Source organism: Oncorhynchus tshawytscha, unplaced genomic scaffold, assembly GCF_018296145.1.
Source record: "Oncorhynchus tshawytscha isolate Ot180627B unplaced genomic scaffold, Otsh_v2.0 Un_contig_6507_pilon_pilon, whole genome shotgun sequence".
NCBI classification, from domain to species: Eukaryota; Metazoa; Chordata; class Actinopteri; order Salmoniformes; family Salmonidae; genus Oncorhynchus; species Oncorhynchus tshawytscha.
The window spans coordinates 64,914-126,627 of NW_024609242.1; the positions used below are offsets into that span (position 1 = coordinate 64,914).

Consider the following 61,714-nt stretch of genomic DNA (forward strand, 5'->3'; position numbering starts at 1 on the left):
CTTATTTAGGAAATAAGCTGGTCTTTAGCTGGGCGAAAGCTTTATCCATCTGTAATGTCTGTGGTGAAAGGAGAACGGCAGGAGGTGAGAGGGAGAAGAGGAGGGAACACAGCCGCATTACAATATGATGTCATATGTGACTGATGTGAGAATGCTTGGCTGATTTGTCACCCTTTGTCTCGCCTGAAGTCCGATTAGTGACACACACACACACTACGCTGCCTGTCTCCAATACCCTCAGGAGATGAACGGTTAGTTGGGCTCCACCCACCATGTGTGTCACCTCCACCCTGTTTGTTTTCTCTCTTGTGTGTGTGTGTGTGTGTGCGTGTGTGTGTGGGCCTGTGTGCGTGTGTGTGTAGGGCCTGTGTGCGTGTGTGTGTAGGGCCTGTGTGCGTGCGTGTGTAGGGCCTGTGTGTAGGGCCTGTGTGCGTGCGTGTGTAGGGCCTGTGTGCGTGCGTGTGTAGGGCCTGTGTGCGTGCGTGTGTAGGGCATGTGTGCGTGCGTGTGTAGGGGGCCTGCCTGTGCGTGTGTAGAGCCTGTGCGTGTGTAGAGCCTGTGCGTGTGTAGAGCCTGTGCGTGTGTAGAGCCTGTGCGTGTGTAGAGCCTGTGCGTGTGTAGAGCCTGTGCGTGTGTAGAGCCTGTGCGTGTGTAGAGCCTGTGCGTGTGTAGAGCCTGTGCGTGTGTAGAGCCTGTGTGTGTGTAGAGCCTGTGCGTGTGTAGAGCCTGTGGGTTTGCGTGTGTAGGGCCTGTGGGTTTGCGTGTGTAGGGCCTGTGGGTTTGCGTGTGTAGGGCCTGTGTGCGTGCGTGTGTAGGGCCTGTGGGTTTGCGTGTGTAGGGCCTGTGGGGTGTAGGGCCTGTGTGTAGGGCCTGTGTGCGTGCGTGTGTAGGGCCTGTGTGTAGGGCCTGTGTGCGTGCGTGTGTAGGGCCTGTGTGCGTGCGTGTGTAGGGCCTGTGTGCGTGCGTGTGTGTAGGGCCTGTGTGCGTGCGTGTGTAGGGCCGTGTCTAGGGCCTGTGTGCGTGCGTGTGTAGGGCCTGTGTACGTGCGTGTGTAGGGCCTGTGTGTGTGCGTGTGTAGGGCATGTGCGTGTGTAGGGCCTGTGGGTTTGCTGCTGACTAAGACAATAGTATCATTAGTCCATTTGGCCCCTGTGTGTGGCTCACTGTGTAAAGAGCTCTTCAGACGGGGGCCCTCAGCGGCACCCAGGGAGGGTGTGTGTTCTCGTGCCCACGCAGCATGATGGGTTTAAAGCCTGTTAGGACAGGTGGGATTCAAACTGGGAGGAAACAGACAAAACACCTCATGAAAGACAGAGTGTGTGTGTGTCTTAAAAGAGAGAAGTCTGTCAGAAAAGAGAGGTGTGTGCGTGCTCTAACCCTGGTCTAGTCTAATGGTCTAACCCTGGTCTAGTCTAATGGTCTAACCCTGGTCTAGTCTAATGGTCTAAGCCTAATGGTCTAACCCTGGTCTAGTCTAATGGTCTAACCCCGGTCTAGTCTAATGGTCTAACCCTGGTCTAGTCTAATGGTCTAACCCTGGTCTAGTCTAATGGTCTAACCCTGGTCTAGTCTAATTGTCTAACCCTGGTCTAGTCTAATGGTCTAACCCTGGTCTAACCCTGGTCTAGTCTAATGGTCTAACCCTGGTCTAGTCTAATGGTCTAACCCTGGTCTAGTCTAATTGTCTAACCCTGGTCTAGTCTAATTGTCTAAACCCTGGTCTAGTCTAATTGTCTAACCCCGGTCTAGTCTAATGGTCTAACCCCGGTCTAGTCTAATGGTCTAACCCCGGTCTAGTCTAATGGTCTAACCCCGGTCTAGTCTAATGGTCTAACCCCGGTCTAGTCTAATGGTCTAACCCCGGTCTAGCCTAATGGTCTAACCCCGGTCTAGCCTAATGGTCTAACCCCGGTCTAGCCTAATGGTCTAACCCTGGTCTAGTCTAATGGGAACCTGGACTTGAAAGACATGTTGATCTTTACCTGCCTGATGTAGAAATAGTTTACAACAGAATTCTGTTCAGTCACATTCTAGTCTCAGAATGCTTGTCGACATCTCTGAGGATTCTGCTCTGTTGTCATTCAGACAAAGGAGGGATGTTTTTTAGCTTTGCAGTGACCCCGTCACCATGCTGACACCATGTCAGTAAAATACCTCCACCTTGTTTGAGTTACTTAGTAACACACACGTGTTGAGCAAGAACCTGTTCTGTTGTCAATAATTACCAGGCCTAGTGTTATTTAGACTATAACATATTCCTAGCATAGGGCTTGTCCTTTCAAAGGATCCATTCTAATGCTCTAGAACCAGGGCCTCAAGGTCAAATGAGGGCACAATGTGGTCTGGTCACCGCTGTGGTTGGCACGGGCAAGTGCAAGTGGGCACCCTACAGCCGCCTGCCCTCTTGCTTTCCCCTGCGTTAGCCAGCCATGGCACACTGTGTGTGTGTGTGACACACTCCAGGGCTCTGCCCACCATTGTTTAGCGCCAGCGCGTTGCGTTTTCACAACCGCAGTCGCTGTTTGTGAGAGAGACAGAGCGGCCACCCGCAAGTGTGGCTTTGTCAGTCAGCTAGCTTGGCTCTCTCTCTCTCTCTCTCTCTCTCTCTCTCTCTCTATCTCTCTATCTCTCTCTCTCTCTCTCTCTCTCTCTCTCATTCCACTACCTTTGTCAGTGTGGCGATATTTTGCTATTGTTCTGTTTCACCAGTCCAGTAGCTTTAACAAGGGGACAATTTAGAAAAGTCCTGAATAGATCTATGTCGTAAATAGGCATATATTTAGGCTACCGCTCTGTAGTAGTTTGGTTCTGTTATTCTCTACGCTCAGTGACCCCATCATGAAAGCACTGTCTGTTTCTGTGGGCTTCAGGCTGTTGGATAGTTTCATGGTTATTTTACACTACTTTTTACCTGAGGGGACCTTTGCACAGATTTCCAGGCTAACTAAGCCAAGACAATCTAGTCTCTCAGTGTTCTGTTCTGTTTTGAAGGCTATGTTTATCTGAGACAGTTTTCATCCCTCCCTCCCTCCCTCCCCTCCCCTCCCCTCCCCTCCCCCTCCATTCCTCCCTCCCCTCCATTCCCCTCCCTCCCCTCCATTCCTCCTCCCCCCCTCCCTCCCTCCCTCCCTCCCTCCCTCCCTCCCTCCCTCCCTCCCTCCCTCCCTCCCTCCCTCCCTCCCTCCCTCCCCTCCCTCCCCTCCCCTCCCCTCCCTCCCTCCCTCCCCTCCCTCCCTCCCTCCCTCCCTCCCTCCCCCCCCTCCCCTCCCCTCCATTCCTCCCTCCCTCCCTCCCTCCCTCCCTCCCTCCCTCCCTCCCTCCCCCCTCCCCTCCCCTCCCCTCCCCCCCTCCCCTCCATTCCTCCCTCCCCTCCCCTCCATTCCTCCCTCCCTCCATTCCTCCCTCCCTCCATTCCTCATCCCTCTCTTTTTCTCTCTCAATTTTTTCAATTCCATTCAAAGGGCTTCATCGGCATGGGAAACATATGTTTACGTTGCCAAAGCAACTGTAATGGATAATAAACAAAAGTGAAATAAACAATCAGAAATGAACAGTAAACATTACACTCACAAAAGTTAGAAATAGAAATTTAAAATGTCATTATGTCTATATACAATGTTGTAACGATGTGCAAATAGTTAAAGTAAAAAATTTGAATAAACATAAATATGGGTTGTATTTACAATGGTGTTTTGTTCTTCACTGGTTGCCCTTTTCTTGTGGCAACAGGTCACAAATCTTGCTGCTGTGATGTCACACTGGTATTTCACCTCTCTCAGCCCCTCTCTCCCTCCTTCCCACCAGAGAAGGTAAACATTAAGCTAGCGCCACGCTGTTTGTCATTCTGCTGTTGTCTCTTAATCAAAACACGGGGCCTTGGACAAACTGTAGGCTTTACTCACTACACTCCAGTCCAACCCAGCCCAGGCTAACTCAGCCCAGGCTAGCCAGCCCAGTCCAACCCAGCCCAGGCTAGTCCCGTCCAGTCTAGGCCTACTCCACTCCAGACCAACCCAGCCTAGGCTAGCCCCGTCCAGTCTAGGCTTACCCACTCCAGTCCAACCCAGCCCAGGCTAGCCCCGTCCAGTCTAGGCTTACCCACTCCAGTCCAACCCAGTCCAGGCTAGCCCCATCCAGTCTAGGCTTACCCACTCCAGTCCAACCCAGTCCAACCCAGTCCAGGCTAGCCCCGTCCAGTCTAGGTTTACCCACTCCAGTCCAACCCAGTCCAGGCTAGCCCCATCCAGTCTAGGCTTACCCACTCCAGTCCAAGCCCCTAGTCCAGTCAGGCTTACCCACTCCAGTCCAGGCTAGCCCCGTCCAGTCTAGGCTTACCCACTCCAGTCCAACCTAGGCAGTCTACCCACTCCAGTCCAGGCTAGCCCCGTCCAGTCTAGGCTTACCCACTCCAGTCCAACCCAGCCCAGGCTAGCCCCGTCCAGTCTAGGCTTACCCACTCCAGTCCAACCCAGTCCAGGCTAGCCCCATCCAGTCTAGGTTTACCCACTCCAGTCCAACCCAGTCCAGGCTAGCCCCATCCAGTCTAGGCTTACCCACTCCAGTCCAACCCAGTCCAGGCTAGCCCCCCAGTCCAGTCCAGGCTTACCCACTCCAGTCCAACCCAGTCCAGGCCCACACCCAGTCCACCCACCCAGTCCCAGGCTCCAGTCCAACCCAGTCCAGGCTAGCCCCATCCAGTCTAGGTTTACCCACTCCAGTCCAACCCAGTCCAGGCTAGCCCCATCCAGTCTAGGTTTACCCACTCCAGTCCAACCCAGTCCAGTCCCAGGCAGTCCAACCCAGTCCAACCCAGTCCAGGCCCCGTCCAGTCTAGGTTTACCCACTCCAGTCCAACCCAGTCCAGGCAGCCCCATCCAGTCAGGCTAGCCCCTCCAGTCCAAGTCCCCCAGTCCAGCCCAGGTTTACCCACTCCAGTCCAACCCCAGACTAGCCCCATCCAGTCTAGGTTTACCCACTCCAGTCCAACCCAGTCCAGGCTAGCCCCATCCAGTCTAGGCTTACCCACTCCAGTCCAACCCAGTCTGGCCCAGCTGTGCTCACCTTTCCTCTGTGTGGTTGGCTGGCTGGGTCATGCAGTCGGACAGTGTTCTCTTTCTGAAGGCTAATAGGTTTAGTGGTCCTGTAATTCCCATCATACTGCAGGCTCAATCTGAGCCAGGTAATAGAGCAGTGGCCTGATCAATCCCTCTGCTACTCTCTGTGTTGGAATAGTCTCTTATGGGCTTCTCCTGCTCTTGCTCTCTAACTGTTTCTGTCTTGTTCTTTCTTTTTTCTCTCTTACTTATTCTTTCTCTGTCTGTTTAAACATACAGTATCTCTGGTAGTAAGGTAAAGCTGAGGTTAAACAGACATAGTATCTCTGGTAGTAAGGTAAAGCTGAGGTTAATCTGACAGTATCTCTAGTAGTAAGGTAAAGCTGAGGTTAATCTGACAGTATCTCTGGTAGTAAGGTAAAGCTGAGGTTAAACATACAGTATCTCTAGTAGTAAGGTAAAGCTGAGGTTAATCAGACAGACATAGTATCTCTGGTAGTAAGGTAAAGCTGAGGTTAAACAGACATAGTATCTCTGGTAGTAAGGTAAAGCTGAGTATCTCTAGTAGTAAGGTAAAGCTGAGGTTAAACAGACATAGTATCTCTAAGGTAGTAAGGTAAAGCTGAGGTTAAACAGACATAGTATCTCTGGTAGTAAGGTAAAGCTGAGGTTAAACAGACAGTATCTCTGGTAGTAAGGTAAAGCTAGTATCTCTAGTAGTAGTAAAGCTGAGGTAAAGCTGAGGTTAAACAGACATAGTATCTAGTAGTAAGGTCTGAGGTTAAACAGACAGTATCTCTAGTAGTAAGGTAAAGCTGAGGTTAAACAGACATAGTATCTCTGTAGTAGTAAGGTAAAGCTGAGGGTTAAAGCTGACATAGTATCTCTAGTAGTAAGGTAAAGCTGAGGTTAAACAGACATAGTATCTCTGGTAGTAAGGTAAAGCTGAGGTTAAACAGACATAGTATCTCTGGTAGTAAGGTAAAGCTGAGGTTAAAAGACATAGAGTAGTTAAAGCAGACAGACATAGTATCTCTGGTAGTAGTAAAGCTGAGGTAAACAAAGTATCTCTGGTAGTAAAGCTGAGGTTAAACAGACATAGCATCTCTGGTAGTAAGGTAAAGCTGAGGTTAAACAGACATAGTATATCTAGTAGTAAGGTAAAGCTGAGGTTAAACAGACATAGTATCTAGTAGTAAGGTAAAGCTGGTAAAGCTGAGGTTAAACAGACATAGTATCTCTGGTAGTAAGGTAAAGCTGAGGTTAAACAGACATAGTATCTCTGGTAGTAAGGTAAAGCTGGTAAAGCTGAGGTTAAACAGACATAGTATCTCTGGTAGTAAGGTAAAGCTGAGGTTAAACAGACATAGTATCTCTGGTAGTAAGGTAAAGCTGAGGTTAAACAGACATAGTATCTGGTAGTAAGGTAAAGCTGAGGTTAAACAGACATAGTATCTCTGGTAGTAAGGTAAAGCTGAGGTTAAACAGACATAGTATCTCTGGTAGTAAGGTAAAGCTGAGGTAAAGTATCTCTGGTAGTAAGGTAAAGCTGAGGTTAAAAGACAGTATCTCTGGTAGTAAGGTAATAGTATGGTAGTAAGGTAAAGCTGAGGTTAAACAGACATAGTATCTCTGGTAGTAGGTAAAGCTGAGGTTAAACAGACATAGTATCTCTGGTAGTAAGGTAAAGCTGAGGTTAAACAGACATAGTATCTCTGGGTAGTAAGGTAAAGCTGAGGTTAAACAGACATAGTATCTCTGGTAGTAAACAGACATAGTATCTCTGGTAGCAAAAAGCTGAGGTTAAACAGAACAGCACCAGTAAAGACCGATAGTATCCTGGTACCACAACCCATCTCTGGAGAGTAATGGCTGATGTTGAACAGATATAGTACCATATGGGTAAAGCTGGTAAAGCTGAGTTAAACAGACATAGGAGGACATAGACAGTCAACTCTCTCCCTGCTCTCTCTGACTTCACCTCACGTTGAGGTCCTCTGGCTGTGTTTCTCATTGACCTGGCTGAAGATGAGACTTCACTTCACGTTGAGGTCCTCTGCTGTGTTTCTCACTGACCTGGCTGAAGATGAGACTTCACCTCACGTTGAGGTCCTCTGGCTGTGTTTCTCACTGACCTGGCTGAAGATGAGACTTCACCTCACGTTGAGGTCATCTGGCTGTGTTTCTCACTGACCTGGCTGGAGATGAGACTTCACCTCACGTTGAGGTCATCTGGCTGTGTTTCTCACTGACCTGGCTGGAGATGAGACTCCACCTCACGTTGAGGCCCTCTGCTGTGTTTCTCACTGACCTGGCTGAAGAAGAGGAAATGATAGAAACAGTGTGTGCGTAGCCAGTTGTAAACATAAAACAGACGTTTCAACAAACATGGATGGATGCTTTGGAACTTAACTCTGAAATATGTCATGAGCAATACAAGAAGTTAGTTCTATACCCTATACCGACAGACAGCACCTCGGCAGAGTTTTGCAGATCTTGTGTGTGTGTATCTATACTGTGCTCGTGTTTACATTGGAATTCCACAAAGAGCAGCTGGGTGTGTAAATTGGGGCGTTTTCAGGTGGTCAATGTTTTAGGTTCTATGTAGGAGGACAGACCAATGACCCTTTTATTTTTTAGGGGGTGGATCAGCTTTAATATTGCAGATTGTTGCTTCCATCAATGTAATTGTCTGCATCATTTCCAATCCTCCATATATTTTTGGGATAGACAGACGTACATACATACAGTTGAAGTCTGAAGTTGACATACACCTTAGCCAAATACATTTAAACTCGGTTTTCACAATTCCTGACATTTAATCCTAGTAAAAATTCCCTGTTTGGTCAGTTTGGATCAGCAATTTATTTTAAGAATGTGAAATGTCAGAATAATAGTAGAGTGATTTATTTCAGCTTTTATTTCTTTCATCACATTCCCAGCGGGTTAGAAGTTTACATACACTCAATTAGTATTTGGTAGCATTGCCTTTAAATTGTTTAACTTGGGTGAAACATTTTGGGTAGCCTTCCACAAGCTTCCCACAATAAGTTGGGTGAATTATGGCCCATTCCTCCTGACAGCTGGTGTAACTGAGTCAGGTTTGTAGGCCTCCTTGCTCGCACATGCCTTTTCAGTTCTGCCCACAAATGTTCTTTAGGCTCGAGATCAGGGCTTTGTGATGGCCACTCCAATACCTTGACTTTGTTGTCCTTAAGCCATTTTGCCACAACTTTGGAAGTATGCTTGGGGTCATTGTCCATGTGGAAGACCCATTTGCGACCAAGTTTTAACTTCCTGACTGATGTCTTAAGATGTTGCTTCATCTTAGTGTATGTAAACTTCTGACCCACTGGAATTGTGATACAGTGAATTATAAGTGAAATAATCTGTCTGTAAACAATTGTTGGAAAAATTACTTGTCATGCACAAAGTAGATGTCCTAACCGACTTGCCAAAAGTATAGTTCGTTAACAAGAAGTTTGTGGAGTGGTTAAAAAATGAGTTTTAATGACTTCAACCTAAGTGTATGGAAACTTCTGACTGCAACTGTACATACAGTTGAAGTCAGAAGTTTACATACACTAAGTTGACTGTGCCTTTAAAGTGGCTAAAAAATTATGTCATGGCTTTAGAAGTTTCTGATAGACTAATTGACATCATTTGAGTCAATTGGAGGTGTACCTGTGGATGTATTTCAAGGTCTACCATCAAACTCAGTGCCTCTTGCTTGATATCATGGGAAAATCAAAAGAAATCAGCCAAGACCTCATAAATAGAAATGTAGACCTCCACAAGTCTGTGGTTCAGCCAAGGGAGCAATCTCCAAACGCCTGAAGGTACCACGCTCATCTATACAAACAATAGTACTTAAGTATAAACACCATGGGACCATACTAGAGGTCAACCGATTAATCGGAATGGCCGATTAATTAGGGCCGATTTCAAGCTTTCATAGCAATCGGAAATCGTTATTTTTGGGCGCCGATTTCCGATTATTTAAAAAAAAAAACTTTTTTTATACCTTTACTTAACTAGGCAAGTCAGTCAAGAACACATTCTTATTTTCAATGGCCTGGGAACTGTGGGTTAACTGCCTTGTTCAGGGGTAGAACGACAGATTTTCACCTTGTCAGCTCAGGGGTTTCAATCTTGCAACCGCACAGTTAACTAGTCCAACGCTCTAACCATTGCACTCCACCAGTAGCCTGCCTGTTACGCAAATGGAGTATAAGCCAAGGTAAATTGCTAGCTAGCATTAAACTTATCTTATAAAAACAATCAATCAGTCATAATCACTAGTTATAACAACTAATCCAGTTTAGCAGGCAATATTAACCAGGTGAAATTGTGTCATTTCTCTTGCGTTCATTGCACGCAGAGTCGGAGTATATGCAACAGTTTGGGCTGCCTAGTTCATTGCGAACTAATTTGCCAGAATTTTACGTAATTATGACATAACATTGAGTGTTGTGCAATGTAACAAGAATATTTAGACTTAGGGATGCCACCCGTTAGATAAAATACAGAATGGTTCTGTATTTCACTGAAATAATAAATGTTTTGTTTTCTAAATGATAGTTTCCGGATTCGATCATATTAATGACCAAAGGTTTGTGTTTCTGTGTGTTCTCATGTTATAATTAAGTCTGATTTGATAGAGCAGTCTGACTGAGCAGCAGCAGGCCCGTAATCATTCATTCAAACAGCACTTTCGTGCGTTTTGCCAGCAGCTCTTCGCAAGCACAGCGCTGTTTATGACTTCAAGCCTATCAGCCTAATGGCTGGTGTAACCAATGTGAAATGGCTAGCTAGTTAGCTGGGTGTGCGCTAATACCGTTTCAAACGTCACTCGCTTTTAGATTTGGAGTAGTTATTCCCCTTGCTCTGCAAGGGCCGTGGCTTTTGTGGAGCGATGGGTGACGATGCTTCGAGTGTGGCTGTTGTCGGTGTTCCTGGTTCAAACCCAGGTAGGGGCAAGGAGAGGGACGGAAGCTATACTGTTACACTGGCAATACTATAGTGCCTATAAGAACTTCCAATAGTCAAAGGTATATGAAATACAAATGGTATAGAGAGAAATAGTCCTATAAATACTATATTAACTACAACCTAAAACCTCTTACCTTGGAATATTGAAGTCTCATGTTAAAAGGAACCACCAACTTTCATATGTTCCATGTTTTGAACAAGGAACTTAAACGTTAGCTTTTTTACATGGCACATATTTTACATGGCACACATTTTTACATGGCACATATTACTTTCTTCTCCAACACTTTGTTTTTGCATTATTTAAACCAAATTGAACATGTTTCATTATTTATTTGAGGCTAAATTGATTTTATTGATGTTTTATATTAAGTTAAAATAAGTGTTAATTCAGTATTGTTGTAATTGTCATTATCACAAATCAAATTTTTTTTTTTTTAAATCGGCAGATTAATCGGTAACGTTTCTCCAATAATCGGTATCGGTGTTGAAAAAATCATAATCGGTCGACCTCTAGACCATACCATACCGCTCAGGAAGGAGACGCGTTCTGTCTCCTAGAGATTAACGTGCTTTGGTGCGAGAAGCGAAAATCAATCCCAGAACAAGGAAGGAAGAGCCTTAATTTCTCAGAACAAGAATCGACTGATGAGTTTCAGAAGAAAGTTCTTTTTTATGGCAATTTTGAGCCTGTAATCGAACCCACAAATGCTGATGCTCCAGATACTCAACTAGTCTAAAGAAGGTTAGTTTTATTGCTTCTTTAATCAGGACAACAGTTTTCAGCTGTGCTAACATAGAATACCCTTCTGAAATGAATGATCAATTAGCCTTTAAAATGATAAACTTGGATTCGCTAACACAACGTGCCATTGGAACACAGGAGTGATGGTTGCTGATAATGGGCCTCTACGCCTATGTAGATATTCCATTAAAAATCAGCCGTTCACAATATTAACAATGTCTTCACTGTATTTCTGATCAATTTGATGTTATTTTAATGGATAAAAAATGTGCTTTTATTTTAAAAAACAAAGACATTTATAAGTGACAACTTTTGAACTTGTGTGTGTGTGTGTGTGTGTTCGTTCACACACACACTGTTTTAGAATATACCTTCCTTTATTATTCACCATTAACCCTACCACCCCTCTCCTAATCGGAGTAACTAATGAACAACAACACTTAGGCTTCTACGTCCAGCGTATATATACTATATACATTTAACAGACAGTATTTTACAATAGTTCTATTGTTTGTTTTTAGTCCTGTCCTCTATTTCTGATGTCCATCCAGTTTGTTCTGTTTGCCATATATTTGTAACTGTACTATTTCACAAACGTTCTGAACCAATATAAATTTTACAGACCCCGTATATTTTACATTAGTTATCTTGTTGTTATTAGTCCCACCCTTCAGCTCCATTCAACCTTGACCTTTTACAGCCCTTTCCTTTTGGTATCTGCTACCAGTGTGTCTTATTCAATCTTTACCTGTCAGGCAGCCTCGTGGTTAGAGCGTTGGGCAAGTAACCGGAAGGTTGCCAGATCAAATCCCCGAGCTGACAAGGTAAAAATCTGTTGTTCTGCCCCTGTAAGTTCTCATTTAGAATGACAGTGGGTTACACTGTTCCAAGGCCGTCATTGTAAATAAGAATCTGTTCTAAACTGACTTGCCTAGTTAAATAAAGATATTTTTTAAAGTGGTCTGTTCTGCTCTCTCCACCTCTTTACTGACTGACACACTGAACATGTGAAGAGGCCTGAGAAAGAAAAATCACTTTCTTCTCTCTCGCTCCTTCAGCTCTATATTGCGCAGAGCGACGGAGGGAAGAGTAGCTGCTGCCTTGGCAGCATGGGGATCCCTAATAAATACAAAGAGTCAGTGGATCTCTCTGGGAGACAGACCACTGGGCCATGAGCATCTCTCTTCCTCCATCTCCATCTCCCCATATCTATTCTCTCCTCTCCCCCATATCTCTTCCTCCCCTCCTCCTCTGCATATCTCTTCCTCCCTCTCCATCTCTCTTCCTCCCTCTCCATCTCTCTCCTGCATATCTCTTTCTCCCTCTCCATCTCTATCTCTTCCTCTCTCTCTGTCCCCATATCTCTTCCCCCATATCTCTTCCTCCCATCTCCATCTCCCCCCATATCTCTCCATCTCTCTCTCCCGCATATCTCTTCCTCCCTCTCCATCTCTCTCTCTCCCCATATCTCTCTCCTCCTCCATCTCTTCCTCTCCTCTCTCCCCCATATCTCTTCCTCCCTCTCCATCTCTCTCTCCCCATATCTCTTCCTCCCTCTCCATCTCTCTCTCTCTCTCTCCCCCATATCTTTTCCTCCCCTCTCCATCTCTCTCTCCCTCTCCATCTCTCTGTCCCCCATATCTCTTCCTCCCTCTCCATCTCCCCCATATCTCTTCATATCTCTTCCTCTCCTCTCCATATCTCTTCCTCCCTCTCATCTCTCCCCATATCTCTCCTCCCTCTCTCTTCCTCCCTCTCCATCTCTCTCCTGCATCTCTTCATATCTCCATCTCTCCTCCCCATATCTCTTCCTCCCCTCCATCTCCATCTCCCCATATCTCTTCCTCCCTCTCCATCTCTCTCCTCTCCCTCTCCATCTCTCTCCTGCATCCATCTCCTTTCTCTTCCCTCTCCATCTCTCCCCATATCTCTTCCTCCCCTCCATCTCTCTCTTCTCTCCCTCCCTCCATCTCTCTCCCCCATATCTCTTTCTCTCCATCTCTCTCCTCTCCTGCATATCTCTTCCTCCCTCTCCATCTCTCTCTCCCCATATCTCTTCCTCCATCTCTCCTCTCCATATCTCTTCCTCCCTCTCCATCTCTCTCCCCCATATCTCTTCCTCCCCCTCTCCATCTCTCTCTCCCCATATCTCTTCCTCCATCTCTCTCCATCTCTCCTCTCCCCCCATATCTCTTCCTCCATCTCTCTCCTGCATATCTCCTCCCCCATATCTCTTCCTCCCTCTCCATCTCTCTCCTCCCTCTGCATATCTCTTCCTCTCTCCCCATATCTCTTCCTCTCCATCTCTCTTCCCCATATATCTTCCTCCCTCTCCATCTCTCCTCTCTCCCCATATCTCTTCCTCCCTCTCCATCTCTCTCCTGCATATATCTTCCTCCCTCTCCATCTCTCTCTCAGCATGAATGAAGCCTGCTCTTGACTGTGTGCCACCATCTCTTCCTCTGTCCCTCTCTTCTCCTCTCGTGTTGAGGAATGTGCTGCCGACATCTCTGTGTAAAGTCTGTGTCTGCAGCATGTCACAGATCTCTTCCTCCCTCTCCAGAGCTCAGCTCTGTCCCTCTATTGGTTACACATGTTCAGCAGGAGAACAGTAGTCAGACCCCTGCTGCTACTGGGGTCTCTGGCTCTCTCTCTCTGTCTCTCTCTGTCTCTCTCTTACTGTCTCTCTCTCTCGCTCTTTTCTGCCTTGTATGCAGTCTTCCTCACATCTCTCTCCTCCAATCTCACTTTCGCGTCCCACAGCTGTCCCAGAGTCTGTTTCTACTATGGGGGATAGTAGATTGAAATAGGCTAGTGATTTACTGTTCGGTACTCGTCTTGTTGGCTGAGGAAAAGTAAATGTGGACAGTTATTCTAACGTCTTCAAAGTTCACATCAGAATTTGGTAAGAAGGACATTTTCCCTACAGAATCCCTGGTGTGTGTGTGTGTGTCTCACACTAAAATAGCCATACTGTGATAATCTAGGATGGATACATTCAATTCCTTGCTTTCTTCTGGCAGCAGCCAGAGTCAACATTTGTTTCATGTTAATGACTCATTAACACAGAGTGCTGAGTGGCAAGTTCCCTTCCTGTGTGTGTGTGTGTGTGTGTGTGTGTGTGTCGGCTGTGGAACACGCACCAGTGAGAGCCAACAGGTGGTATGCCATACAGCTGGTGTGTGTGGTGACGGAGTGAAGGGACGGACGCTGGCAGCCAGGCACTGTGTGGGCGCGGTGACAAGGCGACGTGATGGTTGATCTTGGTTGATGGATTGATACGGGGCAGGTGGACTTCTGTAGCCCAGTGGTTCACACACATTGTTGGGCTGGGAATGCTCTCTTCATTCTCTGCTGACCCACCAAATCAACATAATGTTAACAGCATTGACCCTGGAGGCATTTCCCAGGTGAGCTCCACAGTTGCAGGTCAGTGAAGGGGGTAGTTAGTGAATTGAACACTAAGATGGGATAGCTAGGTAGTCAATGCAGGTGTAAATACCCATGGCTTATGCTCTGTACCAGTGTAGCATGATGGCATACAGGGCTAGTCAGTCATGTAGCTTGTTAGTCAAGTGGCTATTAGCCACTCATTTACTGGGAGCCACCGGGGAAACTGGAGCGGTGTTGGCCGGTCCCCCAGCTCTGAAAACAGGATGCAGCTATAACAACATCCTGTCTGTCAGCGAGAGGTGAGCAGAACACAGGCGGCCATTTGTGATCCGCCACACAGCCAGCCAGCTAGGTCCCATAACTGCAGACCGGGGTACCAGGGCAACAATACACCCCTGTGTACCAGTCGGCCAATAGGGACCCCTCTTACTGGATTCCTTCCAGTCCCGCTGTTGTCTGACGTGTCTGACCAATCCCAATATACCATCAGACAGAGGCGGGGTTAGGAGGGGGACACTGACTTATTTAAATGTTTTACACATCAGGGAGGAGGAGGGGGATGATGAGGAGGAGGGGGAGGGAGGAGGAGGGGGATGATGAGGAGGAGGGGGAGGGAGGAGGGGGGGTTGTTGTCATGTGTTATCTATCCCAGTGTTTTCTGAACTCTGGGACCCATCAAATGCTTTCAGAAATATGTTGTGGTCCACTAAATTGATGCAGTAGATTAGTCTCTTGCCCACAATCAAGTCATGAACATCCTCTGAAGTGGTGCTACACAGCTCAAGGTCTGAGACGCTGTAACATGTCAGAGGACGTGACACCTGCTGTCCTCAGACACTGGTGATGTGGAGAGGGAGACTGGATTGATGTGGTGGAATACAATGGGTTGGGATAACGTCGGAAAATATGGTCCACAGCCTTCCCATAACCACGTCTTTGAAAGCACCTGTTTGGTACTCAAGGCATTAATTGGCGTGTGTAGTGTCTGTCAGTCTGCCTCAACTGTAGTGTCTGCCTGTCATGTAGTGACTGTCTGCCTGTACTGTAGTGACTGTCTGCCTGTACTGTAGTGACTGTCTGCCTGTAGTGTAGTGACTGTCTGCCTGTAGTGTAGTGACTGTCTGCCTGTAGTGTAGTGACTGTCTGCCTGTAGTGTAGTGACTGTCTGCCTGTAGTGTCGTGTCTGCCTGTCGTGTCGTGTCTGCCTGTCGTGTCGTGTCTGCCTGTAGTGTAGTGTCTGCCTGTAGTGGTGTCGTAGTGTCGTCTGCCTGTCGTGTCGTGTCTGCCTGTAGTGGTGTCGTAGTGTGTCTGCCTGTCGTGCCTGTCGTGTGTCTGCCTGTCGTGTCGTGTCTGCCTGTAGTGTAGTGTCTGCCTGTAGTGGTGTCGTAGTGTCTGCCTGTCGTGTCGTCTGCCTGTAGTGTAGTGTCTGCCTGTAGTGTCGTGTCGTCTGCCTGTAGTGTAGTGTCTGCCTGTAGTGTCGTGTCGTCTGCCTGTAGTGTAGTGTCTGCCTGTAGTGTAGTGTCTGCCTGTAGTGTAGTGACTGTCTGCCTGTAGTGTAGTGACTGTCTGCCTGTAGTGTTGTCTGCCTGTCGTGTAGTGTAGTGACTAGTGTCGTGTCGTCTGCCTGTAGTGTTGTGTCTGCCTGTAGTGTTGTCTGCCTGTAGTGTTGTCTGCCTGTAGTGTTGTGTCTGCCTGTAGTGTAGTGACTGTCTGCCTGTAGTGTAGTGTCTGCCTGTCGTGTTGTCTGCCGTGTCTGCCTGTCGTGTTGTCTGCCGTGTCTGCCTGTCGTGTTGTCTGCCGTGTCTGCCTGTCGTGTTGTCTGCCGTGTCTGCCTGTCGTGTTGTCTGCCGTGTCTGCCTGTCGTGTTGTCTGCCGTGTCTGCCTGTCGTGTTGTCTGCCTGTCGTGTCGTGTCTGCCTGTAGTGTAGCGTAGTATCTGCCTGTAGTGTCGTGTCCGCCTGTAGTGTAGCGTAGTATCTGCCTGTAGTGTAGTGTAGTATCTGCCTGTAGTGTAGTATCTGCCTGTAGTGTAGTGTCTGCCTGTAGTGTAGTGTAGTGTCTGCCTGTAGTGTAGCGTAGTGTCTGCCTGTAGTGTCGTATCTGCCTGTAGTGTAGTGTTGTGTTGTGTCTGCCTGTAGTGTAGTGTCTGCCTGTAGTGTAGTGTCTGTCGTGTAGTGTAGTGTAGTGTCTGCCTGTCGTGTAGTGTAGTGTAGTGTCTGCCTGCAGTGTAGTGTCTTCCTGTCGTGCAGTGTAGTGTCTGCCTGCAGTGTAGTGTCTGCCTGTAGTGTCGTGTCTGCCTGTCGTGTAGTGTAGTGTCTGCCTGCAGTGTAGTGTCTGCCTGCAGTGTAGTGTCTGCCTGCAGTGTAGTGTCTGCCTGCAGTGTAGTGTCTGCCTGCAGTGTAGTGTAGTGTCTGCCTGCAGTGTAGTGTCTGCCTGCAGTGTAGTGTCTGCCTGTAGTGTAGTGTCTGCCTGCAGTGTAGTGTCTGCCTGTTGTGCAGTGTAGTGTCTGCCTGCAGTGTAGTGTAGTGTAGTGTCTGCCTGCAGTGTAGTGTCTGCCTGTAGTGTAGTGTCTGCCTGTAGTGTAGTGTCTGCCTGCAGTGTAGTGTCTGCCTGTCGTGCAGTGTAGTGTCTGCCTGCAGTGTAGCGTAGTATCTGCCTGTAGTGTAGCGTAGTATCTGCCTGTAGTGTAGCGTAGTATATGCCTGTAGTGTAGCGTAGTATCTGCCTGTAGTGTCTGCCGTAGTATCTGCCTGTAGTGTAGTGTCTGCCTGCAGTGTGTCTGTGTCTGCCTGCAGTGTAGCGTAGTATCTGCCTGTAGTGTCTGCCTGTGTAGTATCTGCCTGTAGTGTAGTGTCTGCCTGTAGTGTAGCGTAGTGTCTGCCTGTAGTGTAGCGTAGTATCTGCCTGTAGTGTAGCGTAGTATATGCCTGTAGTGTAGCGTAGTATCTGCCCTGTAGTGTCTGCCTGTAGTGTAGCGTAGTGTCTGCCTGCAGTGTAGTGTCTGCCTGTAGTGTCTGCCTGCAGTGTAGTGTCTGCCTGTAGTGTAGTGTAGTGTCTGCCTGCAGTGTAGTGTCTGCCTGTAGTGTAGTGTAGTGTCTGCCTGTAGTGTAGTGTCTGCCTGACACAGATTGTCCCTGATGAATTAGTAAAGCTAACACTGGTCCAAATGGAGGCCTAAATGGAACAGGGTTGTTTGTGGTCCTCAGTCCTGTCTGATGGTGGGGTCTGTGACCTACTTACCCAGCAAGATAACACACGGGGTGTCTGGAGAAAGGGAAGGGCTGAATGGTGTGTGTGGCACAGTTGGTAGAGCATGACGCCTGCAATGCCAAGGGTCATGGGTTCGTTTTCCGCTGGGGCCACCCATACGTGAAAATGTATGCATGCATGACCAAGTCTCTTTGGACCAAGTCTCTTTGGACCAAGTCTCTTTGGACCAAGTCTCTTTGGACCAAGTCTCTCTGGACCAAGTCTCTCTGGACCAAGTCTCTCTGGACCAAGTCTCTTTGGATAATAGTGTCTGGCCAAATTGCCTTCTATTAGAACAGCACTGTGTTGTGTGGGATTATAGTCAAGCATGAACAGAGTCCTTTTCTAGAATGACCTGATATTATATGTGTCAGCTCAGCTCCCTCCAGGGTCACTGTGGTGAGTGACTGGATGTCCCTGATAAAACTGACCAAGTCTCACCAGTAACCAAGTCTGTGTCTGGACCAAGTCTACTAGTTGGACCAAGTCTGTGTGGTGTGTGTCTGTGTGGTAACAAGTCTAGTTGGACCAAGTGTCTTTGGACCATTACAAGTCTCTCTGTGACGTTACTAAGTCTCTCTGGACCAAGTCTCTCTGGACCAAGTCTACTAGTTGGACCAAGTCTGAATAGTGTGTGACCGTTACTAGTTAGGTGTCTGCCAAATTGTGTGTAACAGCACTGTGGTGTGTGGGATTATGACCATGAACTAGTTAGGTGTTTCTAGAATGACCTGATATTATATGTGTGTACCGTTACTAGTTCCCTCCAGGGTAACACTGTTAGGTGAGTGACTGGATGGCCCTAGTTAGGTGTGTGTGTGTAACCAGTAACCAGCAGTGTGTGTGTGTGTGACCGTTACTAGTTAGGTGTGTGTGTGACCATTACTAGTTGGTGTGTGTGTGTGTGACCGTTACTAGTTAGGTGTGTGTGTGTGACCGTTACTAGTTAGGTGTGTGTGTAACCGTTACTAGTTAGGTGTGTGTGTAACCGTTACTAGTTAGGTGTGTGTGTGACCGTTACTAGTTAGTTAGGTGTGTGTTGTGTGTGTGTGACCGTTACTAGTTAGGTGTGTGTGTGTGTGACCGTTACTAGTTAGGTGTGTGTGTGTGTGACCGTTACTAGTTAGGTGTGTGTGTGTGTGACCGTTACTAGTTAGGTGTGTGTGTGCTGTGTTGAGTGTTCTACAGTACAGTTCTACAGTATCGAGGAGGAGAGGCTAGGAGGTCTTGGGAAATGAGGGGAGTGATTGAAGTGGCAGAGGGATGGCAGTTTATTCCCCCCACGCATTACTACACACACAAACTGTACACAGCACACTGCAATTATAGACGACAATACACTGTTTCACCCACGCTCATTTAGCAGTCACTCACACATGCACCACCCATTATTACAGTCAAGTCAGCAGATACAATTCCAAACAACACATTCACATTACAGTCTCTCAACTCAACCTCCTCACACAGCTGTAACCTACAGTTAAATAAACTGTCCCACACTGACCTCACTTAACCTTCCATCCATCCTGCCAGGTCTAATCTCTGTCTCATAAACAGCCGAGGGTGAAGTGGAGGAATGTACACAGGACCTACAGAACGGATCAGAGGAGAGGCCACATCTCCTGTTAGTCCACTAGCCTTAATAACAGACAAGGAAACGGGTGTTGCGTAAGGACAGTTGGCATCAGAATGCCTTGTATATAATGACTAGCTCCACCCTAACCCTCTCAACTCTATGGGTCTAAGCCACGCCCACATCCCCTCTTGATTGGGGCTTTGGTTAGCCTGGTTCCTCCTGAAAGGTCTATTCTGGCATTACCGTGTGTTGCCAGAAAATGGCCCTGCCAGCTCCACAACAGTGAGCCAAGATTGAGCTCAGTGGCTCCAATAGAGCCAGTCGCAGAGCAGCTGGTGTGATATTAAACATTAAGAGTGTGACCGGCTCCACCGTGGGCCTGCTGCTTTTGTTTGGCAGCCATGCTGGGCCTCTGATGGATAATAAGACCTGGGCCCAGTCAGGCTAATGGGCCTCACAGCCAGGGAGATACTACACCTAGCCAGTAGCCTCACGGCCAGGGAGATATTACACCTAGCCAGTAGCCTCACGGCCAGGGAGATATTACACCTAGCCAGTAGCCTCACGGCCAGGGAGATATTACACCTAGCCAGTAGCCTCACGGCCAGGGAGATATTACACCTAGCCAGTAGCCTCACGGCCAGGGAGATATTACACCTAGCCAGTAGCCTCACGGCCAGGGAGATATTACACCTAGCCAGTAGCCTCACGGCCAGGAGATATTACACCTAGCCAGTAGCCTCACGGCCAGGGAGATATTACACCTAGCCAGTAGCACGTTAGCCAATAGCCAGTAGCCCTACTATGGGCAGGAGATAGCTGGTACAGTAGTTGTTCAGTAGTATCACGGTCTTGTTGACTTACTGGAGATATGTACACTGATAGCCAGAAGCATCCATTCAGACCAGACAGGAATAATCTGAGAGGATGCAGCTAGCCAGCTGTCACTCAGCTGTCATCTTTCATGATACGCACCTAGCCAGTAGTCTCTCCCAGGGAGATATTCTCCTCATCCTAGCCTTTCTTCTCATTTGTCTGTCTCTTTCCTCCCTGTTAGTGGGTGACCTGAGCAGGAACAGATTGGAACCCTTGTTGCCACCTGGAGGACAGTAGCTTGTCAGACCTCTGTTATCTGGGATGTGTGTACACCTGATTGACAGGCTTCTCTCTCTTTGTTGCAGAGATTTGTGAACAGCCAGGAGTGGACCCAGTAGCCTCACGGCCAGAACTCAAAGTGGTGAGTCTGAAATTGGATACAAACGCTCCAATGAGTCTTCTCCACCTACATGTACACAGACCAGGAATGAGGTCAAAACTGAAACAGAATAGAATTGCCTTCCTCTATATTCCATATTCTCTATGTTGCATCTGAGGCAGTCTTCTCTATATTCCATATTCTCTATATTCATGTGTGCATCTGAGGCAGTCTTCCTCTATATTCCATATTCTCTATATTCATGTGTGCATCTGAGGCAGTCTTCCTCTATATTCCAGGATTTATGTGTGCATCTGAGGCAGGATGCTATATTCCATATTCTCTATATTCTGTGCATCTGAGGCAGTCTTCATCTTTCATATTCTCTATATTCATGTGTGCATCTGAGGCAGTCTTCCCTATATTCCTCTCTATATTCATGTTGCATCTGAGGCATTTGTCTGTATTCTTTCCTCCCTATTCATGGGTGACATCTGAGCAGGAACAGATTGGAACCCTTATTCCGTGTGCATCTGAGGACAGTCTTACAGCTTGTCAGACTATATTCATGTTGCATCTGAGGCAGTCTTCCTCTGATTGACAGGCTTCTCTATATTCATGTTGCAGAGGCAGTCTTCCTCTAACAGCCATTTATGTGGACATCTGAGGCAGTCTTCCTCGGTATTCCAGAACTCAAAGTGTGCATCTGAAATTGTGATCTAGGCAACGCTCTATATTCCAGTCTTCTCTATATTCATGTACACAGACCAGGAATGAGGTCCAAAACTTGAAACAGAATAGCATCTGCAGTCTTCCTCTATATTCCATATTCTCTATATTCATGTATGCATCTGAGGCAGTCTTCCTCTATATTCCATATTCTCTATATTCATGTGTGCATCTGAGGCAGTCTTCCTCTATATTCCATATTCTCTATATTCATGTGTGCATCTGAGGCAGTCTTCCTCTATATTCCATATTCTCTATATTCATGTGTGCATCTGAGGCAGTCTTCCTCTATATTCATGTGTGCATCTGAGGCAGTCTTCCTCTATATTCATGTGTGCATCTGAGGCAGTCTTCCTCTATATTCATGTGTGCATCTGAGGCAGTCTTTCTCTATATTCATGTGTGCATCTGAGGCAGTCTTCCTCTATATTCATGTGTGCATCTGAGGCAGTCTTCCTCTATATTCATGTGTGCATCTAAGGCAGTCTTTCTCTATATTCATGTGTGCATCTGAGGCAGTCTTCCTCTGAAGATCTTCTCAGCTTTATCCACTGCAGCACAACCATTCTGATTATTACAAGCCAAAGTAGAAGATATGCAAAACCAGGAAACAGCCTCACTTCCCTGTTCTTCTTTCTCCCCCAGGGCATTGTGGGTAACCTGGCCAGTGGGAAGTCTGCGCTGGTTCACAGGTACCTGACAGGAACATACGTCCAGGAGGAATCTCCAGAAGGTAAGACCAGGGTGCTCTCTGCTGCTCACCACGTTTGTGTGTGTGTCTCTACCAGTGTGTGTCTGTACCTGTGGGTGTGTCTGTACCTGTGGGTGTGTCTGTACCTGTGGGTGTGTCTGTACCTGTGGGTGTGTCTGTACCTGTGGGTGTGTCTGTACCTGTGTGGGTGTCTGTACCTGTGGGTGTGTCTGTGCCTGTGGGCGTGTCTGTGCCTGTGGGTGTGTCTGTGCCTGTGGGTGTGTCTGTGCCTGTGGGTGTGTCTGTACCTGTGGGTGTGTCTGTACCAATGGGCATGTCTGTACCTGTGGGTGTGTCTGTACCTGTGGGTGTGTCTGTACCAGTGTGGGCGTGTCTGTACCAGTGTGCGTGTCTGTACCAGTGTGCGTGTCTGTACCAGTGTGCGTGTCTGTACCAGTGTGCGTGTCTGTACCAGTGTGCGTGTCTGTACCAGTGTGCGTGTCTGTACCAGTGTGCGTGTCTGTACCAGTGTGTGCGTGTCTGTACCAGTGTGCGTGTCTGTACCAGTGTGCGTGTGTCTGTACCTGTCAGTGGAGGACTTTTCACTACTTTGTTTTAGGGCACCCCCGAGCTGACAAGGTACAAATCTGTCGCTCTGCCCCTGAACAGGCAGTTAACCCACTGTTCCTAGGCCGTCATTGAAAATAAGAATTTGTTCTTAACTGACTTGCCTGGTTAAATAAAGGTAAAATAAAATAAAAATAGGGAATAGGGTGCCATTTCAGATGCAGATCATGTCTGTCAGTCGATAGCGGTGTGGTTGGTTAGGGAAAAGCTTCCTAGAAAGCCTTAACAAATTGACCAGGGTGCCGTGCTCATGCTTAACTACACCGCCTGCTTAACCCAACTACCCAGCTACAAGGAGCTGGAGAGAGCAGTATCTTAGTCCTGAAGCTAGTGTTCTCTCCCTGTTACCTCTCCTCAAGCTGAGGGGCTCCTCTCCTCCACTCCAGGCTGCGTCTCAATAGTCCAGTGTCCTCTCCTCCACTCCAGGCTGAGTCTCAATAGTCCAGTGTCCTCTCCTCCACTCCAGGCTGCGTCTCAATAGTCCAGTGTCCTCTCCTCCACTCCAGGCTGCGTCTCAATAGTCCAGTGTCCTCTCCTCCACTCCAGGCTGCGTCTCAATAGTCAAGTGTCCTCTCCTCCACTCCAGGCTGCGTCTCAATAGTCCAGTGTCCTCTCCTCCACTCCAGGCTGCGTCTCAATAGTCCAGTGTCCTCTCCTCCACTCCAGGCTGCGTCTCAATAGTCCAGTGTCCTCTCCTCCACTCCAGGCTGCGTCTCAATAGTCCAGTGTCCTCTCCTCCACTCCAGGCTGCGTCTCAATAGTCCAGTGTCCTCTCCTCCACTCCAGGCTGCGTCTCAATAGTCCAGTGTCCTCTCCTCCACTCCAGGCTGCGTCTCAATAGTCCAGTGTCCTCTCCTCCACTCCAGGCTGCGTCTCAATAGTCCAGTGTCCTCTCCTCCACTCTGCGTCTCAATAGTCCAGTGTCCTCTCCTCCACTCTGCGTCTCAATAGTCCAGTGTCCTCTCCTCCACTCTGCGTCTCAATAGTCCAGTGTCCTCTCCTCCACTCTGCGTCTCAATAGTCCAGTGCTGCGTCTCAATAGTCCAGTGTCCTCTCCTCCACTCTGCGTCTCAATAGTCCACTGTCCTCTCCTCCACTCTGCGTCTCAATAGTCCACTGTCCTCTCCTCCACTCTGCGTCTCAATAGTCCAGTGTCCTCTCCTCCACTCAATAGTCCAGTGTCCTCTCCTCCACTCTGCGTCTCAGTCCACTGTCCTCTCCTCCAGTCTCAGTGTCCTCTCCTCCACTCTGCGTCTCAATAGTCCAGTGTCCTCTCCTCCACTCTGCGTCTCAATAGTCCACTGTCCTCTCCTCCACTCCAGGCTGCGTCTCAATAGTCCACTGTCCTCTCCTCCACTCTGCGTCTCAATAGTCCACTGTCCTCTCCTCCACTCTGCGTCTCAATAGTCCACTGTCCTCTCCTCCACTCCAGGCTGCATCTCAATAGTCCAGTGTCCTCTCCTCCACTCTGCGTCTCAATAGTCCAGTGTCCTCTCCTCCACTCTGCGTCTCAATAGTCCAGTGTCCTCTCCTCCACTCTGCGTCTCAATAGTCCAGTGTCCTCTCCTCCACTCTGCGTCTCAATAGTCCAGTGTCCTCTCCTCCACTCTGCGTCTCAATAGTCCAGTGTCCTCTCCTCCACTCTGCGTCTCAATAGTCCACTGTCCTCTCCTCCACTCTGCGTCTCAATAGTCCACTGTCCTCTCCTCCACTCTGCGTCTCAATAGTCCAGTGTCCTCTCCTCCACTCTGCGTCTCAATAGTCCACTGTCCTCTCCTCCACTCTGCGTCTCAATAGTCCACTGTCCTCTCCTCCACTCTGCGTCTCAATAGTCCAGTGTCCTCTCCTCCACTCTGCGTCTCAATAGTCCACTGTCCTCTCCTCCACTCCAGGCTGCGTCTCAATAGTCCACTGTCCTCTCCTCCACTCTGCGTCTCAATAGTCCACTGTCCTCTCCTCCACTCTGCGTCTCAATAGTCCACTGTCCTCTCCTCCACTCCAGGCTGCATCTCAATAGTCCACTGTCCTCTCCTCCAGGCTGCGTCTCAATAGTCCACTGTCCTCTCCTCCACTCTGCGTCTCAATAGTCCACTGTCCTCTCCTCCACTCTGCGTCTCAATAGTCTAGTGTCCTCCTTTAATCATCTCCTCTCCTCTTGTTCAGCTGCAGTAGTCTAAAAGAAGTGGACAGGTACCAGTCAGATACATGGCAGTCATCACTCATCTGTCCTATTGCTTTCAGCTCTCCTGTGGCTTCATATCAATGCAGATGAAGGAAAGGAGATTGGGAGAGGAAGTCACCAGACACTATTGAGATGCAGCCCTTCATGTAGCGTTAGCGTGTTAGCATCATCAGTTCGGTCCAGGCCCTGAGGAGACAGCCATACTCTGCATCCATTATTGAAGCTTAGAGGAGGCACCCTGCCAGCTCTGCTCACCCACATACGGGAGCCCTCTCTACGCTCTACTTCCAGAGACCTAAGCATGTTAATATTTCAGCACTAACACTCTGTGTAGAAAAACGTTGCCTCATAAATTTACATTTGACATTTTAGTCATTTAGCAGTCGATCTTATCCAGAGACTTAACCCCAATTGTTCCTTTAAGTGCCTTGCTCAAGGGCATATTGACATATTTTTGAAACCTAGTCGGCTCAGGGATTTGAAACCGCAACCTTTCGGTTACTGGCCCAATGGTCTTAACTGATAGCCTACCTGCCGCCCTATAGATGGGCTTAGATAGTCTTATAGTGGAATAGCCTAGTAAATATTGAGACACCTACTGGAAGGTTTAAATGAGGAGTAAAACTGTAGGATGATCCGTGTGTCACACTGTATTGGTCTGTCAGTCACTCTTCATAGCTGCTGGCTTGAGTCTGTGCATGCCGGTGGCAGGCCAGGGAATATCCAAAAAGTCACTCTTCATAGCTGCTGGCTTGAGTCTGTGCATGCCGGTGGCAGGCCAGGGAATATCCAAAAAGTCACTCTTCATAGCTGCTGGCTTGAGTCTGTGCATGCCGGTGGCAGGCCAGGGAATATCCAAAAAGTCACTCTTCATAGCTGCTGGCTTGAGTCTGTGCATGCCGGTGGCAGGCCAGGGAATATCCAAAAAGTCACTCTTCATAGCTGCTGGCTTGAGTCTGTGCATGCCGGTGGCAGGCCAGGGAATATCCAAAAAGTCACTCTTCATAGCTGCTGGCTTGAGTCTGTGCATGCCGGTGGCAGGCCAGGGAATATCCAAAAAGTCACTCTTCATAGCTGCTGGCTTGAGTCTGTGCATGCCGGTGGCAGGCCAGGGAATATCCAAAAAGTCACTCTTCATAGCTGCTGGCTTGAGTCTGTGCATGCCGGTGGCAGGCCAGGGAATATCCAAAAAGTCACTCTTCATAGCTGCTGGCTTGAGTCTGCATGCCGGTGGCAGGCCAGGGAATATCCAAAAGTCACTCTTCATAGCTGCTGGCTTGAGTCTGTGCATGCCGGTGGCAGGCCAGGGAATATCCAAAAAGTCACTCTTCATAGCTGCTGGCTTGAGTCTGTGCATGCCGGTGGCAGGCTAGGGAATATCCAAAAAGTCACTCTTCATAGCTGCTGGCTTGAGTCTGTGCATGCCGGTGGCAGGCCAGGGAATATCCAAAAAGTCACTCTTCATAGCTGCTGGCTTGAGTCTGTGCATGCCGGTGGCAGGCCAGGGAATATCCAAAAAGTCACTCTTCATAGCTGCTGGCTTGAGTCTGTGCATGCCGGTGGCAGGCAGGGAATATCCAAAAAGTCACTCTTCATAGCTGCTGGCTTGAGTCTGTGCATGCCGGTGGCAGGCTAGGGAATATCCAAAAAGTCACTCTTCATAGCTGCTGGCTTGAGTCTGTGCATGCCGGTGGCAGGCCAGGGAATATCCAAAAAGTCACTCTTCATAGCTGCTGGCTTGAGTCTGTGCATGCCGGTGGCAGGCTAGGGAATATCCAAAAAGTCACTCTTCATAGCTGCTGGCTTGAGTCTGCATGCCGGTGGCAGGCAGGGAATATCCAAAAAGTCACTCTTCATAGCTGCTGGCTTGAGTCTGCATGCCGGTGGCAGGCCAGGGAATATCCAAAAAGTCACTCTTCATAGCTGCTGGCTTGAGTCTGCATGCCGGTGGCAGGCCAGGGAATATCCAAAAAGTCACTCTTCATAGCTGCTGGCTTGAGTCTGTGCATGCCGGTGGCAGGCCAGGGAATATCCAAAAAGTCACTCTTCATAGCTGCTGGCTTGAGTCTGTGCATGCCGGTGGCAGGCCAGGGAATATCCAAAAAGTCACTCTTCATAGCTTCTGGCTTGAGTCTGTGCATGCCGGTGGCAGGCTAGGGAATATCCAAAAAGTCACTCTTCATAGCTGCTGGCTTGAGTCTGTGCATGCCGGTGGCAGGCTAGGGAATATCCAAAAAGTCACTCTGCATAGCTGCTGGCTTGAGTCTGTGCATGCCGGTGGCAGGCTAGGGAATATCCAAAAAGTCACTCTGCATAGCTGCTGGCTTGAGTCTGTGCATGCCGGTGGCAGGCCAGGGAATATCCAAAAAGTCACTCTTCATAGCTGCTGGCTTGAGTCTGTGCATGCCGGTGGCAGGCCAGGGAATATCCAAAAAGTCACTCTTCATAGCTGCTGGCTTGAGTCTGTGCATGCCGGTGGCAGGCCAGGGAATATCCAAAAAGTCACTCTTCATAGCTGCTGGCTTGAGTCTGTGCATGCCGGTGGCAGGCCAGGGAATATCCAAAAAGAAAAATGTCAACAACTCAACGGGTGTTTTTCGCTTCTTTGCCTCTTGATTACAACAGTCAGCTGCCAAGAGAAACACAATCCAGCATTTGAAGGCAGAATGTGTTTTAGCGAAGTTAAAACGACAAGCCTTCGGTCTTTGATCCAGGCAAATTCTTGGCACCGCCGCCCATCTAGGAAGTGTTTCCACCCAAAAGAACTCTGTCTCTTTGATATAATTGTTCCATGACCAAAGGCCCAACAAAAATAGAAAATCCCTGCTTGATCAAACACGCTGTCTTAACCACCTATCTAAAAATGGATGCTCCCAAGACGGTCCCCAATTCTCCTGGAAATTGATTGAGTTGTAGGCTGCTGTAGTTGCTCCCACGGCCTAGTAACCACCTAACCACACAGAGCCGCCAACCAGGCCTATTCTTAGTGTGTAGACTGGAGTCTGCAGAGGGAATGGCAGCTAGTACTGACTGCTGTGGTGGTCTCTCTCAGGTCCTCTCAGACACACAGTAGACACACTATGATAGGTTGTTGTTGACTGGAACGAATTGCAAAAATCGCTGAAGTTGGAGACTTATCTCCCTCACCAACTTCAAACATCTGCTATCTGAGCAGTTAACCGATCGCTGCAGCTGTACATAGTCTATCGGTAAATAGCCCACCCATTTTTATCTTCCTCATCCCCATACTGTTTTTATTTATTTACTTTTCTGCTCTTTTGCACACCAATATCTCTACCTGTACATGACCATCTGATCATTTATCACTCCAGTGTTATTAATCTGCAAAATTGTAATTATTCGCCTACCTCCTCATGCCTTTTGCACACAATGTATATAGACTCCCTTTTTTTTTCTACTGTGTTATTGACTTGTTAATTGTTTACTCCATGTGTAACTCTGTGTTGTCTGTTCACACTGCTATGCTTTATCTTGGCCAGGTCGCAGTTGTAAATGAGAACTTGTTCTCAACTAGCCTACCTGGTTAAATAAAGGTGAAATAAATAAAAATAAAAACACCAACCCAAACACACCTGGCTGTTGTCACAACGTTCTCACAACGTCACCACAACGTGCTGGCTGCCATGTTAACACAACGTAAGGGCCCAATGTAGATAGCATAATGCAGGATAGTTGTGTGTGAGGTTATGGTAGGTCATGTGACATCAGATAGCGTCAGATGTGCTTATAGCTACTAGGATCTGTTTAAAGACCTGCTCTTCTACCACCCACTGACTGGCCAGGGGTGATGTGCGATTGTGACATTCTATGTGATAACCCCACTGCACTCTCCCTACCCCCTCTCCTCTCACAGCTCTAGGCTGTACACTCAACCTGGGATGCTTGGTCTTCTCTCTAGACTCTCTGACCTTGGGTGCCTGTCTGCCTGTCTGCCTGTCTGCCTGCCTGTCTGTCTGTCTGTCTGTCTGCCTCTGTCTGTCTGTCTGTCTGTCTGTCTGCCTGTCTGCCTGTCTGCCTGTCTGCCTGTCCCTGTCTGTCTGTCTGTCTGTCTGTCTGTCTGTCTGTCTGTCTGTCTGTCTCTCTCTCTCTGGGTCTCCCTGTCTGTCTCCCTGTCTGTTTCTCTCTCTGTCTCTGTCTCTCTCTCTGTCTCCCTGTCTGTCTCTCTCTCTGTCTCTGTCTCTCTCTCTGGGTCTCTCTCTCTGTCTCTGTCTCTCTCTCTGGGTCTCTCTCTCTGTCTCCCTGTCTCTGTCTCCCTGTCTGTCTCTCTCTCTGTCTCCCTGTCTGTCTCTCTCTCTGTCTCCCTGTCTCTGTCTCCCTGTCTCTGTCTCTCTCTCTGTCTGTCTCTGTGTGTGTTTAATTTGAACTGAGAATATAACTTGTCTGCACCTTGGATTTGCTTTTATTTCCTCTCTTTGTTCTTGTCTGCATTTGTAACTAGCTGACGTGGATGCAGGTAACTATCCTCTTCTCTCATTCTGTCTGTGGCCCTTGTGGAATGTTTTCCTCTCTGCTCTAGGGTCTTATCATTTCACAGTAGCAGCTTGATAATAGGTCAGGTTGCCCGTAATCATTCCAGATATCACCACAACAATGCATTCTGTAGCTAAATGCTACTCTGAATGGCCACAAGCCAGGTATTTCCCACTTAGACGATCTAGTGTGACAGTCAAGCGAGCAGCTAGATGATGAACCTGAGGCTGATCAAGTTGCTGCTGTGCTAACATTTAGCTTGTAGCTTTACGTAGCTAACACTCTCCTTTTCACTCTGTCACTGTGTCTGTTGTTTCATTTGTGGAGCCACAACTCACCCCTTCTCTATTTCACACACACACACACACACACACACACACACACACACACACTGAGCAGCTGACTCAGCAGAGAGCCATGCCACAAAGCTGCACCAAGGGGACTGGTACTTTAATACAACAGAAAACACAACAACACAGCACACTACCTCCACTGGGACGGCAGGTAGCCTAGTGGTTAGAGCGTTGGCCTAGTAACCGGCAGGTAGCCTAGTGGTTAGAGCGTTGGACTAGTAACCAGCAGGTAGCCTAGTGGTTAGAGCGTTGGCCTAGTAACCAGCAGGTAGCCTAGTGGTTAGAGCGTTGGACTAGTAACCAGCAGGTAGCCTAGTGGTTAGAGCGTTGGACTAGTAACCAGCAGGTAGCCTAGTGGTTAGAGCGTTGGACTAGTAACCAGCAGGTAGCCTAGTGGTTAGAGCGTTGGACTAGTAACCGGCAGGTAGCCTAGTGGTTAGAGCGTTGGCCTAGTAACCAGCAGGTAGCCTAGTGGTTAGAGCGTTGGACTAGTAACCAGCAGGTAGCCTAGTGGTTAGAGCGTTGGACTAGTAACCGGCAGGTAGCCTAGTGGTTGGTTAGAGCGTTGGCCTAGTAACCAGCAGGTAGCCTAGTGGTTAGAGCGTTGGACTAGTAACCGGCAGGTAGCCTAGTGGTTAGAGCGTTGGACTAGTAACCAGCAGGTAGCCTAGTGGTTAGAGCGTTGGACTAGTAACCGGCAGGTAGCCTAGTGGTTAGAGCGTTGGACTAGTAACCTAGTGGGCAGGTAGCCTAGTGGTTAGAGCGTTGGACTAGTAACCAGCAGGTAGCCTAGTGGTTAGAGCGTTGGACTAGTAACCGGCAGGTAGCCTAGTGGTTAGAGCGTTGGACTAGTAACCGGCAGGTAGCCTAGTGGTTAGAGCGTTGGACTAGTAACCAGCAGGTAGCCTAGTGGTTAGAGCGTTGGACTAGTAACCGGCAGGTAGCCTAGTGGTTAGAGCGTTGGACTAGTAACTGGCAGGTAGCCTAGTGGTTAGAGCGTTGGACTAGTAACCGGCAGGTAGCCTAGTGGTTAGAGCGTTGGACTAGTAACCAGCAGGTAGCCTAGTGGTTAGAGCGTTGGACTAGTAACCAGCAGGTAGCCTAGTGGTTAGAGCGTTGGACTAGTAACCGGCAGGTAGCCTAGTGGTTAGAGCGTTGGACGAGTAACCGGCAGGTAGCCTAGTGGTTAGAGCGTTGGACTAGTAACCGGCAGGTAGCCTAGTGGTTAGAGCGTTGGACTAGTAACCGGCAGGTAGCCTAGTGGTTAGAGCGTTGGACTAGTAACCGGCAGGTAGCCTAGTGGTTAGAGCGTTGGACTAGTAACCGGCAGGTAGCCTAGTGGTTAGAGCGTTGGACTAGTAACCGGCAGGTAGCCTAGTGGTTAGAGCGTTGGACTAGTAACCGGCAGGTAGCCTAGTGGTTAGAGCGTTGGACTAGTAACCGGCAGGTAGCCTAGTGGTTAGAGCGTTGGACTAGTAACCGGCAGGTAGCCTAGTGGTTAGAGCGTTGGACTAGTAACCGGCAGGTAGCCTAGTGGTTAGAGCGTTGGACTAGTAACCGGCAGGTAGCCTAGTGGTTAGAGCGTTGGACTAGTAACCGGCAGGTAGCCTAGTGGTTAGAGCGTTGGACTAGTAACCGGCAGGTAGCCTAGTGGTTAGAGCGTTGGACTAGTAACCAGCAGGTAGCCTAGTGGTTAGAGCGTTGGACTAGTAACCAGGTAGCAGGTAGCCTAGTGGTTAGAGCGTTGGACTAGTAACCGGCAGGTAGCCTAGTGGTTAGAGCGTTGGACTAGTAACCGGCAGGTAGCCTAGTGGTTAGAGCGTTGGACTAGTAACCGGCAGGTAGCCTAGTGGTTAGAGCGTTGGACTAGTAACCAGCAGGTAGCCTAGTGGTTAGAGCGTTGGACTAGTAACCGGCAGGTAGCCTAGTGGTTAGAGCGTTGGGCCAGTAACCGGCAGGTAGCCTAGTGGTTAGAGCGTTGGGACGGCAGGTAGCCTAGTGGTTAGAGCGTTGGACTGGTAACCAGCAGGTAGCCTAGTGGTTAGAGCGTTGGGACGGCAGGTAGCCTAGTGGTTAGAGCGTTGGGACGGCAGGTAGCCTAGTGGTTAGAGCGTTGGACTAGTAACCGGCAGGTAGCCTAGTGGTTAGAGCGTTGGACTAGTAACCAGCAGGTAGCCTAGTGGTTAGAGCGTTGACTAGACGGCAGGTAGCCTAGTGGTTAGAGCGTTGGACTAGTAACCAGCAGGTAGCCTAGTGGTTGGAGTGTTGGGACTAGTAACCGGCAGGTAGCCTAGTGGTTAGAGCGTTGGACTAGTAACCGGCAGGTAGCCTAGTGGTTAGAGCGTTGGACTAGTAACCCGGCAGGTAGCCTAGTGGTTAGAGCGTTGGACTAGTAACCAGCAGGTAACCTAGTGGTTAGAGCGTTGGACTAGTAACCAGCAGGTAACCTAGTGGTTAGAGCATTGGACTAGTAACCAGCAGGTAGCCTAGTGGTTAGAGCGTTGGACTAGTAACCAGCAGGTAGCCTAGTGGTTAGAGCGTTGGGACGGCATGTAGCCTAGTGGTTAGAGCGTTGGACTAGTAACCAGCAGGTAGCCTAGTGGTTGGAGTGTTGGGACGGCAGGTAGCCTAGTGGTTAGAGCGTTGGACTAGTAACCAACGCGTAACCTAGTGGTTAGAGCGTTGGGCTAGTAACTGAAATGTTGCTAGATGGAATCCCGAGCTGACAAGGTAAAAATCAGTCTTTCTGACCCTGAACAAGGCAGTTAACCCACTGTTCCCCTGTAGGCTGTCATTGAAAATAAGAATTTGTTCTTTACTGACCTGCCTAGTTAAATAAAGGTTAAATGAATTTCAAATATATATATAAAATGAGGATTTTCTCTGCATATAAATATGAGGGTGTGTGTATTTTGGTGTATATGCATATTTATTATTAGGAATTTTGCACACATTTTCTTATTTTTCCTGCATGAATGGACTCCACTTGGAGAGCGGAGAGGCCCTCTCTTTTCAAGAGGTCCTCGCCAGAGCACTCTAAATACCCACCATGCTTCAGTCTATAACCGGACTGTGCCCCCGCCACCTCTTTCCTCCCCCCTGAGCAGATTGGAGTGGGCTTCCTTCCATAACCCCGCAGCTGGAAAAAGAGCTGGAAAAATACTTTGGGGAAAGCTGCTGCTGTGTGGTGCTGGCTGACTGACTGACCCATGGCCTAGCCTCTTCCTGTTACCCTGACACACACACACACACACACAGCCAGTTAACCATGTCATTATGGGTTCCCTGCCTGGCCTGGCTCACATTCCAACCCCCAAACACCACAGATATGGTTAGCAGCGGCTCACACACTTAAGACCTGAGCTGTATTAGATGGTATTTTTGACAGTTAAACGCTGTGGAAGTTGACAGGTTGCTTATCACTTTATTTTTAAACATTTTTTGTGTGTAAAAGTGCGCTTCATGCCATGCACACTAAGTTCCCTATAACTTGGGGATGCAATGTCTTGCTGTAGGAGACAGACCACTCTACAGTGTGTTGGTGTTTCTACTTTAAGGGGTGCTAGACTGATGGGCAGTCTAACCAGGGAGTAAAACACTGTGTTGTCCCCCTGTGGGTCGAGGTAGTCAGACAGGGTTTTGCAGAAGGTTGATGATGATGATGACTCCAAGGTTAGGTCTCAGTGTGTGACACATTCTGCACAGTGTGTTCAGTCTGTCCCGGGCCTGGCCCCCTTCTCTCTCTACATCTCCCCCTCTTCATCTCTCTCTCTTAATCTCTCTACATCTCCCTCTCCCTTCATCTCTCTCTACATCTCCTTCTCTCTCTTCATCTCTCTACATCTCCCTCTCCCGTCATCTCTCTCTCCATCTCTCTACATCTCTCTCTCCTTCTCTCTTCATCTCTCTACATCTCCCTCCTCTTCTTCATCTCTCTCCCTCTCCCTTCATCTCTCTCTCCCTCTCCCTTCATCTCTCTCTACATCTCTCTCTCCCTCTCCATCTCTCTCTCCCTCTCATCTCTCTCTCCATCTCTCTACATCTCTCTCTCCTTCTCTCTTCATCTCTCTACATCTCCCTCTCTTCATCTCTCTCTCCCTCTCTTCATCTCTCTCTCCCTCGCTCTTCATCTCTCTCTCCCTCGCTCTTCATCTCTCTCTCCCTCTCTCTTCATCTCCCCCCAGTGCAGGCAGATAGTTAGATGTCAGTAATGCTGTGCTACATGACACTACTCCCAGAGGTTCTTAGTACCCATGGTTGGGGACCATAGCGCTACATGACACTCCAATAGGCTGGCTCCCCTAGGCTGGCTCCCCTAGGCTGGCTCCCCTAGGCTGGCTCCCCTAGGCTGGCTCCCCTAGGATGGCACCCCAAGGCTGCTTAAGCCCCGGGACAAGAAAGTACTTTACCACTCCCCCCCTTGGTCACATCCCATACCCTCTGAACTTTCCATCTGAGGCCAAGGTTCATAGGTCAGCCTCAGAGCAGGCCGGAGAAGAGTTGAAGGTCATATTGTGAGAGAACATCATTCTAACAGGTCTCACAGATGAAACATGTTTTTCTGAGGAATGACCTGCTGGGACACACACACACACACACACACACACACGCGCACACACACACACACCACTGTCATCTCTGTGTGTGGTTTACCTGTACAGCACCATTCCTCTCATTCTCCTGTGGGTAGTCATTATCACCATCTAGTCCTAGACGGCTGACATCCTCAGTGTGTGTGTGTGTGTGTGTGTGTGTGTGTGTGTGTGTGTCTTTCCATTGATCATGTCTCCTTCTCACTACCATTACCTCATCAAAACATTTTTACTACGCATTTATTACATCATCAACAGTTAGTTGAATTCACTCTCGCTGCTCTAACTCTATATAGCTATCCTGCTGAGATATCAACAGATGAAATGTGACATTGGACTAAAAGCTACGTGAGTTTAGTTATACTGTGGTTACTCATGTAGTATTTGATCCGTCTCCATGTTAGTCCCTCTCCTCTCTCTCATGCTATGTGTTGTTCCTGCAGGGGGGCGTTTTAAGAAGGAGATAGTGGTGGACGGACAGAGCAACCTACTGCTCATCAGAGATGAAGGGGGCCCCCCAGAGGCTCAGGTTGGTATTACAGCTGTATTAACATGGCAGTGTCATCTGTGGGTTGATGACAGGCTGCGTTTCCTGTAAACAGATGTAGTCCGAGAGTAAAACTTCACTTTAATGGACATTCTCTGTTGATCACCCTTTTAATCCAGAACTAGTTTTATTCAAATAAAATGTTATTGGTCACATGCACATGGTTAGCAGATGTTAATGCGAGTGTAGTGAAATGCTTGTGCTTCTAGTTCTGACAGTAATATCCAATGGGTAATCTAACCTAACAATTTCACAACAACTACCTTATACACACAAGTGTAAAGGGATGAAGAATATGTACATAAAAATATATGAATGAGTGATGGTACAGAACGGATGATAGGCAAGATGCAGTAGATGGTATAGAGTACAGTATATACTTATGAGATGAGTAATGTAGAGTATGTAAACATTATATTAAGTGGCATTGTTTAAAGTGGCTAGTGATACATTTTTTACATAAATTTCCATTATTAAAGTGGCTGGAGTTGAGTCTGTATGTTGGCAGCAGCCAGTCAATGTTAGTGATGACTGTTTAACAGTCTGATGGCCTTGAGATAGAAGCTGTTTTTCAGTCTCTCGGTTCCAGCTTTGATGCACCTGTACTGACCTCGCCTTCTGGATGACAGCGGGGTGAACAGGCAGTGGCTCGTGTGGTTGTTGTCCTTGATGATATTTTTGGCCTTCCTGTGACATTGGGTGGTGTAGGTGTCCTGGAGGGCAGGTAGTTTGCCCCCAGTGATGCGTTGTGCAGACCTCACTACCATCTCGAGAGCCCTGCGGTTGTGGGCGGGGCAGTTGCCGTACCAGGCGGTGATACAGCCCGACATGATGCTCTCAATTGTGCATCTGTAAAAGTTTGTGAGTGTTTTTGGTGACAAGCTGAATTTCTTCAGCCTCCTGAGGTTGAAGAGGCGCTGCTGCGCCTTCTTCACGATGCTGTCTGTGTGGGTGGACCAATTCAGTTTGTCCGTGATGTGTACGCAGAGGAACTTAAAACGTTCTACCCTCTCCACTACTGTCCCATCGATGTGGATAGGGGGGTGCTCCCTCTGCTGTTTCCTGAAGTCCACGATCATCTCCTTTGTTTTGTTGACGTTGAGTGTGAGGTTATTTTCCTGATACCACACTCCGAGGGCCCTCACCACACATGCAGTCTGAACTATTAACACTAGTTAAAAGTACAATCCTTATTTGAAACAATATCAAAGGGCTACGACAGTAGAACTAAGCTCATGAGGCAAGTTATATTCTTCAAGAATCAATGGGTGTATGTATGTATGTATACACATATAAATATATATATATATATAAATTTAGAAGTTCAAAAATAGATGTAGCAACTAAGGATTCTAGCTTTAACCTTACTGTCCTTGTCTCTTTCTCACATCATTCTGCTCTCTCCCTCTCTCACTTTCACCCCTCTCTCTTCCTCTGTCTCTCTCCAGTTTGCCCTGTGGGTGGATGCAGTGATATTTGTGTTCAGTCTGGAGGATGAGATCAGTTTCCAGACAGTCTACCATTACTACAGCCGCATGGCTAACTACCGAAACACTGCTGAGGTACCTCTGGTGTTGGTGGGGACGCAAGGTGAGACACACACACACACACTAGCACGCAGAGACACACACACACTGGCACGCAGAGACACACACACACACACACACACACACACACACACACACACACTGGCACGCAGAGACACACGCACACACACACACATACACTGGCATGCAGAGACACACACACACACATACACTGGCATGCAGAGACACACACACACTGGCACGCAGAGACACACACACACTGGCACGCAGAGACACACACACATAGTTCTATACACATTCTATAAACATAGTTCTATAAACATAGTTCTATAAACATAGTTCTATAAACAGTTCTATACACGTTCTATAAACATAGTTCTATAAACATAGTTCTATACACATTCTATAAACATAGTTCTATACACATTCTATAAACATAGTTCTATACACGTTCTTGCATCTTTTCTCCAGCTGTCTGAAACACCTTCCTTGGAGTGTCACTGCCACCTAACGCCTGTTTGTAATTACTGCAATAAAACATGCACTTCCTCTTTATCAGCACTAGAGGGCGCCACATGATTGACTATTTCTGTGATTGCAGATGCTATCAGCTCAGCCAATCCCCGGGTCATCGATGACACGCGAGCACGCAAGCTGTCCAATGACCTGAAGCGCTGCACCTACTATGAGACGTGTGCCACCTACGGCCTCAATGTAGAACGGGTCTTCCAGGACGGTAAGACTACTCCACCAGAGATGTTAACCCACTGTTTGAGTTGTCTGTTCTAACTCAACAATAACTGTAGATCATGGATTCATCTTTCATTCAACACAACTTAGATACAGGAAGTAGGGAGACAGACTTATGAGAATAAAAACACATTTTAGAATATGTTTATGCAGATTAAATGTTTCTCACAGGTTGTGGATTTGGTTTAATTTGGAGTAGCAATTATCAGCCATAAAATACAGTTGGTCAGCTGAACCCACCACCTGTAATTCATACATCTCTACAGTGTGTAGCCAAATACATACATACATAAATACAGTTGGTCAGCTGAACCCACCACCTGTAATTCATACATCTCTACAGTGTGTAGCCAAATACATACATACATAAATACAGTTGGTCAGCTGAACCCACCACCTGTAATTCATACATCTCTACAGTGTGTAGCCAAATACATACATACATAAATACAGTTGGTCAGCTGAACCCACCACCTGTAATTCATACATCTCTACAGTGTGTAGCCAAATACATACATACATAAATACAGTTGGTCAGCTGAACCCACCACCTGTAATTCATACATCTCTACAGTGTGTAGCCAAATACATACATACATAAATACAGTTGGTCAGCTGAACCCACCACCTGTAATTCATACATAAATACAGTTGGTCAGCTGAACCCACCACCTGTAATTCATACATAAATACAGTTGGTCAGCTGAACCCACCACCTGTAATTCATACATAAATACAGTTGGTCAGCTGAACCCACCACCTGTAATTCATACATAAATACAGTTGGTCAGCTGAACCCACCACCTGTAATTCATACATAAATACAGTTGGTCAGCTGAACCCACCACCTGTAATTCATACATCTCTACGGTGTGCAGCCAAAGCTCCTTTCCTTCCTGTATGAAGACATGAGGGGAAGCAAGGTGACATTCACCCTGATGACGGCCGTTTGCTTGGTCTTAATCATCTGTCCATGAACTATTAAATGGGCTTCTCACCGATTTAGCTGAAGAGAACCGCAATTACATTTTATAATACAGGGAGCGGAGCGGGCTGAGTCACAAGGTCCCTCTTATGGACAGCGGCGCCCAGTCCAGCAGCACCAGCCATTCGCTGGCCATGTCACATGATCTCAACCAGCATGGAGAAATACATAAAGCACATGTTGAGGACTGAGAGGGAGAGGATGGTTCCAGACATATGGCTGACCTGTGACTCCAAAATATACATGGCTGTTCTTGGACTGCCTTTTCCATCAAGACATATGGCTGACCTTGGACACCCTTTGCCCCTGAGAAATATGACTGACCTTTCATTCCCTTTTCCACCAAGAAATATCCAGTTTCTTCATTAAAGTCTCCATTAAAAGAATGAGAAGGTCTGCACTCACTACTGTAAGTCTCTCTGGATAAGAGCGTCTGATAAATGACTCATGTCAGAATGTCTCCATGAAGCCACCATGGCCTGGTGTCCACAGTGTTATCTAGCTAGGTGCTGTTCACAATGGTCCTGTATGGTCTATAGTAGTTTGTTGGAGGTGATGTCTTCTAGAAGAGTCTACACTATACTACTATAGTATGGTCACCCGTGTTAATACCAAGTAGGAGCCCTGCTCCAGTAAGAGTCAATCCTGAGGCTGTTCTGCTATATCACCTATATTAATCACCACGCTGTAACTCGTTAATAAAGATGTGGTGTCATCATGGGGGAGCTGGGGCGGGGCATGGGCCCAGCTAGGCTGGAATTAGTGAAATATATGGCATGCAATCAGTGGCTCATTACCAGCCCCCGCTACACCAAATCATCCTCCACAAAGTCTCTCTGTGTGTGTGTCTCTGTGTGTGTGTGTGTCTCTGTGTGTGTGTGTGTCTCTGTCTCTCTCTGTGTGTGTGTGTCTCTGTCTCTCTGTGTGTGTGTGTGTGTGTGTCTCTCTGTGTGTGTGTGTGTGTGTGTGTCTCTCTGTGTGTGTGTGTGTGTCTCTCAGTGTGTGTGTGTGTGTCTCTCTGTGTGTGTGTGTGTGTGTGTGTCTCTCTGTGTGTGTGTGTGTGTGTGTGTGTCTCTCTGTGTGTGTGTGTGTGTCTCTCTCTGTGTGTGTGTGTGTGTCTCTGTGTGTCTCTCTGTGTGTGTGTGTGTCTCTGTGTGTGTCTGTGTGTCTCTCTCTGTGTGCCTCTCTCTGTGTGCGTCTCTTTCTCTGTGTGCGTCTCTCTCTCTCTGTGTCTCTCTCTCTCTGTGTGTGCGTCTCTCTCTCTCTGTGTGTGTGTGTCTGTGTGTCTCTCTCTCTGTGTGTGCGTCTCTCTCTCTCTGTGTGTGTGTCTCTCTCTCTGTGTGCGTCTCTCTCTCTCTGTCTCTCTCTCTGTGTGTGTGTCTCTCTCTGTGTGTGTGTCTCTCTCTCTCTGTGTGTGTCTCTCTGTGTGTCTCTCTGTGTGTGTGTGTCTGTGTGTCTCTCTCTCTGTGTGTGTCTCTAGTCTGCTGGAATCATTGCTGTTTTATTTCCACTTGTATCACAAAATGCTATTTTCTGTAACCAAGAACGTGGATTTCGAAATGATTCATCATGAATTGAATGAAATATCTGGTAAATATGATCAATCTAAAACACTTAATTACCACTGTGTGTCCAAGTGAGAGAACGTTGTCATTACATTGACTGACCACTAGAGAGCAGTACGTGAATACACATGAAGACTGTTGTGATCTCTTCAGACCAGCTTTTCTGTGGAGCCCTGCAGGTGTAGATCTGAAATTCTCTTTCAATATGACTACTGAGGCTCTGTTTTCAGACATGATCAAATGCAAGACATTTACTATCGTTTTTGCATTATGCACTTGAAATCAGACTACGTGGTGTTTCCAACCTGAATCAATCGACAGTTGGTTTGAAACCCCAGAGTAAAAGAGCTCTCAGTGGATTTACAAGTCGTTTAGAAGTGGTTTGGGGTGTGAGTGACAGACTGACAGACAGCAGCCTCCAGACTGACAGACAGCAGCCTCCAGACTGACAGACAGCAGCCTCCAGACTGACAGACAGCAGCCTCCAGACTGACAGACAGCAGCCTCCAGACTGACAGACAGCAGCCTCCAGACAGCAGCCTCCAGACTGACAGACAGCAGCCTCCAGACTGACAGACAGCAGCCTCCAGACTTCCTTCAGTCTGACTGACAGCAGCCTCCAGATTGACTGACTGACAGCAGCCTCCAGATTGACTGACTGACAGCAGCCTCCAGATTGACTGACTGACTGACTAACTGACTGACTGACAGCAGCCTCCAGACTGACTGACTAACTGACTGACTGACAGCAGCCTCCAGACTGACACTGACTGACTGACTGACAGCAGCCTCCAGACTAACTGACTGACTGACTGACAGCAGCCTCCAGACTAACTGACTGACTGACCGACAGCAGCCTCCAGATTGACTGACTGACTGACTGACTGACAGCAGCCTCCAGACTAACTGACTGACTGACAGCAGCCTCCAGACTGACTGACTGACTGACAGCAGCCTCCAGACTGACTGACTGACTGACAGCAGCCTCCAGACTGACTGACTGACTGACAGCAGCCTCCAGACTGACTGACTGACTGACAGCAGCCTCCAGATTGACTGACTGACTGACTGACAGCAGCCTCCAGACTGACTGACTGACTGACTGACAGCAGCCTCCAGACTGACTGACTGACTGACAGCAGCCTCCAGACTAACTGACTGACTGACTGACATTAGCCTCCAGACTAACTGACTGACTGACCGACAGCAGCCTCCAGATTGACTGACTGACTGACTGACAGCAGCCTCCAGACTGACTGACTGACAGCAGCCTCCAGCCTGACTGACTGACTGACAGCAGCCTCCAGATTGACTGACTGACTGACAGCAGCCTCCAGACTGACTGACTGACTGACAGCAGCCTCCAGACTGACTGATTGACTGACTGACAGCAGCCTCCAGACTGACTGACTGACTGACAGCAGCCTCCAGACTGACTGACTGACTGACAGCAGCCTCCAGACTGACTGACTGACTGACTGACAGCAGCCTCCAGACTGACTGACTGACTGACTGACAGCAGCCTCCAGACTGACTGACTGACTGACAGCAGCCTCCAGACTGACAGCAGCCTCCAGACTGACTGACTGACAGCAGCCTCTAGACTGACAGCAGCCTCTAGACTGACAGCAGCCTCCAGACTGACAGCAGCCTCCAGACTGACTGACTGACAGCAGCCTCCAGACTGACTGACTGACTGACTGACAGCAGCCTCCAGACTGACTGACTGACTGACAGCAGCCTCCAGACTGACTGACTGACTGACAGCAGCCTCCAGACTGACTGACTGACTGACTGACAGCAGCCTCCAGACTGACTGACTGACTGACAGCAGCCTCCAGACTGACTGACTGACTGACTGACAGCAGCCTCCAGACTGACTGACTGACTGACAGCAGCCCCTGACTGACTGACTGACAGCAGCCCCCAGACTGACTGACTGACAGCAGCCCCCAGACTGACTGACTGACTGACAGCAGCCCCCAGACTGACTGACTGACAGCAGCCCCAGACTGACTGACTGACTGACTGACTGACAGCAGCCCCCAGACTGACTGACTGACTGACAGCAGCCTCCAGATTGACTGACTGACTGACTGACAGCAGCCTCCAGACTGACTGACTGACTGACTGACAGCAGCCTCCAGACTGACTGACTGACTGACAGCAGCCTCCAGACTAACTGACTGACTGACTGACATTAGCCTCCAGACTAACTGACTGACTGACCGACAGCAGCCTCCAGATTGACTGACTGACTGACTGACAGCAGCCTCCAGACTGACTGACTGACAGCAGCCTCCAGCCTGACTGACTGACTGACAGCAGCCTCCAGATTGACTGACTGACTGACAGCAGCCTCCAGACTGACTGACTGACTGACAGCAGCCTCCAGACTGACTGATTGACTGACTGACAGCAGCCTCCAGACTGACTGACTGACTGACAGCAGCCTCCAGACTGACTGACTGACTGACAGCAGCCTCCAGACTGACTGACTGACTGACTGACAGCAGCCTCCAGACTGACTGACTGACTGACTGACAGCAGCCTCCAGACTGACTGACTGACTGACAGCAGCCTCCAGACTGACTGACTGACAGACTGACAGCAGCCTCCAGACTGACTGACTGACTGACTGACAGCAGCCTCCAGACTGACTGACTGACTGACAGCAGCCTCCAGACTGACTGACTGACAGCAGCCTCTAGACTGACAGCAGCCTCTAGACTGACAGCAGCCTCCAGACTGACAGCAGCCTCCAGACTGACTGACTGACAGCAGCCTCCAGACTGACTGACTGACTGACTGACAGCAGCCTCCAGACTGACTGACTGACTGACAGCAGCCTCCAGACTGACTGACTGACTGACAGCAGCCTCCAGACTGACTGACTGACTGACTGACAGCAGCCTCCAGACTGACTGACTGACTGACAGCAGCCTCCAGACTGACTGACTGACTGACTGACAGCAGCCTCCAGACTGACTGACTGACTGACAGCAGCCCCCTGACTGACTGACTGACAGCAGCCCCCAGACTGACTGACTGACAGCAGCCCCCAGACTGACTGACTGACTGACAGCAGCCCCCAGACTGACTGACTGACAGCAGCCCCCAGACTGACTGACTGACTGACTGACAGCAGCCCCCAGACTGACTGACTGACTGACTGCAGCCCCCAGACTGACTGACTGACTGACTGACAGCAGCCCCCAGACTGACTGACTGACTGACTGACAGCAGCCCCCAGACTGACTGACTGACAGCAGCCCCCAGACTGACTCACTGACTGACAGCAGCCCCCAGACTAACTGACTGACTGACAGCAGCCCCCAGACTGACTGACAAACTGACAGCAGCCCCCAGACTGACTGACAGCAGCCCCAGACTGACTGACTGACAGCAGCCCCCAGACTGACTGACTGACAGCAGCCCCCAGACTGACTGACTGACAGCAGCCCCCAGACTGACTGACTGACAGCAGCCCCCAGACTGACTGACTGACAGCAGCCCCCAGACTGACTGACTGACTGACAGCAGCCCCCAGACTGACTGACTGACTGACAGCAGCCCCCAGACTGACTGACTGACTGACAGCAGCCCCCAGACTGACTGACTGACTGACAGCAGCCCCCAGACTGACTGACTGACTGACTGACAGCAGCCCCCAGACTGACTGACTGACTGACTGACAGCAGCCCCCAGACTGACTGACTGACTGACTGACAGCAGCCTCCAGACTGACTGACTGCAGACCCCAGACTGACTGACTGACTGACTGCAGACCCCAGACTGACTGACTGACAGACAGCAGCCCCCAGACTGACTGACTGACAGACAGCAGCCCCCAGACTGACTGACTGACTGACAGCAGCCTCCAGACTGACTGACTGACTGACTGACAGCAGCCTCCAGACTGACTGACTGACTGACAGCAGCCTCCAGACTGACTGACTGACTGACAGCAGCCTCCAGACTGACTGACTGACTGACAGCAGCCCCCAGACTGACTGACTGACAGCAGCCCCCAGACTGACTGACTGACAGCAGCCTCCAGATCTATTCCTACTCCAGGGAAATTAGCTGGATCTGAAGATGTTTAGTTGACTTATTCTCTCTATGGGAACCCCGGCCCTACAGCACACACTTCTCTGGGATTTGATGAGGTGTGTGTGTGTGTGTGCGTGCGTGCGGGGGTTAGTTTATATACAGTGAGATGATTGTAACAGCCCTCTGTTTTGGTGAGTGCAGCAGATGCAGCCGGTTCTAGATAGATACCATCCCAGTGTCAACTTGGCCATATTCACGGGGTACCAGTACTGAGTCGATGATAACTTGGCCATGTACACGGGGTACCAGTACTGAGTCAATGATAACTTGGTTATATACACGGGGTACCAGTACTGAGTCAATGATAACTTGGCTATATACACGGGGTACCAGTACTGAGTCAATGATAACTTGGCTATATGCACGGGGTACAGGTACTGAGTCAATGATAACTTTGTTATATACACGGGGTACAGGTACTGAGTCAATGATAACTTGGTTATATACACGGGGTACCAGTACTGAGCCAATGATAACTTGGTTATATACACGGGGTACCAGTAGGGAGTCAATGATAACTTGGTTATATACACGGGGTACCAGTACTGAGCCAATGATAACTTGGTTATATACACGGGGTACCAGTAGGGAGTCAATGATAACTTGGTTATATACACGAGGTACCAGTAGCGAGCCAATGATAACTTGGTTTTATACACGGGGTACCAGTACTGAGCCAATGATAACTTTGTTATGTACACGGGGTACCAGTACCGAGCCAATGATAACTTGGTTATATACACGGGGCACCAGTACCGAGCCAATGATAACTTGGTTATATACACGGGGCACCAGTACCGAGCCAATGATAACTTGGTTATATACACGGGGTACCAGTACTGAGCCAATGATAACTTGGTTATATACACGGGGTACCAGTACCGAGCCAATGATAACTTGGTTATATACACGGGGTACCAGTACTGAGCCAATGATAACTTGGTTATATACACAGGGTACCAGTACTGAGCCAATGATAACTTGGTTATATACACGGGGTACCAGTACCGAGCCAATGATAACTTGGTCAATGTGCAGGAGTACGAGGTAATTGAGGTAGATATGTACATATAGGTAGAGAAAGTGACTAGACAACAGGATGATAATGAACTGTAACAGCAGCGTATGCGATGAGTCAAAAGAGGTTAGTGCAAAAATGGTCAATGCAGATAGTCCAGGTAGCAATTGGTTAACTATTTAACTAATTGTTTAGCAGTCTTATGGCTTAAGGGTACACACTGTTCAGGGTCCTGTTGGTTCCAGACTTGGTGCGCCGGTACCGCTTGCTGTGCGGTAGCAGAGAGAACAGTCTATGACTTGGGTGGCTGGAGTCTTTGGCTTTTTTTATAGAGGTCCTGGATAGCAGGGAGCTCGGTCACAGTGATGTATTGGGCAGTTCTCAGAACCCTCTGTAGCGCCTTGTGGTCGGATGCAGAGCAGTTTCCATACTAAGTGGTGATGCAGCCAGTCAAGATGCTCTCAGTGGTGCAGCTGTAGAACTTTCTGAGGATCTGAGGACCCATGCAGAATCTTTTCAGCCTCCTGAACGGGGAAGCTCTGTTTCCTCGACTGTGTTGGTGTGTGTGGAACATGTTAATTCCTTAGTGATGTGGACACGAGGAACTTGAAGCTCTCCACCTGCTCCACCACAGCCCCGTGTATGTGAATGGAGGTGTGCTCGGCCCTCTGTTTCCTGTAGTCCCCGATCAGCTCCTTTGTCTTGCTGACGTTGAGGGACACGTTGTTGCCCTGGCACCACACTGCCAGGTCAATGACCTCCTCCCTGTAGGTCGTCTCATCGTCGTCTGTGGTCAGGCCTACCGCCCGTGTCGTCGGCAGACTTAATGATGGCGTTGAGTCGTGCGCGGCCTCGTAGTTGTCAGTGTGTAAATCCTCTGTGTGCTGCTGACCCAGGAGGGAGCTTTAGAGACTCAATACCCTGCTATTATCCTGTTAGTTGTTACACTGCTGGTGAAGCCAAATCTACTGTCATTCTCAGGGTGTGAGTGTGGGCGTGTCTCACAGCCAAGTCATCTGTGGTAAATGAATGCCAAGAAAAAAGTCTAAAATCCTTATTAGTGACACTGTCTCCTTTTTCATTTAATTATCCTCAATTAATCACGCCTTTTAGAATGATCCACTACAGTGGAATTCATTGATGAGTACGAAAATGATTATTTTAATGTTTTGTGCCACAGCTGCGCCTTGGCAGCAGTTTTCTGCCCAGAGTGTGTGTGTATCTCTTTTTCTCTCTCTCTCTCTGTGTGTGTGTGTGTGTGTGTGCGCGCGCCAAATACATGTATGCACACACACACACGCTTGAGTTTGCCTGAATTAGCCTCCCTTCCCTCTTGCATCCAAGCTGCACATTTGCCATAATTACTACTTTACATGACCTTAATTTGGAGACGGAGGACTGTAGTAATGACGATGTGTGGCGGGGGCTCTCTGCCTCTCTGCCTTCGTTAGAGGAGGATGTGGTTAAGATGCTCAACAAAAATAATTGGTCCGAGGCGATCGTATGATCCCCCCACCCCCACACTAATTCTCCTGTAATAGAGGACCAATAGCATCATCTCTAGTCATCTACCTCCTGTGTTCCTCTCATCTACTCACGGTCTCTGAATGTATCTCAGACTCCATTTTGTTGTATAAAAGGTGACCTTTTGATTGTGGCGCGTATTCGCCTGACTGTACTCTATTCTCACACACACACACACACACACACACACACACTGTTGGAGCCCGTTATGTCTGCTCCGAGCCCTGTGGTGTGTTTGTAGTGTGGTCCAGATAGCTGTGTCTATATTAAGGTGCTGGGTTCAATTCCCTCACATCATGTGACATGTGCTTTGGATGGAAGGAACTGTGGATTTTTGTTATGATGGTCAAGATTACTATTCTTTTAATATTAGTATTGTTTTCAGTATAATTCTAACTGTGTTTTATTTGCTGGTGTACGGCATCGCATAGAGAAACAGGTCTGTTTAGAATGACATTATTTATCTGACTTTCACCACTCAGTCGTTGTGCAGATAAATCGCGTTTTAAATCACAGATGATAAATGAAGGTGTTGTAGATTTAGCCCGTCTCCCTTCATTCATCGCCAGGGGAATAGTGTAGCAGACCGTTGAAAATGAAGCTGCAATTTATAAAACAGGAATCATTCCTCAACACATTTTGTGTATTGATCTTTGCAGCCTTGCATGTGTAGTCCGTGATCTCACTTTAACTATGGATCGATTTCTGTTAGACATACGATATGTATACCATCATTTACTCATTTACTCACATTTACTCTACATACGTTCATTATGAACCACATGCTACATACCTTCATTATGAACCACACGCTACATACGTTCATTATGAACCACATGCTACATACGTTCATTATGAACCACACGCTACATACGTTCATTATGAACCACATGCTACATACGTTCATTATGAACCACACGCTACATACGTTCATTATGAACCACATGCTACATACGTTCATTATGAACCACATGCTACATACGTTCATTATGAACCACATGCTACATACGTTCATTATGAACCACATGCTACATACGTTCATTATGAACCACATGCTACATACGTTCATTATGAACCACATGCTACATACGTTCATTATGAACCACACGCTACATACGTTCATTATGAACCACATGCTACATACGTTCATTATGAACCACATGCTACATACGTTCATTATGAACCACATGCTACATACGTTCATTATGAACCACATGCTACATACGTTCATTATGAACCACATGCTACATACGTTCATTATGAACCACATGCTACATACGTTCATTATGAACCACATGCTACATACGTTCATGAACCACACGTTCATTATGAACCACATGCTACATACGTTCATTATGAACCACATGCTACATACCTTCATTATGAACCACATGCTACATACGTTCATTATGAACCACACGCTACATACGTTCATTATGAACCACACGCTACATACGTTCATTATGAACCACATGCTACATACGTTCATTATGAACCACACGCTACATACGTTCATTATGAACCACACGCTACATACGTTCATTATGAACCACACGCTACATACGTTCATTATGAACCACACGCTACATACGTTCATTATGAACCACACGCTACATACGTTCATTATGAACCACACGCTCATATAGGCTATGAATCGCCATGCCAGAAGGTAATGTTGACTTGCACTAATTTGACACGATTCCAATGGGACTTTATGGAAATTCAAGGTAACAGTAAAATAATGCCAAGTCTTGGTTTAAATCAAATAAAACAGCCAATGAGTTGTAATGTGTGAACAAGGATACAATGAGTTGTAATGTGTGAACAGGGATAAAATACATGATCCTGTTGCATGACTGATCAGAACATTTACCATTAAAATAATTGGCACAGATACACAGTCATCTACACGCATTAGATTTATGTGATGGGGGAGGGGCAAATGAAGAGGATTCGTTTGTTTTGGCAGAGTGCTGTGTGTGTGTGTTTGTGCGTGCGTGCTAGCTATGTAGCGGTCCTGTCACTATGCTTTCGTGGTTCAGCGTTTTTGTGGGGTCAGAGGTTCTCATGGTAGAACCACACGACAGGAGTGTGTTAGTGTATTAATGTGTACAGTGCAGAAGGTATTCATATCCCTTGACTTATTCCACATTTTGTTGTTAGAGCCTGAATTCAGCATTTTATAAAACCATTTTTTTCCGCTCACCCATCTACACACAATACCCCATAATTCAGTGGTTGTAAAGATGGGAAGAGGTCTGGCTGTAATAAAGAGATGCTCTGCTTTTTTGACACAACACTCCAAAAAGCAAGTTCTGCAGGCTCTAGTTTTGTCTAATCTTGATTATTGTCCAGTTGTGTGGTCCAGTGCTGCAAGGAAAGACCTAGTTAAGCTGCATCTGGCCCAGAACAGCAGCGACATGTCTTACTCTTCATTGTAATCAGAGGGCTGATATAAATACTATGCTGCCAGTCTCTCTTGGATAAAGGTAGAGGAGAGACTGACTACATCACTTCTTCTTTTTGAACGTGTTGAAAATCATAGTTTTCATAGTCAACTTACACACAGCTCTGACACACACACTTATCCCACCAGACATGCCACCAGGGGTCTTTTCACAGTCTCCAAATCCAGAACAAATTCAAGAAAACGTACAGTATTATATAGAGCCCTTATTGCATGGAACTCCGTTCCATCTCATATTGCTCAAATAAACAGCAAACCTGGTTTCAAAAAACAGATAAAGCAACACCTCGCAGCACAACACCTCTCCCCTATTGGAGCTAGATAGTTTGGGCGTATGCATTGATATATCATAGGCTACGTGTGCCTTTTAAAATGTATGTAGTTCTGTCCTTGAGCTGTTCTTGTCTGATGATGTTCTGTATTATGCCATTGTGTATCATGTTGTGTGTTGGACCCCAGGGAGAGCTGCTGCTTTAACAACAGCTAACGGGGATCCTAATAAAATACCACATAATGACGAAGTAAAAACATGTTTTTAGACATTTTGCACAGTTATTGAAAATGAAATACACATCTCATTTACTTAATTATTCACCCTCCTGAGTCAACACTTCGGCAGCATTTATAGCTGTGAGTCTTTCTGGGTAAGTCTAAGAGCTTTCCACACCTGGATTGTAAAACATTTGCCCATTTTTATTAATTTCAAAATTCTTCAAGCTCTGTCAAATTGGTTGTTGATCATTGCTAGACAACCATTTTCAGGTCTTGTCATAGATTTTTCAAGTAGATTCAAGTCAAAACTGTTACTCGCCCACTCAGGAACATTCACTGTCTTCTTGGTAAGCAACTTGTGTAGATTTGTCCTTGTGTTTTAGGTTATTGTCCTGTTGAAAGGTGAATTCATCTCCCAGTGTCTGGTGGAAAGCAGACTGAATCAGGTTTTCCTCTATGATGTTGCCTGTGCTTAGCTCCATTCCATTTATTTTTATCCTGAAAAACCCGTTCCTTACAACAATTACAAGTATACCCTTAACATGATGCAGCCACCACTATGCTTGAAAATATGGAGAGTGGTACTCAGTAATGTGTTGTAATGGATTTGCCCCAAACATAACACTTTTTATTCAGGACAAAAAGTGAATTTCTTTGCCACATTTTTGCAGTATTACTTTCGTGCCTTGTTGCAAACAGGATGCATGTTTTAGAATATTTTTATTCTGTACCAGCTTCCTCCTTTTCACTCTGTCATTTAGTTTGATATTGTGGAGTAACTATAATGTTGTGTATCCATCCTCCGTTTTTTCCTATCATAGCCATTAAACTCTGTAACTGTTTTGGCCTCATGGTGAAATCCCTGAGCGGTTTCCTTCCTCTCTGGCAGCTGAGTTAGGAAGGGTGCCTGTATCTTTGTAGTGACTGGGTGTATTGATACACCATCCAAAGTGTAATTAATAACTTCATGCTCAAAGGGATATGTCTGCTTTTTGTTGTTGTTGTACCCATCTACCAATAGGTGCACTTCTCTGCGAGGCATTAGAAAACCTCCCTGTTTTTTGTGGTTGAATCTGTGTTTGAAATGCACTGCTTGACTGAGGGACCTTACAGATATTTGTATGTGTGGGTTACCGAGATGAGGTAGTCATTAAAACATAATGTTAAACACTATTACACACAGAGAGTCCATGCAACTTACTACGTGACTTGTTAAGCACTTCTCCTCTTGAACTTATTTAGGCCTGCCATAACAATGGAGTTGAATACTTATAGACATTTCAGCTTTTCTTTTAAAAAACAGAATTCCACTTTGACATTATGGGGTATTGTGTGTAGGCCAGTGACGATAAAATATAAATGTCATCCATTTTAAATTCAGGCTGTAACTCAACCAAATGTGTAAAAAGACGAGGGGTGTGAATACTTTCTGATGGCACCGTACTTGTCTATGACACAGAGCATCACAGGTCATTATGTGTATCAGGTCAGGTGCTTTGGCCTGGGCAGGCAGTCTGTCTGAGGGCCTGGGCAGGCTGTCTGTCTGAGGGCCTGGGCAGGCTGTCTGTCTGAGGGCCTGGGCAGGCTGTCTGTCTGAGGGATGGGGGGTCTGTGAGGGATGATGGGGGTGGTGTTCTATGGGAAGGGGATGTAGGGGGGGGTGACAGGGATCCTGACAGCGCTCTGGCCCCTCGTCCATCAGCTCGCTAATTTAATTATCCTAATTACGGTCGCCATGGCAAGTCGCGCGCACCGCTGCAGCCGCCCCCGTGTCAGAGCCGGGACGCAGTGCTTCGTTAGCACACACTAACGAGCTGAGAAGCCTCCTTGTCCTCTTGCTGGAACACACACACACACACACACATACACACAGAAGGATTCACAGACATACTCACGTGCTCCAGGGACACTGATTTACGGTATTGTCACTGTCGTATACCTTCTATTGCTGTAATTAGCTACTGTGTTATAATGGACACAGTCAGGATTCTAATGCCCCTGTATTTCACCAAGTCTAGAAGTTCTGAATCCAGTCATTGCAGATCAACCCTAGAGAACTAGGAAATCAGTCAACTTGTTGATGAAACCGCGCATGGTGAAGGTGATTTACGACAACCAGGCCAAATGAACTGGCTTCTGTGGCGCAAAGTAGATCCTATCACCTCTATACCCGTATCTCTGAATGACATTCACTGGTGTTCATCTCTGCTGCCCTCTTTAAAGTGGAACTGGCAGCATTTTAACAGTTGTATAATAATATAGAGTGGGAAGGCGGCAGTGCGTTTGGACTGCGTGTTTACAGGCCAACTTATTCTGCAAAAGCCATAACATACTTTACAGTCTTATTGATCAAATAACCATGAAACGGTCTCCCCCAGTTATACAACGAGATCAACAACTAATGCTAGCCAGAGCGAAATCTAACCAAGAAACGTTAGACTCTGTCTCCCTCAGTTATACAACGAGATCAACAACTAATGCTAGCCAGAGCGACTAATCTAACCAAGAAACATTAGATTAACCCTCAAACCTTTTCAGCTTGTTGGCCTTCAAAATTCCACTGATTAACAATGGGGAATAGCCTCCTCGTCCTTCTGCAGCTTGCCTGCCATGCTGCATGCTTGTCCCAACCAAGCACCCAAACCTAACTGGCTAAAGTCGGCTAGCTACTTCCAGACACAAATGAGAGAACACCTCACTCTGACCATTTTACTTGCCGTAGCAGAGCTAGTTAGGCTGTTTACATGTTATCTAGCGCGTTCTTGATTAACTATTCATTTTTTTTTTGCCCCTACGTTTACTGACACCAGTCATATTCAGCAAGTGTTGCTCATTCGTAAATTCATCAGTTATTCTGCGCTCTGACACACTCAGACGAGAGTGCTCTGAAATCGGAGTAGTTAGCCAAGGGGAATTTGCGAACGTAAGATATATGCTAACTGTATAACAGTCGTTAAAGTTAGCTAACCAAATGACTCCTGCATCTCTAGCTGTGTGTAGCCACTGAAAACGATGAGGGGAAATAGACAGTCACTCAAATAGACAGTCACTCACCCACTTCTCCAATGACATGACATCCTCCTAGCAGCTAGCTAGCTAAAGTTAGGCTCTGTGTTTTTAGCTTGCTACATAAATAGATACGCTAGCACATTAGCAACTTTATGACTGACTTGTGATTATCGCCCTTCCTAGTTTGATCTTATTGACATTCCCAGCCTTAGTTACATTCATTTGTTTTTGTCAGGAAATGTATTGGTGAATTATATCAATCATTCATTGAACTGCATCCATCTATTCTGCCAACAATGCCTTCGTGTACGTCATGGAATGTTGAGTCACATAGAACATATTTTTAAAACCTCTTATAAAGTTGGTTTTGCAGCATAAACTGGGAATTTGATATTTTTGACTGATATTATGATTGTCTTTCATATCTGCATATCTGTCAGTTCCACTTTAACCCAGTGTATTCACAGGTACGCTAGTTACCATGGCAACACACCTAGCCATTGTTTCCAAAATTCCGACCAAATATCTATCTCATCTGTGGAAACAGAAGGGGCTATGTTCCTCAGACCTCACATAGAGGGAAATGAGTGTCTGTCAAGATGAGGGTGGTTATTAAGACAAATTAGCGGTGGATTGTTTTGATAACAAATCTAAGGGCCTGTCGGAGTAGATCAGTGTTTCCCCTGGCGGCACAGCAGGCGCCCTGCTAACAGTCGACGAAGACAGACATGAGGCGCTACAGCAGTACACAACACTATCCATGTGTGACCGTACGTAGCTCTTGTGGGGCCTCTGTGTCTGTCTGTCAATGTGGGGCCTTTATTTTGGTTGACGTGGGCCTCGTCTGCGATGTGGGGCCCCTGGCAGAGAGAGAGAGAGAGAAAAGATAGTGAGTAAGAGGGCATGTCTAATGGAGGATGGTCTAATTACTGGGTTATAAGTGAGGTACAATAGTGACCTTTTCCCCAGTGGATCCCTGGCAGGCGCCACACACACACACACACACACACACACGGCAGGCCACAGCTAGCGCCTCATTATCTGACACGTTAGCTCCTTCTGACTCATTAGTTAATATTTATAGCAGGCCTGCACTAACCACCCTGACCGCACCCTCACCACCACTTTCTCTCTCTCGCTTTCTGTGTGTGTCCGTCCCTCTCTCTTTTTTCACACTCTGTCCAGTTGGGTGTTGGAGGGAAAAGGTTAGCTGTCGCACCACCTCAGCCTGTTCGCGCTTCCCCCCCTCAGCCTGTTCGCGCTCTCCCCCCTCAGCCTGTTCGCGCTCTCCCCCTCAGCCTGTTCGCGCTCTCCCCCTCAGCCTGTTAGCGTCTCCCCCTCAGCCTGTTCTCCCCCCTCAGCCTGTTAGCGTTCTCTCTCCCCCTCAGCCTGTTAGCGCTCTCCCCCCTCAGCCTGTTCTCCCCCCTCAGCCTATTAGCGTTCTCTCTCCCCCCTCAGCCTATTAGCGTTCTCTCTCCCCCTCAGCCTATTAGCGTCTCTCTCTCCCCCTCAGCCTATTAGCGTTCTCTCTCCCCCTCAGCCTGTTAGCTCTCTCTCCCCCTCAGCCTATTAGCGTTCTCTCTCCCAACTCAGCCTGTTAGCGCACTCTCTCCCCCTCAGCCTGTTAGCGCTCTCTCTCCCCCCTCAGCCTGTTAGCACTCTCTCTCCCTCCTCAGCCTGTTAGCTCTCGCTCCCCCTCAGCCTGTTAGCGCTCTCTCTCCCCCTCAGCCTGTTAGCGCTCTCTCTCCCCTCAGCCTGTTAGCGCTCTCTCTCCCCTCAGCCTGTTAGCGCTCTCTCTCCCCTCAGCCTGTTAGCGCTCTCTCTCCCCTCAGCCTGTTAGCGCTCTCTCTCCCCTCAGCCTGTTAGCGCTCTCTCTCCCCTCAGCCTGTTAGCGCTCTCTCCCCCTCAGCCTGTTAGCGCTCTCTCTCTCCCCCTCAGCCTGTTAGCGCTCTCTCTCCCCCTCAGCCTGTTAGCGCTCTCTCTCCCCCTCAGCCTGTTAGCGCTCTCTCTCCACCCTCAGCCTGTTAGCGCTCTCTCTCCCCCTCAGCCTGTTAGCGCTCTCTCTCTCCCCCTCAGCCTGTTAGCGCTCTCTCTCTCCCCCTCAGCCTGTTAGCGCTCTCTCTCTCCCCCTCAGCCTGTTAGCGCTCTCTCTCTCCCCCTCAGCCTGTTAGCGCTCTCTCTTCCCCCTCAGCCTGTTAGCGCTCTCTCTCTCCCCCTCAGCCTGTTAGCGCTCTCTCTCTCCCCTCAGCCTGTTAGCGCTCTCTCTCTCCCCCTCAGCCTGTTAGCGCTCTCTCTCTCCCCCTCAGCCTGTTAGCGCTCTCTCTCTCCCCCTCAGCCTGTTAGCGCTCTCTCTCCCCCCTCGGTGTATTTCACACAAAATCATAATGCACAATTGGTAAACAAACTCTTTGACCTGTACCGGAGCACCAAGTCTAGGCCCTAAAAGGCTCCTAAACAGCTGCTACCCCCAAGCCATTAGACTGCTAAACAGTTATTCAAATGGCTACCTGGACTATTTACATTGACCCCCCCTCCCTTTTTTTTTACTCTGCTGCTAGTCACTGTTTTATTATCTATGCATAGTTCACTTTACCCCTACATATACACATTACCTCAATTACCTCGTCTAACCAGTACCTCCGCACTTTGACTCGGTAAGAGTACCCCCTGTATATAGCCTCACTATTGTTATTTTTTTTATGACAACTACAATTTTAATTGAATAAAAAATGTTTAAACGAATGACAACAGTGTAGAGCAGTGTTTCTCAAACTAGGGATCTGAACCCCATAAGGGGGTCGCCTGATTTTGAAAATGGGGTCGCAAGAGAAACTCTGAAATACATTTGACAAATTTTGCTTGGTTCATAGAACCGGGGTTACATCAGTAACCTCCGGCAACCACTAGATGTGGTTGTAATAAACAGAGCGGTTTCTGTTTTCTCCTTACAAATGGGGCTCTATCCTTTTGAAAGGTTTAAGCTCCAAAATGTTATGACCCCATCACTGAAAGATCAGACTCTCAGGAACACGGATGTGTCTCTTGTTACCCTCTACGGTACCCACAAGCCTCATTAGATCAGAGTGGACAAAACCAGGCATTAAATCTACTGTCAAAGCTACTGTCACAGCTACTGTCAGACTGGTTTGTAACAGACTGTCATAGCCCCAATTAAAGAAGTAAACATTGGCTGTTTTTTACATGGTGGTGTCGTTAAACTCATTTGATCAAAATGGTGAACCCCTGGTGTAGACTATATAAACATACTTATGATGCCTGGCTGACTGACTGGTGTTAAAATGCATTAAGTTACCTGATCTGTAGCAGTTAGCTCTGGGCTCTCCTCTCCTCCAGTCTGCCTGGTCTGTAGCAGTTAGCTCTGGGCTCTCCTCCAGTCTGCCTGGTCTGTAGCAGTTAGCTCTGGGCTCTCTTCCAGTCTGTCTGGTCTGTAGCAGTTAGCTCTGGGCTCTCTTCCAGTCTGCCTGGTCTTTAGCAGTTAGCTCTGGGCTCTCCTCTCCAGTCTGCCTGGTCTGTAGCAGTTAGCTCTGGGCTCTTCCAGTCTGTCTGGTCCTCCAGTCTGCCTGGTCTGTAGCAGTTAGCTCTGGGCTCTCCTCTCCTCCAGTCTGTCTGGTCTGTAGCAGTTAGCTCTGGGCCCTCCTCTTCTCCAGTCTGCCTGGTCTGTAGCAGTTAGCTCTGGGCTCTCCTCTCCTCCAGTCTGCCTGCTCTGTAGCAGTTAGCTCTGGGCTCCTCTCCTCCAGTCTGCCTGGTCTGTAGCAGTTAGCTCTGGGCTCTCCTCTCCTCCAGTCTGCCTGGTCTGTAGCAGTTAGCTCTGGGCTCTCCTCTCCTCCAGTCTGCCTGGTCTGTAGCAGTTAGCTCTGGGCTCTCCTCTCCTCCAGTCTGCCTGGTCTGTAGCAGTTAGCTCTGGGCCCTCCTCTTCTCCAGTCTGCCTGGTCTGTAGCAGTTAGCTCTGGGCCCTCCTCTTCTCCAGTCTGCCTGGTCTGTAGCAGTTAGCTCTGGGCTCTCCTCTCCTCCAGTCTGCCTGCTCTGTAGCAGTTAGCTCTGGGCCCTCTCTCCTCCAGGCTGCCTGCTCAGGCTGCCCTCCTCCAGGCTCTGTAGCAGTTAGCTCTGGGCCCTCCTCTCCTCCAGTCTGCCTGGTCTGTAGCAGTTAGCTCTGGGCTCTCCTCTCCCCCAGTCTGCCTGCTCTGTAGCAGTTAGCTCTGGGCCCTCCTCTCCTCCAGTCTGCCATAAATCTGATCAGAGGGGAGACATTTCCATTAGAATAAATGGCAGCCTCTCAGAGGAGAAGTAAGATTGATGGTTAAAGTTAAATGGTATTAGCCGTGCAGTTTAAATATTTAACCCAGCCTTATCATAACTGTTCTTAACACTTAAAGTAATATACAGCCCAGGCCTGGCTGTGTGTGTGGACCTGTATCACATATATATTCTACAGATCAGCTCCGTCTAGTCTACTTCACTGTTGTCCAATGGCTGGCTGTTATCCACGGAAGTCTTGTAAAGACAGAGTTACTTCAGGTTGTGTTCAGGGTTGTCGGGTAATTCATTGTGTTTCAGTATTGTGATATGATTTCAAACCATCTCTACTGCATGGAAAGAAGATTTTTGGCATATGCCGGGATCTCCGGTTATCGATTTTGATTGAACAATTGGCTCTGCATTATACCAGTGTTTGACTACCAGGTTCACGCGATTGAACTGGGGACTGAGTTTTACCACAGAGGCTCAGAGGATTACTGTAGTGTTAACCACAGAGAGAGCAGATCTAGTTTTACTGTAGTGTTTAACCACAGAGAGAGCAGGTCTAGTTTTACTAGTGTTTTACTGTAGTGTTTAGTGTTTAACCACAGAGAGAGTCAGTTTTCTAGTGTTTACTGTAGTGTTTAACCACACAGAGCAGGTCTAGTTTTACTGTAGTGTTTCTAGTTTTACTGTAGTGTTTTAACCACAGAGAGAGCAGGTCTAGTTTTTTACTGTAGTGTTTAACCAGGTCTAGTTTTAGAGAGAGCAGTTTTAGTTTAACCACAGAGAGAGCAGTTTTGTCTAGTTTTACTGTAGTGTTTAACCACAGAGAGCAGGTCTAGTTTTACTGTAGTGTTTACCACAGAGAGAGCAGGTCTAGTTTTACTGTAGTGTTTAGCCACAGAGAGAGCAGGTCTAGTTTTACTGTAGTGTTTAGCTACAGAGAGAGCAGGTCTAGTTGTACTGTAGTGTTTAACCACAGAGAGAGCAGGACTAGGTTTACTGTAGTGTTTAACCACAGAGAGAGCAGGTCTAGTTTTACTGTAGTGTTTAACCACAGAGAGAGCAGGTCTAGTTTTACTGTAGTGTTTAACCACAGAGAGCAGGTCTAGTTGTACTGTAGTGTTTAGCCACAGAGAGAGCAGGTCTAGTTTTACTGTAGTGTTTAGCCACAGAGAGAGCAGGTCTAGTTTTACTGTAGTGTTTAACCACAGAGAGCAGGTGTACTGTAGTGTTTAACCACAGAGAGCAGGTCTAGTTTTACTGTAGTGTTTAACCACAGAGAGCAGGTCTAGTTTTACTGTAGTGTTTAGCCACAGAGAGCAGGTCTAGTTTTACTGTAGTGTTTAACCACAGAGCAGGTCTAGTTTTACTGTAGTGTTTAACCACAGAGGCAGGTCTAGTTTTACTGTAGTGTTTAACCACAGTACTGTAGTGTTTAACCACAGAGCGCAGGTCTTTTACTGTAGTGTTTAACCACAGAGCGCAGGTCTGGTTTTACTGTAGTGTTTAACCACAGAGAGAGCAGGTCTAGTTGTACTGTAGTGTTTAACCACTAGTTTACTGTAGTGTTTAACCACAGAGAGCAGGTCTAGTTGTAGTGTAGTGTTTAACCACAGAGAGAGCAGGTCTAGTTGTACTGTAGTGTCTAACCACAGAGAGCAGGTTTCTCCTCCTGCCCCTTGGCACGGCCCTCTCACCTGAAGGTAAATGTTTATGACTGGCTCCTCATTAAAACAGAGGCCATTAATGGGCCCAATTAAAACAATGGTTTCATCTCACACCAAATGAAACCCGGCCCTGTTTATTGGGGCTGGGGATAATGGAATCTGAGACTGAGGGAAGAAGGATGTGATGTTAACCCTGTCCTGCCCAAACTAGATGGACACAATGGGATCATCTCTCATAACTTGTCTCTTGATTCTTAACATATATAAGTCCTTGGAAGGAGGATATATTCACAGACATGTTTTTCATTTGTGAGGGATCTTTACTAGTACTACCATGCAGCTTTGTACCCATTTCCAGAAAGTTAAACTCACTCAATAAAAAAGTTAAACTTGGAGAATAGAAGTCTATGAAGTTGCATTTTCTAGTTGTTAGAGTTTGTAAAAGGAGCATTCCCCTCCGTCTGAGAGATGTATATTTGAACAGCTGAACTCCTACGAGGCCCCTCCCCCTACCCTCCGGTGGGCCGGATCAATGGCCTCGATCACCACGGAGATGACGGAACGTTTGAATATCCCTCCCTGATTGGGCCAGAGCGCTGGACCTGGGGATCGATAGGAGGCAGCTGAGAACCCATTGATTGGCATTGCCCTTTTCAATAACACTGATAGCCCGCTCTCTCTCCTCTCTCGCTCCTGTATAATAATTGTGAAATAATCACTGGAGCTGTTAGCAGGTAAGGGTGTGTGTGGAAGGCGGACAGGGGCTCTGCTGTGGACCAGATAGATAGGAGATTCACAGACAGGGCTGCTGGAGCTGCCTGCGTCAGCATTATGAGGAATAATGGACTGTTCTGGTCTGAACCATTAGCTAGTGTTCTCTCTTCTCTCTCCATTTCTCACTCTCGTTCTCTCTTGTATCCATCTCTTCCTTCGATTAGTTGGTCTAGCTCTCTCTCTCTTCTCTCTCCATTTCTCACTCTCGTTCTCTCTTGTATCCATCTCTTCCTTCGATTAGTTGGTCTAGCTCTCTCTCTCTCTCTTTCCATTTCTCACTCTCGTTCTCTCTTGTATCCATCTCTTCCTTCGATTAGTTGGTCTAGCTCTCTCTCTCTCTTCTTCTCCATTTCTCACTCTCGTTCTCTCTTGTATCCATCTCTTCCTTCGATTAGTTGGTCTAGCTCTCTCTCTCTCTTCTCTCTCCATTTCTCACTCTCGTTCTCTCTTGTATCCATCTCTTCCTTCGATTAGTTGGTCTAGCTCTCTCTCTCTTCTCTTTCCATTTCTCACTCTCGTTCTCTCTTGTATCCATCTCTTCCTTCGATTAGTTGGTCTAGCTCTCTCTCTCTCTTCTCTTTCCATTTCTCACTCTCGTTCTCTCTTGTATCCATCTCTTCCTTCGATTAGTTGGTCTAGCTCTCTCTCTCTCTTTCCATTTCTCTCTCGTTCTCTTTCCATTTCTCAGCTCTCTCTCTCTCTTCTCTTTCCATTTCTCGTTCTCTCTTGTATCCATCTCTTCCTTCGATTAGTTGGTCTAGCTCTCTCTCTCTTCTCTTTCCATTTCTCACTCTCGTTCTCTCTTGTATCCATCTCTTCCTTCGATTAGTTGGTCTAGCTCTCTCTCTCTTCTCTCCATTTCTCACTCTCGTTCTCTCTTGTATCCATCTCTTCCTTCGATTAGTTGGTCTAGCTCTCTCTCTCTCTTCTCTCTCCATTTCTCTTTGTTTTATTTTCTCTCTTTTTTCTATTAGGTTGTCTAGCCCGCTATGTGTCTCCGTTGGGAGAAGAGACCCTCTGAATGATGACTGTGTTGTGTTGTTGCAGTGGCCCAGAAGATCGTGGCGACCAGGAAGAAGCAGCAGCTGTCCATTGGTCCGTGCAAGTCCCTCCCCAACTCCCCTAGCCACTCCTCTGTGTGTTCTGCACAGGTGGCAGCAGCAGTACACATCAGCCAGGTAGGTACACACACACACACACAAATACATTTACCGACAGACACAATTTACTGACACACAAACAAAATGGCCACATTGAGGTTCTTGACTACATTCCCTTGTCCATATTTGTTCTTCCTCCCTCTTCCTCTGTCAGCGTTGTGCTGTAAGATGCTTCTCCCAGCAGCAGCAGCATCTCTTTTACCATGCACACACACACACACACCGTCTACCACCCTGTCGTGTCTTCGATCCACACACACACACCGTCTACCACCCTGTCGTGTCTTCGATCCACACACACACACACACCGTCTACCACCCTGTCGTGTCTTCGATCCACACACACACACACACCGTCTACCACCCGTCGTGTCTTCGATCCACACACACACACCGTCTACCACCCTGTCCTGTCTTTGATCCACACACACACACACGTTTACCACCCTGTCGTGTCTTCGATCCACACACGTTTACCACCTGTTTCGATCCACACACCACCCTGTCTGTGTCTTCGATCCACACACACACACACCGTCTACCACCCTGTCGTGTCTTCGATCACACACACACACACACTCGACCACACCGTTACCACCCTGTCCTTCTTTTGATCCACACACACACACACCGTTTACCACCCTGTCGTGTCTTCGATCCACACACACACACCCTGTCGTGTCTTCACACACACCGTCTACCACCCTGTCGTGTCTTCGATCACACACACACACACCGTTTACCACCCTGTCGTGTCGATCCACACACACACACACCGTCTACCACCCGTTGTGTCTTCGATCCACACACACACACCGTCTACACCCTGTCGTGGTCTTCGATCCACACACACACACACACGTCTACCACCCTGTCGTGTCTTCGACCCTTACCACCCTGTGTGTTCATACACACACACACACACACACACACACACACACCGTCTACCACCCTGTCGTGTCTTCGACTGTGTCGTGTGTTCGATCCACACACACACACACCGTTTACCAACCTGTCGTGTCTTCGATCCACACACACACACACCATTTACCACACTGTAGTGTTTTCGATCCACAGCACTCAGTCCCCCATCGATTTGTCATTAAGCCAGCATCATTCAGCTTGTCTCCGTAGCCCAGCTCATCCCCTGAGAATCAGCGTTGTTTTCACAAAGTAACAGTACTTTCCTGATGCAGAATGGCCCTCAGTGTGTCTTCAATGCTACCCATAATCCTCTCCCAAGCTGGGGCTCTTGTTGTACAGTAGAGTGTTAAGGAATCTAGGAGGAATGGTAGAGGTTATGAGTGACACAGATCTAGTGTATTTTATTATGAAGAGGAGATACTGTACCAGCTGTATACTAGTGTAGTGTCTGTCATTATGAAGGGGGGATGCTGTATACTAGTGTAGTGTCTGTTATTATGAAGAGGGGATGCCGTATACTAGTGTAGTGTCTGTTATTATGAAGAGGGGATGCCGTATACTAGTGTAGTGTCTGTTATTATGAAGAGGGGATGCTGTATACTAGTGTAGTGTCTGTTATTATGAAGAGGGGATGCTGTATCTAGTGTAGTGTCTGTTATTATGAAGAGGGGTGCTGTATACTAGTGTAGTGTCTGTTATTATGAAGGGGGGACGCTGTATACTAGTGTAGTGTCTGTTATTATGAAGAGGGGGATGCTGTATACTAGTGTAGTGTCTGTTATTATGAAGAGGGGATGCCGTATACTAGTGTAGTGTCTGTTATTATGAAGAGGGGGTGCTGTATACTAGTGTAGTGTCTGTTATTATGAAGAGGGGGATGCTGTATACTAGTGTAGTGTCTGTTATTATGAAGAGGGGACGCTGTATACTAGTGTAGTGTCTGTTATTATGAAGAGGGGGATGCTGTATACTAGTGTAGTGTCTGTTATTATGAAGAGGGGACGCTGTATACTAGTGTAGTGTCTGTTATTATGAAGAGGG

The 61,714-nt window shown here is 47.7% G+C and overlaps 1 protein-coding gene across 1 annotated transcript; it reads left to right on the forward strand.

Moving 5' to 3' along the window:
• The first annotated feature begins 17,797 nt into the window (after positions 1 to 17,797).
• LOC121844471 (arf-GAP with GTPase, ANK repeat and PH domain-containing protein 1-like) lies at positions 17,798 to 59,883 on the forward strand. The gene is made up of 8 exons (XM_042314606.1): positions 17,798 to 17,831; positions 20,190 to 20,245; positions 21,578 to 21,665; positions 28,892 to 28,906; positions 34,312 to 34,397; positions 35,864 to 36,005; positions 36,564 to 36,698; positions 59,637 to 59,883. The coding sequence occupies exons 1-8, from the start codon at positions 17,798 to 17,800 to the stop codon at positions 59,819 to 59,821; spliced, it is 741 nt and encodes a 246-aa protein (XP_042170540.1). The 3' UTR covers positions 59,822 to 59,883.
• The last annotated feature ends 1,831 nt before the right edge of the window (positions 59,884 to 61,714 follow it).

Excerpts from the sequence above, each read along its gene's own strand:
- LOC121844471 (XM_042314606.1), top strand. The coding sequence starts at position 17,798 with ATGTGTCAGCTCAGCTCCCTCCAGGGTCACTGTG. Across the intron at positions 17,832-20,189 it reads CTCCCTCCAGGGTCACTGTG|AGATTTGTGAACAGCCAGGA; the intron begins GTGAGTGACTGG and ends TCTTTGTTGCAG. Across the intron at positions 34,398-35,863 it reads GGGGCCCCCCAGAGGCTCAG|TTTGCCCTGTGGGTGGATGC; the intron begins GTTGGTATTACA and ends GTCTCTCTCCAG.